The 69,623-nt window shown below is 46.3% G+C and overlaps 6 protein-coding genes and 1 non-coding gene across 8 annotated transcripts; 2 read left to right on the top strand and 5 right to left on the bottom strand.

Moving 5' to 3' along the window:
* The first annotated feature begins 10,353 nt into the window (after positions 1-10,353).
* LOC101786848 (probable LRR receptor-like serine/threonine-protein kinase At1g14390) lies at positions 10,354-14,837 on the top strand. The gene is made up of 7 exons (XM_004965948.2): positions 10,354-11,827; positions 12,359-12,492; positions 13,220-13,463; positions 13,549-13,757; positions 13,832-13,881; positions 14,082-14,202; positions 14,286-14,837. Exons 1-7 carry the CDS (start codon positions 10,540-10,542, stop codon positions 14,529-14,531), a joined length of 2,292 nt encoding a protein of 763 aa, XP_004966005.1. The 5' UTR covers positions 10,354-10,539; the 3' UTR covers positions 14,532-14,837.
* A 1,207-nt stretch (positions 14,838-16,044) lies between these two features.
* Positions 16,045-18,789, bottom strand: LOC101768678 (polyadenylate-binding protein 5-like). Its single transcript, XM_022826145.1, is given in 8 exon segments — positions 16,045-16,051; positions 16,206-16,429; positions 16,431-16,448; positions 16,821-16,911; positions 17,015-17,091; positions 17,209-17,556; positions 17,558-17,973; positions 18,543-18,789. Coding segments are annotated over 8 exon segments (1,428 nt in total).
* A 7,332-nt stretch (positions 18,790-26,121) lies between these two features.
* Positions 26,122-30,553, bottom strand: LOC101786455 (probable LRR receptor-like serine/threonine-protein kinase At1g34110). The gene is made up of 2 exons (XM_004965947.4): positions 27,232-30,553; positions 26,122-26,835 (listed from the first exon to the last, which is right to left on the bottom strand). Exons 1-2 carry the CDS (start codon positions 30,071-30,073, stop codon positions 26,447-26,449), a joined length of 3,231 nt encoding a protein of 1,076 aa, XP_004966004.1. The 5' UTR covers positions 30,074-30,553; the 3' UTR covers positions 26,122-26,446.
* A 7,653-nt stretch (positions 30,554-38,206) lies between these two features.
* LOC101785785 (dehydrogenase/reductase SDR family member 12) lies at positions 38,207-41,691 on the top strand. 2 transcript variants are annotated; one of them, XM_004965945.3, is made up of 10 exons: positions 38,207-38,438; positions 38,559-38,620; positions 39,282-39,401; positions 39,511-39,610; positions 39,717-39,797; positions 39,943-39,992; positions 40,132-40,282; positions 40,812-40,868; positions 40,954-41,075; positions 41,178-41,691. In XM_004965945.3, the coding sequence occupies exons 1-10, from the start codon at positions 38,424-38,426 to the stop codon at positions 41,392-41,394; spliced, it is 975 nt and encodes a 324-aa protein (XP_004966002.1). In that variant the 5' UTR covers positions 38,207-38,423; the 3' UTR covers positions 41,395-41,691. The 2 variants fall into 2 exon arrangements, with proteins under 2 accessions (XP_004966002.1, XP_004966003.1); XM_004965946.3 differs by lacking the exon at positions 38,559-38,620 and having other exon boundaries at positions 38,262-38,438.
* TRNAG-GCC lies at positions 41,480-41,550 on the bottom strand. The gene has a single exon. It is a non-coding gene; the product is annotated as a tRNA-Gly (tRNA).
* Positions 41,692-42,181: 490 nt separating the features above from the next.
* LOC101768275 (syntaxin-124) lies at positions 42,182-43,251 on the bottom strand. The gene is made up of 2 exons (XM_004967152.2): positions 42,760-43,251; positions 42,182-42,676 (listed from the first exon to the last, which is right to left on the bottom strand). The coding sequence occupies exons 1-2, from the start codon at positions 43,192-43,194 to the stop codon at positions 42,182-42,184; spliced, it is 930 nt and encodes a 309-aa protein (XP_004967209.1). The 5' UTR covers positions 43,195-43,251.
* A 4,801-nt stretch (positions 43,252-48,052) lies between these two features.
* Positions 48,053-49,604, bottom strand: LOC101785378 (glucan endo-1,3-beta-glucosidase 8). Its single transcript, XM_004965944.1, has 2 exons — positions 49,264-49,604; positions 48,053-49,151 (listed from the first exon to the last, which is right to left on the bottom strand). The coding sequence occupies exons 1-2, from the start codon at positions 49,602-49,604 to the stop codon at positions 48,053-48,055; spliced, it is 1,440 nt and encodes a 479-aa protein (XP_004966001.1).
* Between the last annotated feature and the right edge of the window lie 20,019 nt (positions 49,605-69,623).

The raw sequence follows: 69,623 nt of genomic DNA, 5'->3' as shown, positions 1-69,623 counted from the left end.
CAATAAACATCTCCCTTTACAATGGGTAAGAATACCTTTATAGTGAAAGCAAGTATACTTTACATTCCAAAAATACCCTAACTCAACCACTACATTCATGAAATTCTGTACATATGAGTTATTAGGGTGCACGTTTTCAAGTTGAACTCCCTGTGATCACATTTCTCACGTCGCTGACCTCGTACCCTCGGATCTTCCTCCACGGGCTCTTGCCTTGGAACACCTCCGAATGCCCATGTCGCCGGTTTCCTCAATGTTCGAAGCCTCGCTTCCGTCTTACCTTGATGCACTGATCCTCATAATTAACTTCTTGGTCCCTGGGAAACAAACAACCGAACTAAACGTTATTCTCGTTGAAAATGAACAACTGAGGGTAAGTATACGTAAATCCGGCCTGATTAGATCATGCAGATAAAGCTCGAGCACATGGCCAAGTGTTAGCAACATAGCTACGGCAGGCCAAGACCAGACGGTGGACCATCCAGAAGCCGGCCCAAGGTCCAAACGTGTACTTAAACCCAATGTGCGAGTGAGTGGTCCAGATGGAGCGAATAGATCTTGTACAAGTAACCAGAGGGAGTAGAGAGGGTGCACAAATGTAACAAGAAATATGTCGTCTCCTTCCTCTATCTTCCTCTTCCTGATCCCGATTCTCAGAATCCCTAGCCGCCGCCACCATCGTCGCTAACACCAAGGGCCAGAACTTCCGAGGTTAACGAACCTTGTGGAATCTTAGCCACTTCCGAGGCTAGTGAACCTTAGACCATTCGGGCTTCTCTTAGGGACGTGAGGTTACAACACGGGTAGATGTGTCCGTGGTCTGAGGGTGATGTTTATTATTGGCAATCCCCAACAAAATGAATTGGGAAACTTTGCTTGATGTACTATGTGGATCTAACTTAGACTCTGAGCTTTTGAAACATGGTCTCTTTATTCCTTACTTCGTAGTAGACTTTGAGAAAGTAAGAGGCTTAAAAATCAATCAACCAATAAGGGCAAAGAAAAACAATGAACTATGCGTTACTGACAAGTAAATTAAACTCACCAATATTAATATTTGTGGACTTTTTTTTTAACATTCTAGTTTGGTCTCCATTTTGACATGGCATGCATCACAAACTGATAGGGTGATTGGGTGAATACTTTCGAAGTGCCAGCGTACCGTGCGTATACACTGGAGGAGCTCCAGGAAGCAACCGACAACTTCGGTTCCTCCAACCTGATCAAAACTAGTCCTCCTGCACAGGTATGCAGTAATGGATTCCTGCGCCATGGAAGGCAATGAATATGCAAATTAATGTTCCACTATTCATCGTAAAGGATTTACTCCACAGAATGTTTATTTCAGAAGTGCATTTGACAGGTCATGTGAATTTATATTTGTCTAATTTTCTTTTTCACCTAATGCATTTTTTTTAAAACAATGTTTAGTTCTGCTAGGGTGCTAGGCTAAAACTTGTCAAATGGTTCAATGTAGTATCTCCACTCATGGCAGAGTACAACTGTGTACTGCCAATTATTGTCCTGTTATGTTTGTTGCATGTTGGCCGCTTTAGGCATTTGATAAACAGAGGCTTTGGGGTGATTATTACACAGTACCTTTCTTCTATACATGTAACAGGGCTGATTTTGTTGCAAGTTACATGTGTTTGCTCTTTTGGAGTGGGGTTCAAAGGCCTTTGAAAGAATGAACTGGTTTCAGAAATTGGTAGGCTCATTGTTTCAGAGTGTCAATACAAGACAAGCCAGTGAAGCCGTTGTTGATATCTCAACCTTCTCATCACCAACTTTGTTGCTATTTGCAATTGTCATGTTAGTATCCCCTCCAACCCCTATTTTAGCATGAATCTTATTAAGCTAACCTGCATATTTAGATCGGTCCTTATCTGTATCATGTTGCCAGGATCACTTTCAGAAACTTTGCACAGGTAGAATACTTTCAGCACTAAAAACTTGACTGAATTGAGACCGTATGTTCCCAGTTCAGACCAATACAAGAGAATAGATCATTAAAATGCACTCCAAAAATGAAAGGAGGCACTATAGAGGCTAAGCGCTAATACTTGTGAAAGAATGAGAAACTGGTGATCCTAACTTGCAGGATACCATCCTTATGTTTTCCTATGAATTTGAATGAAGTTCTAGATAGCATACTTTGTCACCTGCTACCTAGAAGATCATTGTTCAGTAACTCAAAACTGCTCCCATAAAAAAGAAGTATATATAGATCAAAATCAGAAGAAATATAGATAACCTTTGCACAAGTGCGCTTAATGCTTCTTTAATAACAGGCTGTTACTTATCTTCAGGTACCTTCCTTCCAATACATCATTTCTCCCAATCAACAGTGAGAAACAGCCCTTGGCAGATAAAAATCCGAGTCGCAGAGCAATGTGGAAGAATTTCAGCATTATTCACATTTTTTGCCTGTATAACTGAAAGGAAGTCAATGTTTGCAGATCCACTAAATTTCAATGTCTTCAGCATTTTATTTGAAGTGATCAGGCAAGTTCATATCATTGCACAATCAAAGGCATGCATTCCAGAAACAGTGTCTAGACATGAATTCAATCGACAAGAGAGAAAAATGCTGAGCTGAATTTCCAAGCATGTACCAGGCTGTTTATGTTTGTTGCTTCTAACTTCTAAGCAGTAACAAACATTTCTTCTTTCACAGCGCGTTCGGCAATGTGGGGTACTCGCTAGGCTACAGTTGCTAGAAGTTGATGAAACCTGATGCCAGTTGCAAAGCTGCTTCATATGGGTTTGTCGGCTGGTGGACTAATGAAGGTAAGCTGATAATTATCTTGGTGATGTTCATCGGGAGGCTCAAGAAGTTCATCATCAAAGAGGAAAAAGTCGACTGTGCACACACAACACCACATCAGAGGGTGGAAGTTGCACTATTACAAGAATCATGAAGTACTGAATCAGCTAAAGCCAGAGCCTTACCATCTTGTGCATGACACGGGAAAAGATTGCCTGAAGGATGATTTCAGCTGTACAAAATGCAAGAGATTCATGATTCATCAGATGAATGAATGAATGAAGAAATCACGACTGTCAGTGTGGGCGTCTGGTAACTTTCCGAATTCCGACTAGTAGATATATATAGCGGGGAAAGATCAGGAGCGTTCCTAGGCTGAGAGGTCCTTTTAGGCCTGTCGGTTTCTCATTTGCCAGGACAGACAAAAAAACACTGACGAACTAGGGAGGACTAGAAACTCTGGGCGCGCGTCAATATGGAGTTAGTCCGGTGATTGATCACGTTATGAACAAAAATAATATTGCTTCATATACACAGTTCACAGACGACATCTTACTGTCATCATACATTCATACATGCATCTTGACTACGTAGCTTGCTGTGTTTAACAGAGAACTAGGGTAGTGTATCTGGAAACATTGTGGTGTTTTGCCGCGTCCTACTGGTTGGGGCAGTTGTAGTTTGGTGTTGCTCTAGTGATCTTGAGCTTGGATTTTTGAGAAAACAGCAGTACTTGCAGCTTCCTGTAAAAAAACACTTGCTATAGCAATGGATAATAAAATTTTGAAACTCTATATCAGTATGTAATATTTGAGCACTATATCTGTTGCTAAATTTCCAAATCACTCACTAAATAAACAATGTGAAGATTTCATACAGCAGGCATAAGAATTTTAAAAAGGAAACTAATGATAGGCAAATCAACCTGGTTCAGACTCATGATAGAAAGAAGAAATGGAAAATGCCAAGAGAGACTACTTCAACATCGGTTTGCATACCTTGCCTTCATCTGAGTCTGAGTGCCTTTGAGGAAATATAACATTACTACTTGACTACTGTATTACTGCTGTATGGCGCTGATGATGGATCAGATTTGCACTGTAGCATTGATTTCGTTATTGGAAGATGAGGAGCATGGTTTCTTTCCACCTAAGCCAACCTTATCCGATTGACAGCAGCAATCATCAGAATCAGAATTGTTTTTCTTATTCCCAGGTGAGCTAGATTCATTTGATTCTTTAGTATCACTCTCTGAAGAACGACATCTTGCGGGGTATGTTATTAGGAGAAGTATAGAAAAGACATACAAATCAACACCCATTTAAATTTGGCACTTGAAAATATAAATGACAGTAAAGAAAATTATCTTAACAAAGATAGGTATTTGCTTCAGTACATCTCTTTTATAAATATTTATTTACGTCCTGCACACCCACTATGCTTTTATAAAAAGAAATCAGATAATATTATCCACCACCTAATATTCAAATCTAACCATAAATTTAACTTACTTTATGTGAGTGTTGTTTGGTGCAATGACAGCACGTACAAGATTATTTTGGGTTTTCTGAATGTCTTGTAAATGAAATTTTGATTAGTTCTAAGAGTTAGTTGAGTAGCTAGAGCATTCTGAAACTATTTGGTTAAATAGATGAGATCTTGACATTCAGACCCATACTCAAATTGCTGTATATTATTATGAACTTTTATTCAGATAATATCTGTAGAGCATAACCCAAACTTGTTGATTCATATATTAAACAGGTTTTAGAGAGGAGTATGCAGTGTTTAGAAATAATAAATAGAGTTGTAAATTCGGGTCACTGATCTAGCAGTATATAGGATTAGAGGTTCACCTAAGAAGTATAGCTACCAATCTAACCGTGGCCTTTTCGCATGCTTTAGCCATCTGCACTTCTTCACAGGAAATTCGTGGAGCACATGGTGTGCATCTTCTGTTACACAATGGCAGGTGATATTAGCAGAGGAGGGATGTTTTTCTCTTCTGTTACACAAGAGGATGCAGAAGGACTAACCATGGGGGCAAAGACCAGCAACATGGAGGTGGCTTGGTCTGCTGTTGTAGTGGTGGTGAGGAGCAGATTAGCGCCATGGATCCTGCTCGGTCTCGCCTCGCTGGAGATATGGAGCTTGGCGGAGACGGGCAGACGGCGGTGCTCGGGCAGGTGGGCAGGCTTTGGGCTGTGAATTGACGGCCTAGCTGACACAATCTGGGCCTTTGGCCCGCATACAACTCCTGGGCCACACGCTCCCCAGATGAGAAAACTAGCCCATTCGAGGCATGGCCCGCTACATACAAACTGTTGGCCCACGAAGCGAACACCCTCAAACTTAGGACGACGACGACGAAGAGTTGATGATAAGCGTGCACGTTAATTAGGGCGTATGGCTAAGCTTCAGCGTATTTGATTCCTCAATCCATGCTTGAATTCTACTATGCACGTGTGCCACGTTCCATGCTGTATGGGGGCAGTACGAGCTTGTACTGTGTGATCATGTGGGTTTCCTTGGATCTTCCACAGAATCCCCAGACCAGGGCACACAAGATGTTGGTTCTGGTTACGTCAATGAGACCCATTTTGCCATGTGCACTAAGGGCTCATTGCCCCCATTTGAATCCTCATTCCTTAGGATTCGTCTTCCTTTAGATAATACAAGATATATTTCCGACTTCATACACCCTTTCCTTCGGATATATTAGACCACAATTATTATAAGATATAGCTACCGCTATAAGTTAGGCACATATTCTAAGAAATATGTAGTCAAGACATCAGAAAATTGTGAACAACAATCAAAATGAGAAGAAGAAATTCAAAACCTCCAGCTTGCACCTTAACTAATCTTTTTTTTTATGCATTGGCTGGAAGACGATGACGTGAATCCTGCTGATTGAGGTGTGTCAACCGCGCATGCAAGATGGTAGTGGCCGTCACCTCACCTGATGCGAGGCCAAACGTGCACACCGTGATCAGGTGAAACGTCACGACCCAGCTGCCGTGATCAGAGAATGGACTGGTGAAACTGAAAGGGGTATCCATGAGGGAACGCACAGGGAACTACAAAAATCCAAGGCGGTACAGGAGGTGCCAACGAGAACGGGTGCCCTGCCGCCGCGCAAGATGACGTCTTGGGTAAACAGTGGGGGGCGCATGGAGACAGACGCGGCACCACGCGATGCCGCGGAAGCCAACAAGGGAAGTTAGGTGGAGAGCAGAGCAGGCTGAACTCCGAAGAATATCAGCCCAAGCAGAACAGGCCATGAGATAATGCTTGGAGCTTGCCTAGGTTGTCTCTATTGCACCTCCCTAACTTCCGTTAAAATAGAAAAGGTTGTTTTCCATTGCTCATGTATTCTTAAGCAGGTACATTGCTACATCTCAGTCTTAGGACAAGTAAATTGCTATATCTTAATGAATTTTTAATGATACGGAGGAGAGAGAAAGAAATCTTTGTTTCGCGAAACAACCGCCTCATGAGTTAAATTTTAGGACTAGGGACAAATCAATACTCATTGTACGAGTTGTTGTTGCATTGAACTAATAATATTTCTTTTTTCATATGCACAAGTTAAGAAATTATATAGCTCTACAAGACATTTTATAAGACAACCTATTGTATGAGTTTTCTGTTGAGTCGTCTCAAGATTACATATCAATGCACGAGGTCGCCTATTAGACGAGCTCAAGGTACTTGCTCTTCATGCAGTGTCACATAGAATTTTTGCTGTTATAGCATTCTACTATTTACTTACTTGAATTTGAAATTCGAGATTAATAGAGCTTATAATCAGGTCAGATATTCCATGTGCTCCTAGAAATAAGGTAAGGCAAGAAAAAGAGTTCATTGTTTCACGAAACAACCGTCTCATATGCTAAATTATTTTTGGACTGCGAGACGACTACTCCACGAGTTATCGTTGACGTACAATTCATAATATTTATTTTTTCTATGCACAAATTAAGGAAATCAATTAAAATCACTACGAGACAACTTAAAATGACAATCCATTGTATATATTTTTTAAGTCATTTCAAGATTATATATCAACCCATAAAACCGTTTATTATATTAATGTACTTGCCCTTAGACCGGAAACTAAGCACTTACTTTATTGGTTGAGGAAATTTTGATTTTCTTTTTTGCGAAACGTCAGCAAAAGCATCGCTAGAGTATATTGTTAGAAGAAGAGAAGTACCCCAGGTTGTAAGAGAAAATCGGGTCAAAAAAACCGAACAACTATGCATATTAACACCACATTCTCATCCACGCACGGATGAACGACAGCAGCCGGCAATGATTGATTGCAGAGAGGCATCGGTCTCATTAAGTAAATGCAGGCCAATCTATCGATCGATCTGATGAATGATTTGGCACAAGGGGGGGCGAGATTTGGAGCCGCTCGTTTGCTGGAGCGACGAGTGAGGTGGTGGGGAACCGAATTATGAGCTCGGACGCGGACGAGAGGAACGGGCCATGCAGATAAGCCCAGGCGCCGTGCCAACTAAAGCAAAGCCAGCCATGGGGTGCATCATGCGACGCGCAGCAGCGAGATCTCCTCTCCCTGTGCACGCGAGGTCTGGAGCCTGATATCTTCACCGTGCAAGTGGAAGAGTAAGAACAAGAGATCCACTATTGGACGGCTTTGTTTTTCCTGCCAAGACATCGGTTTTTCTTCTGAAAACAAAAGAATTTCATTAGTGGCCCTTTGAAGCCCGGAAAATGATAGTTTCAAGTGGGCACAAGAAGTGCTAGTTTCCTGCTTGTTATCCAATCCCAAGAAGGCAAGAATCATCGAGCTATGGCCCTGCTGCCATGCCCAAATAAATTACTGCTCGGCCGCAGTAGCGCAAACGTCCTTCAATGCGACCACATACTCTGAAAAACCTCAGAGCAGCTGCATGGCGTTGTCTATAATCTTGTAATCGTCCCTGGAGCAGATTCAGAATCTGTTTGCCATTGTTTAGAGCAGGCACGCTCGCAGAGATTCTCCAGGCAAGCAAATGGCTGACCGACCATGCGCGCAAGGCGCTAGTAGTAAATTACGAGCACACATAAGCTAGCGATGGGTTGACGTGTGATTGATTTCCCATTTGCGTTGCAGAGAAGATCACCATTGTGCAACGGCGAATTTTTAAGTAAGCATGTAATCTAACACTTACTCCCACCGTCCCAAAATAAACGCACATCTCGTTTCTCGAGGAGTCAAACGTTTTTTAAATTTAACTAAGAATATAAAAAATAATATCAACATTTGTATCTCCAAATAAATGTATTAGGAAAGTATATTCAATGCTCAATTTAATGATACTTATCATACATTATAAATTAGTACATTTCTTTTATAAATTTTAGTCAAATTTAGAAAGTTTGACTTTTCGAGAAGTGAGATGTACGTTTATTTTAAGGAGGGAGGGAGTAGTAGTGGCGGTTTACAGGCATCTCTCTCGTGGCTGTTTCTTCCCGGCCCATCAACCGCCGGTTACAACTGCCTACGTGCTGGCCGTCGCCGAGCCGAGCCGAGCCGGGCGGTTGCTGCCAAATCATATCGCTCGATCGAGCGCGTTTACTGGACCAAGGAATCAAAAGGTGAAGCAACGTGCCAGGCCGGCCAGAGTTTGACCCCAGCGCAGCATAGCACTCCGGTGCATGCGCTGCACTGCTGCTGCAGCAGCCTTGACCTTTGGGCAAAGGTGCCAGGAAAAAGAGGAGCAATGGCCATCCATCCATCCAAAGCAGCAGGAGCAGAGCGGCAGTGCCCAGCACTCGATCGATTTTGACCCGTCGCGTGGAAGCTACACGCTGTGCCACGCTGCACGGCACCGGTTCCACGTCCGAAGGTCAAGTCGAGGAGAGTGCAGGAGTGGAGTGGACTGATCGATCGGATCGTGGACGAGTCGTGGTCGTGGGACGGGCCGTGCCGATGCCAGTGCGATGTGGCAACCTGGCAGAGGCACGGTGGCCGAGGTCGACAGCGCGCGCGGCCACGCCGTCGGTCTATGACTTTCGGTCGAAGTATTAAATATAGGTTACAGGTTAATATTAATGATAAAAATAGTTGCATAAACGAGGTTAATTCACGAAATGAATTTAGTTCATGATCACCACGTGTGATAATACAGTAAATATGTGCTAATTATGAATTAATTAGTTTTATTAGATTCATCATAGAATTAATCCTCGTTATGTAATTATTTTTTCATTAACCTATATTTAATATTTCTAATTATGTAATTATTTTTTCATTAACCTATATTTAATATTTCTAATTAGCATCCACATGGCTCGAGTTAAACTTTAACCAAGGATCAAACACCCTTAGAGCCTGTTTGGATACCTTGTGTTAAAATTTAACAAGTGTTAAAATTTTAACACTAGTGCTAAAGTTTAACACATTGGGGTGTTTGGATGATGTGTTAAACTTTAACACCTTTGGTGAAAAATGACTCCATTGCCCCCTCATTTATGACCGGCGGAGAGAGAGGAGGAAAGAGAGAAGGGGTAATCTGGAAAAAAGTGGAGAGGGGACTACTTTAACACCTTTAGCAAGTTTTAACATCCCCTCCATGTATTTATGAAAAATGGAATGTTAAACTTTAACACCTTGACCTTAGCATCGGACGGCATGTACCAGGGCGTACACGTGACATTGTAGCCTGAAATTAGCATGGACAGGCCGACCCCGATACGCGGCTTCGGGCTTCCTCCTCCGGCGGTCCGGCCTTGTGCTCCGCACCGTCCTTGGCGACCACGCATCGGCACCAGCTGCAGGCCTACAGCTACCCAGCGTCGCTACGAACGAACGCTCTCCCCCGTTTTCCAGCCAAATTTTTATCTTGGGCCAACTATGCATTCAGTGGCGGGTCCGGGTCATATGCTAATCGACAAAAATCGGGGGAGTCAGGCCTTGTTTAGTTGCCTAACTTTGGGGTGTCAAAATTACTATAGCAATACTGTAGCGTTTCGTTTGTATTTGTGAATTATTGTCCAAATATTGACTAATTAGGCTCAAAAGATTCGTCTCGCAAAGTACAACAAAACTGTGCAATTAGTTTTTGATTTCGTCTACATTCAGTACTCCATGCATGTACCGCAAGTTTGATGTGATGGAGAATCTTCTTTTTGCATAGTGCCAAAGTTAGGTTTTTGGAGTGAACTAAACATGACCTCAGTAGTTTTAAAGTAGTGCGCTGTAGCATTTGCATCAGGCATTCAGATTCAGGCCAGTTTTAACTCCGTGTCCATTAAACACAACTGCCACCTGGCCCCAACCTGTGGGCCAGGATTACGAACTGGGTCCCGCAGCCCAGTGAAACAGCCCCATCCCCCAGACCGACACCTCCAACACCACTTCCATTGTCAGGCCAGCCACACGGGATCTGCGCCGCCGTACCATACCACGCAGCCACCCCCGCCGCCACGTGTTCCCTGGGCCCGGCCCACCGGCAGCCTCACTGCCACCCACGCAGGGACCCACTCGTCAGCGAGACGTGGCCCCACGCGAGGGGACACAGACAAACCACAGTGTGCAAGGCTGCTGCCCGCGGTAGTGCGAGTGTCCCCACCGCGAGTTCGGCTGGAAAGCACTCCCATTCCCTCCCGCTGGTCGTCCATGGCCACCTCCACCACCTGCTTCCCACCACGCCTTCCTCCTCCCCCCACTGACACCCCTCTCTCTCCGTCTCCCTCTCTCTAGCTTCGCCATTGCCGGCCGCCCCCGTCCACAGCCGTGACAACTGTCACACGACACTATGGCGCCCTCCCCTTCCTCGCCGAAGCCCACCGTCCTGCTGCTGCTCCTCCTCCACCTCTGCGCGAGCATTGCCACCCTCGCGTCCGCGCAGGCTCAGCCTCTGGCGTCGTCGCAGGCGAAGGCGCTCCTCCGCGTCCGCAAGCTGCTGGGGTACCCGCCGGCGCTCGAGCCGCTGCGGGGTGCGCCGGACCCCTGCGCGCTGCCGCCGACGCCGTCGCTCGCCGTCGCCTGCGATGGCGGCCAGGTCACGGCGCTCTCGGTCCGGGGCGACCGGGACCCGGACGCAGCCTGGCGCGCCGCGCTCCCGGCCTCCTTCTCCTCCGAGGCGCTCTTCACCACGCTCGCCCGCCTCCCCGCGCTCGCGCGCCTCTCGCTCGTCGGGCTCGGCGCCTGGGGCCCGCTCCCCGGCGACAAGCTCCGCCGCCTCCAGGCGCTGCAGCAGCTCAACCTCAGCTCCAACTACTTCTACGGCGGCGTCCCCGGCGACCTCGCGCGGCTCTACTCGCTGCAGAGCCTCGTGCTGTCGCGGAACTGGCTCAACGGCTCCGTGCCGTCCCTCGCCGGCCTCCAGTTCCTCGAGGAGCTGGACGTGTCGCACAACCGGCTCGGCCCGGCGTTCCCGGAGGTGGGGAAGGCGGTGGTGCGGCTGGTCCTGGCCGGCAACAACTTCACTGGGAAGATTCCGGCGGGGGTGAGCGCGCTGGGCCAGCTCCAGTACCTCGACGTGTCCGGGAACCGACTGCAGGGGTGGATCCCCTCCTCCATCTTCGCGCTCCCGGCGCTGCGCTACATCAACCTCTCCCGAAACCGGTTCGCCGGCCAGCTCCCGGCAACAACGGCGTGCGCGGAGGCGCTGGCGTTCGTGGACGTCTCGGCGAACCTGCTCACCGGGGCGCGCCCGGCGTGCATGCGGGGCAACTCCTCGGCGCGCACGGTGCTCGTCGCCGGCAACTGCTTCGCCGACGCTAAGCAGCAGCGGGCCAGCACGTACTGCAGCCCCGGCGCGCTGGCCGCCGTGCTGCCGCCGCCGCAAGGGAGCGGAGGCGGAGGGCAGGGGAGGGGGAAGGGCGGCGAGATCGGGATGATCCTCGCGATTGCCGGCGCCGTCGTCGGTGGCGCATTACTGATTGCGCTGGTCATGGTCGTGGTGCTGAGGAGGGCGAGGACGCGGCACCCGGAGGTGAGCGTACTGCCTAAGTCGCCGGCGGCGGCACCGGCCAAGAAGGCGGATGGATGGAAGGCTCCGGCTAAGGCGACCCAGAAGATTATTACTCCTGCTGATAAGAGTAAGTGTAGAAATTCATGTGCATAATTGAACTGATCGCATCGTTTCGTTTTCTGTCGTGCTCTTCAGTAATTAGCTAATAGTACATATAAATTTAAAATAAAAAGGGAGCACAAGATTATGTGCAAGTAACACCAAAATGCTGAGTGATCTATGATTAGTGGTACAAAGGAACAATATAGAATTGAACCACTAGTAACTTTGAACATCTAGTTGCTTTCTATCATTTTTCCCCGCATTTGTTTCTTTAGCTGTGAATAAAGTCTACTCGCTTTAGTCAATGAATTGGGAAACTTTGCTTGATGTAGTATGTGGATCTAACTTAGACTCTGAGCTTTTGAAACATGGTGTGGGTCTTTATTCCTTACTTCATAGTAGACTTTGAGAAAGTAATTGGCTTCAAAGTCAATCAACCCATAAAGGCAAAGAAAAACAATGAACTATGCCTTGCTGACAAAGTAAATTAAACTCACCAATACTAATAATTTTAGAGTTTTTATTTCACATTCTAATTTGGTATCCATTTTTACAGGACATGCATCACAAGCTGCTAGGGTGAATACATTGGAAGTGCCAGCGTACCGTGTGTATACATTGGAGGAGCTCCAGGAAGCAACCAACAACTTCAGTTCCTCCAACATGATCAAGACTAGTCCTCTCGCACAGGTATGCAGTAATGGATTCTTGCGGCATGGAAGGCAATGAATACACAAATAAATGTTCCACTGTTCACTACTTACTCCACAGAATGTTTATTTCAGAAGTGCGGTCGACAGGTCATGTGAATTTATATTTATCTAATTCATTTTCACCTAATGCGTTTTTTTTAAAACAATGTTTAGTTCTCCTAGGGTACTAGGCTACAAACTGTTCAAATCGTCCACTGTAGTATCTCCACTCATGGCAGAGTACAACAGTGTACTGCCAATTATTGTCCTGTTATGTTTGTTGCATTTTGGCCGTATTTGGCATTTGATAAACATAGGCTTTGGGGTGGTTATTAAACAGTACCTTTCTTCAATACATTTTGCAAGCTTGCATTTGGAGATTTTTTTTCAACTTTTAATTAACAGTACGAACCAAATATTCAAATGAGAGCAAACTGGATGTTTTCCTATATTTACTATTATTTATTAGTGTCTTAACTGAACGGAGGCTCAAATTCAACTTCAAGATGGTTTAACATAGCCTGTTCTAGTATATCCAGGCTCCAGCCCTAGGGATTTATTGCTGTTTTTCCATTTTTTCTGGGTATTATGCATATTTGATATTTTCCATCAGCAATTAATGTTGGCTTCACTTCACACCCCTACCATCAGTAGTACAGCTTTATGCTACAAATACAGTATTGTAAAGACTAACTTTTGTTCTTTTATGTGTCTTGCTTTCATAGCATTATAATGGTCAGCTTCAAGATGGTTCAAGAGTCTTGGTTAGATGTCTGAGGCTGAAGCCAAAGTACTCTCCCCAGAGCCTTGCCCCGTACATGGAGATTATTTCTAAACTTCGGCACCGTCATTTGGTCAGCATCATTGGTCACTGCATTGTCGGTGATCAGGAAAATCCTAATATTGCTAGCTCAGTATACCTCATTTCTGAATGTGTGACGAATGGATCTCTAAGAAGTCATCTTACCGGTAATTACAGTGAATGATGCCATGCATGCAGTTATGAACTGAATATCTGCATGACTCCCAACTTACAGTTTGACTGCTTTTACAGAGTGGAGAAGACGCGAAATGCTGAAATGGCCACAACGGGTTTCTGCTGTCACTGGTGTTGCGAGAGGGATCCAGTTTTTGCACAATATGACTGCTCCAGGCATCGTAAAGAATGATCTCAACATAGAAAATATTCTGCTGGACAAGACCCTCACATCGAAAATCAATGACTTCAACCTTCCAATTATATCAACTAGCAAGAATGGCAAGGTGAGTTCAAATGATTGGTGAAGTTCCTCATTTGCCTGCCTGATGGCTAAGTTGTAACTGTTCTTATCTTGCAGATCTTCTCAGAGATCCCATTTGCTGTCCATGAAGATAATGATATTGGCAGGTACGTTGTCCTTGTTACCTTGTGGAGAGAAAGGGACATCTCCAAACTATATGCATTGGTTATCGGTAATCTGAATAAATAGGACCCCAGTGATTGCAGTTGTTAGGTTGCCAATCAGTTTTTCTGAACGAATGAAGATTTGATTAGTAGTACAATTTTCTTGAATTGAATCAACCAACATGATTCTCTCTGCTCCCCAGTGCTCATAATATGGAACAAGGGGACAAGCAAGACATCTACCAGTTCGGCCTAATTCTCCTCGAAGTGATCACAGGCAAACCGACAGATTCTCAAAGCGAACTGGAGTCCCTGAAAGCTCAGGTTAGGCGCAAGCTCCATTTTCTCATCACAACGATGAGTCTGTACTTCTCAACAAAATGTTGTTTTTTTGTGATTATCCTCAGCTAAGCGAGGCCCTGACTGAAGACCCAGATAGACTGAAAGACATGGCAGACCCGGCCATCCAAGGTACTTTCGCAGTGGACTCCCTGTGCACGGTCGCTGAGATAGCCCTCAACTGCACGGCCGGTGAACCGAGCGACCGGCCTTCCATCGATGACGTCATCTGGAATCTGCAGTACTCCATGCAAGTGCAGGATGGGTGGGCGAGCAGCGAGAGCTTAGGCTTGAGCGTCAAATCGCAGGGCTGAAGAGCAGAGAAATAGAAAAGGGTGGTATGCTTTTGTTTCGATCCAATCATAGCAATGAAGTTATATGCGCCATCAATCTGCCTCTGGTTTTTGTTGTGCAAGAGAGATCCTTGGTGTTCTTTATGTACAGAAGTGGAATTTTTTTCTTAGATATGTTCTTCAGTTAGACGTAAAATTTGCTCTATTGGCAATCGATGCTATGAGAGTATGTGTTCATAGTAGATTAGGAATTGGTAAACGAAAATCTTAAAACATGGACCGAGCGTTCGGTTGGTAAAGGGTGCCGATGAGCATTATGTCCGTTCACCTCTATCTTAAGTGAATGCTAGAACTGTAACAGTATTTCATTTCCTCAAACTGAATACCTTGAAACAGACGCCTTAATTCCAACTTTCACGGTTAAGCATCCTGAGGAACACCCAACAATTGAAAAAATAAAAGCAGCACACCAAACTTCAGCCATTTTGATTGGCCGGGGCGCTGCGTAAATCGGAGGTATGGAGTATCAGCAGTCAATTTATACATTAAAAATAGAACATTTGGAGAAAATGAATTGCAAGTTAATTTGACGTTGAAATAAGAAGCCAAACCGGAGTAACCTAAAATAAATAAACACCAAGACACAGAATGCTGAGGTTCAGTAAAAACATTAACGCATCCCAACCATCAAACAAATAAGCAAACGGTAGATAACAATGCACAGTTGCGCACTGCATGGACAAGTACTGAATAATTTCCTGAAATCCTAGGCAAATGCTTCTTTATTGTTAAGCGAGTTCATCAATTGCTCATGCATCCATAGTTGGCGCCGCAACTGCACCCGCAGGATCGGCAGAGCCTCTGGCTTCAGATCGCTGCAGAACCACAACGGCTTCACGGACTTTGGCCCTGAGAGCCTCCGGAGACTCCAGGAGGTGTAGGATCTCCAACTTGTCCATCTCGAGCAGCATCCCTGTCACCTTGCCGGTTTGGACAGCCTCGATCTGTTCCACCACCGGGTACAGCTTGTTGCCCAACATCTACACACAAAAAAAAAACCAGAGAGGAAAGATCAAATCTAAGATCTTGAGTCGCTGCGAGATAAACGCAACTCAAATATGCTCGCCGTCGATAACTCAATTCAGAAACTTTAATCATCACGTTCATTACCACAATACCACTTGAAGGTTTGTGAATGAGTTGAAGAAAGAACAGTGAAGGGATTCATCAATAATGGATTCATGGTTACCTGCTGTTGCACTTCCGGACTAGCAGAAGCTAGACCACTAGTAAGCGGCCTGTTCGCTTCAGCTTATTCAACCGGCTTATCAGCCACCAAACAGTGTTTTCCTCTCACAATAAATCAGCCGTTTCAGCTTTTCAGCCGGCTTATAAGCTGAAGCGAACAGGCCCCTGCCATCCGCCTGTTGCGGAGATGGCATGGCGCTTGGGAAGCCCTGAGGCAGCATTGCAGGGTAAGCCGCGTTCCTGGCATTGGGCATGTACCTGATGCCCTGACTAGCATTTGGGTGGATCATCCTCTGCGCACAAGATGCCAGCACCATTAGCACAAGGAACGTATGAAATGCCAAACGTGATTTTGATGCAGGGTGCAATGGCAAGTTATGAGGATTGGAACACATAAAAGGCTGATGAATGGATGACTCAAAGGATACTACCTGCTGTTGTAGATACATGTGTGGTGACGTTGCTCCATGACGAGCACCCATCCTTTGGCCATGACGCATTGAACTCTGCGTATTCTGTGGCATTATGACTTGAGTGATAGGCCCCATTCTAGGGACCAAGTGTTGTGGAAATCCAAAGACAGTAGCTTGCAGTGGTATTTGACCAGGAGCTGGGTGGCCAAAATAAACCGGCTGGAGTGTAGCGTACGAAACAGCTGCCATTGCTAGGCTTACGTTGAGCAAAATGTGCCTAGCAAAAATAAGTTCAACATCATTGCATTCCAATGGTAACATTAAATTAATAGCATTAAAGAAAAATGAGCAATGACATAGAAATATATCCATAGATTCAATAGTGTGATAAAAAAAACAAGTAAGAATAATCAATATTATCATTTGAATACATAATTAGTTTTTTGGTATTAGGATTCTCTAGCATTTATAACAGAAAGATACAGGCAATAGAGAGAATCCTAATATTGTTAACAAAGGAGCAAGTTAAGAAATAAAGACACGTAAAACCATGCTAGAGAAGTGAATATAGGAGGAAGATAAATCACCGATCTTACACATGTAAAACAGTCACTTGCAAAAAAGAAAAGACCAGCCCATAGTCACTTACAGTTAGCATCGCTTTTCTTTGGTCTTTAGGTTGATGTAAACCAATATAGAGTGGTTTCTTTCCAACTATCTTACTGTTCATTCCATTAATCTAGCATGTTATTTCATTAGTTAGAATTTGATATTAGAAACATCAAACATTGGAAACTATTATGACAAATATTTAAAGAAGAATAATCAATTTCTAAACTTATAGCATTATGGCCAGCTTCAGCAGTGGTAAACGACACAAAACCTGAACCCTTGCTCCTTCCTCTAGAATCAACCATAACCTAAAGAATTGTCAAAACACAAATATGATAAATAGTAGTAGCATTAGCTATTGAACGTGTGGTATTTTATCCCTTCGATAAAAAAAAGAAAACCAACAAAACCAAATATAAAATTACCTTGCATGATGTTATCTCACCAAATTCTTCGAACAACTTCTTGAGCTTCTCATCATTGATACTATCATCAAGATTCTTCAAGTACAAATTAGTCCCTTGAGGTTTCTCAACCTCACTGTCTCTTTCTTGCTGAAATTTTGCTCTCAACTCAGCTTGTCTTTCTGCTTTTTTCTGAGCCCTTCCAACATACAAGACCTTATCATCTATAGACTTGTCATTCAACTTTTGGAGTGCTTCGGTAACATATTCTGATTTCTAAAAATTTACAAAACCAAAACATTTGGAGGCACCATCAGAATGTCTCATGATCACAACACTAGTAATTTCACCAACTGGTGCAAACTCTTGCCCGCAGATCATCATCGGTGAATTCAGCAGGCAAGTTCTTTATATATAGATTTGTGAACTTGACTTCTCTGTTCTGACGGCGCATGTGTAGGCCCACAAAGATTTTTCTCCCATCTACTAGCATGCCATTAAGCTTATTAATTGCATCTTGAGTGGACTCCTCACTCTCATACTGCACAAAACCGTATCCTTTCGACTGGCCAGTGGATGGATCAGTGGCAACTTTGCATGATAGTATAGTGCCAAAAGATGAAAACATGTCATGCAAACTCTTGCTGTCAATGCTAGGTTCAAGATTCTTAACAAACACATTAGCACGTCCACTCTTCCGCATACTTGGATCCCTATTGGAGAACATAAGCCTAATGTTTTTTCCATTCAAAGGAGCAAAATTCAAAGCTTCAAGTGCACGAACAACTGAAAAGGCATCAAATACCAAGTTATGAAAATACACTATATAACTGAGGCTCAAACTCCGACAGATATATTGATCAATCTTGTTATGTACTTAACATTGAAATTAAATAAATAGTCCAACATATTAATCAATACAGATATTCCCAATGACTGAATTGATACTAGATGGTCACATACAATTAGCCTACCCGTGAACATGTTGCATGCTTGAACATATGCAGAAAACTTATAATAATCATATGTGTAAACAGCAAGAAGTTTCAACTAGCACTACACAATTTGCATGTAAGCGTAAGCAATACGCATAAGTCAGAGATTGGAATTTGTCTAATCAAAACCTCAACCTGTAAAACCCGAGTAATCAATTTAATTGGTGAGAATACGTTAAGTCGAAACCAAACACGTACTGCAACCTACGGGTGATTAACATCACAAAGAAAACCCCAAACTATGATTAAGAACATACAGTGTTAAAAGTCCCCATATATAATAATTAATACATTACATAGAACACTAGCTAAGAACTAGACAATCAAAGGCTACCGCGGGCGATAGATGGATACACTTACCGTCATGACGCGAGTGGAAATTGACGTAGCCGTAGCCGAGCGAGGCGCCGCTAACGCTGTCCCGGCAGACACGCACGGTCGCCACGGGCGCATCCTGGCTGAAGACCTCGATGAGCACCGGCTCCTCGACACTATCAGCTAGATCGCCGACGTACAAAGACGCGATTGATGCAGGTGTTGCCGCCGGTGCCCCCTCGGCCGCGGGGACCGCTTCTGCCGCGATCGTAGCCGGAGGCGGCGTCGCCATTGTCTCCTCGATCGTTCTCCCTTCGCAGCCTCTACGGATTATTCTTATTTTTCTTTTTGGTTTTGGCTTTTCCTTAGGGTGTGTGTTTAGATGGAGGGACGGAGGGGATGGCAATCATCTTTTTTTTTTATGAGATGATTCCACTTTATGTTTGGTTGAAGGGATGGGGACGTCTCTCATTTAGTGTTTGGTTGGAGGAACGGCTGAGGGACGAGATGAATGGCGTTTTCGTGCCGTTAACTGTGAGTCACAATTGTCATTCACTCAAAAATTACAGGACTCACTGTCAACTGCTCAAAAACTGTTGCCTCGACCTGATCCTCCGCCGTCCTCCGCGCCCCGCCGTCCTCCGTCGTCGACCTGGTCCCTCCTCCGCCCTCCTCCACGGTGCGCCGACGCTCGCCCCCGACTTGCTCCGCCACCTGCTACCTCGACCTTGTCCTCCACCATCGGGGCCCGCCGCCACCCGCCGCGCCGCTCTCGTCCCCGCTCGCTACTCCCACTACTCCCACACCCCCCGCCACCCTCCGCAACCCGCCGCTGCCGTCCCACGAGCCCGCCGTCGTGGCCCACTGCCGCCATCCATGAGGAGGAGGAGATGGGGTGGCGCGAGGAAGAGGAGACGGGATGGCGCGAGAAGTAGGCAGGAGGGAGACGTCATCCGCGAGGGACGGATCGATCCGACCGATTTGGAGGGACCATCCCATCCCTCTTTTTAAGGAATATTCCATTTTGATGCCATTCTCATCCCACCTGATCTTCAACTAAACACATGTAAAACACATGTAAAAGTGGGATGATCCCGTCCCGTCCTCGATACCAATACTCTATTGTTATACCCAGGCGGCGGCGCGGTGGGTGATCGGATCAGGGAAGTCGGCGCAAGTTCGACTTGGACTCTATTGCAGTAGTGCTGGGCTGTGCAATAGGGAGCAATTGGCCTGGTTGACGATAAAATGATGGCCCATAAAACGACTCGGACTCTATCACAGTATATGGCCCAACAAAGATATCCGCAACCCATAAAACGATCTTAGGCCCAGATACATCCTGCACGGGCAGCACGGCGAGTCTCTTTCGGGCATCCCTATATAACTTCCATAAGCTAGATAAGCTATTTAACTATAAAGCCCACTAACAGCCCACCTTGTATGCCTCACGCGCGTAAATTTTTGTTTCGTTCCGAGCGCAACAGCATCCATCCATCCGCTGCCTTTGACTTTTTTTCCTTGCAGGTAGCTAGCATCAATTCGCTTGCATTGACTTTTTTCGGGGCACGTGGTTAGAAGGGGGCTAACAATGGGTGGGAACTTGCAAACTAAGATTTGAAGTTCATAAACTGAATACAAAGTTTAGAAACCGAATTGTAAGTGGAAAAATATCCATATATACTAATAATTACATTAAAGGTATCATCCATATGTTCATTACAACCGAATACAAAATTCTAAATTTCTCAAAGTAGATCTAAAGCATCACTTGAATATCTTCTCATGAAGCCTTACCAAAAACTGTTGAGCATAAACATAAAATTGTAGTCAAAAGTATGAAAGGATACAAAAGGTATATATAAATTAGAAGGAAATTGATAAAATTGTAATTTCATAGTTTAGAATGTTGATTGTGGTACTTTAATTTATTATTACAAGGATGTTACTCAACAGTGTTGAGGTACATTTACAAAAATGTTGAAATACAGCAATCAGAAAAGTTGAACTTGTTATGCAGTAGTGTTGAGGTAGACTTATAGAAATGTTGAACTGCAACAATCATCAAAGTTGAACTTATTATTCAATAGTATTTATTATTTAATGTCGAAGTAGCTTTACAGAAATGTTGAAATACAACAATCAGGAAAGTTGAACATGTTATGCGGTAGTGTTGAGGTAGATTTACAGAAATGTTGAAATACAACAATCAGAAAACTTAAACTTAACTTGTAATTCAGTAGCGTCGAAGTAGCTTTACTGAAATACAACAATCAGGAAAGTTGAAATATTTAGTAATAGTAAGTAAATAAGGAGAAATAACTTTATTGTATTGTAGAAAAATCATAGAAAATATTAAACAAGATGAACTTAATTGTTGAGCTAGATGATTAGAAATGTATAAATAGTTATTTAAAATGCATTTTCAAAAATGTTGAATATGTTATTCACAAATGTTGAAACAGGTTTAGCAAAATGTTGAATATAGTACTTAGGATTGTTGAAATATGGATCATATGAGAATATGACATCTTTATATTCATTATTGTAGTCTAAAAAAATGTTGAATTAGGTAAACTTAAATGTTGAAATATACATTTACCAATGTTGAATATAGTACTTTAAAAATGTTGACAGGCTGGACTTCACCATATTTATGAATATCTGAACTTCACCTATGTCAATTATCGCAATAATCGTGTCTTCTACATAATTGCTCCACTACAGAAGTTCACTAGGCTGTTGGTAATTCAGTCCTAGGAAATCCCAGGTATGGACTAGGAATAGCAACGGTTGACTTGTTTGCAGCATGAAGCAGCACTGATTTATTTAGAATTAGTAGGATAAGCAACGGAATTTGACTAAGTCACCTGTGAAGCAGCAATCCAAGCTCAGGTAGTGTTCCAAAGGCAATGAATGCGTGAGGCGCAAGTTGCAGTGCGTTTCTGCATAGAGGGTGATGTTATATATAGTATCAAAGAAGGGTGAAGGAGGGTGATGTTATATATAGTATCAAAGAAGGGTGAAGGGACCGTGACACCCTAAGAGAGGCGTGAATTGGGTATTCTAAAAACTAAGCCTCCAAGCACATATAAAAACCTATATCAATTTCTATCTAGATGTGTACTAGATTTTTCTATGTGTTGCTATCTCTACCGCAAATAGTTTTGCACCCTAGGTTCCAATTCTATAAACTACACATGGCAATTCTAGGAAAGGTAAATGCGGAATGTAAGTGCAATAAGAAATGCGGAAGGTAAATGAGGTAGAGAAGGCAAACTCCCGACGTGACGACACAACGATTTTTTCCTAGGTATTGAAAAGCAAAGCTTTCCACTAGTCCTCGTTGTTGGAGCCCTATCAAAGGGAATGCCCACGCAAGGGTATAAACTCCCCGGTCAAGTAACTCCGTAGGATAGCCGACGGACCTTCCCCATGCGCAAGTGGGTCTCCACCTAGCCTCTCCCGGATGCTCATTGCCGCTCTTCACTTGGTAGAGCTTCGGCAAAACACCTAGGGCCTCTCCTCCCTATCACAAGCATCGACGGCCACTCCACAAACGCGGTTGGAGGGTCTCGCAAGACTTACAAGCCCCGGATTTACAACTCTTGGTGCGCGCAAGCACCGATACAAACGAGGTGTGCAAACCTCGCCTAACTCTAGGCTAAACCCTAAAGCAATGCACTAATAGGTCTAAATTAGCACTAATCAAGACTTAAGCCTTATGCTAATTGCCTTAATCTTCTCTTTAGCACTTTGGTGGCTAGAGCACTTGTGTGTATGTGGAATACAAGCAACAGTTTCTCCAAGCTCTAACACCCTTCAAATGGCCGGGCCTTGGGGTATAAATAGAGCCAACCTCAAAAACTAGTCGTTGCTCCAACGGTCACAGAAACCGTGGTCATCGATTGATTCGGTGCCCCCTGCTGTGCACCACCGAATGAGTCGGTGGTGTCCCTCAAGGTAGCCGTTGAACCGCTGACGCTTGAGCCCTTTGTCACCGATTGATTCGGTGTCATTCCTTAGCCATCACCGTATGAATTGGTGAAGCCGCTGCTTCCCACTTCATCGACTGATTCGCCGCTCCGCTCCAGTACCCACCGTATGAATCGGTGTGAGCTAAAATAACCTCAAGAAGTTTCAGAGCCGAATCTGAGCCAATCACGAGCCGAGCCGACAGCACTGATTGATTCGGTGCGATCTTACTGTGCTCACCGAATGTGTCGGTGCACATAGTACACGTCCTTGGCCCTGCTGCAGTCCATTTTGTCACCGACTGATTCGGTGACCATACTTGATCACCACCGAATGAATCGGTGGATTATGTCGGTGCACAATCTTTAGCAGGATTCGCTTCAAGACTCCACATGTCTTTGTCCCAGCTTCATTACCATCATTTGAGAGCCTTAGAATTCTTCTAAGTCTTTCTTTTTCTTATCATTTGATGATTTTGTATTTCATTCTTGGAACCTATAAAACACCTACAAAGGTACAAAGGTACATCTTGCAAACACATTAGTCCCAATAACTATGTTATCATTAATCACTGAAATCATTATAGCCTAGGGCCATTTTCCTTATAAAGGGCAAATGAAGTACAGTTATTTTTATGTTTATTCTGTGACTTGCATTTTGCACGCCATAAAAAGATCATATTGGAGGTTAAGAAGTTGTTCAATGGAACAGAGGCTAGGACTTGTAGAGAGAAGACTGACCATATTGGTCATGTTCATGTTTGTCCAGCTTTAATGAATCTGCACAGATTTTGATTTTTTTCCCCACATTTTATACTATTTATCTATTATACCTCCAAAAAGTAACAGGGGTAGTTATGAAAAAAAAAATAAAGTGACCCTGCTACTTCCTTGCATCTGCTGAACTCTATTTCCACCATGAAGAACACTCGCTACATGGTGCCCAGTTGCATCATAAGCATGGTTCTTGCAGGCTATAATTTCTAAAAAGCAAATGCTTTGGCTACAAATATGTGTATGCACTAGTACATGCTACTATTTCTTTGCAAGAACTGCTTGTCATGGAGTAATCATAAGTCAACCACAATTGTTTGCTGATAGCTGTGAGAGTAATAATTGAATTAGTTGTAGAACCGAAAGCATGTTAGTCCAAACAGAATAGCATAAAGCTCTGTAAATATTAGCTGGTGCAGTTTGGTACCTGCGATCCCTTTTAAAATCAAGCAGTGCGCTAATACTAATTACTATAATTACTAGTAGTCAACATTATTCAGTAAGAACTGAGATAACACGAGATCAAGTGCAGTAAAAACTATCAATTGTGGAAAACGACAGGCATAAGAAAGAAGGACGCGCCGTAGAGCACAAGGCGGCGACAGCAGGGGGCTGCGGCCGTGGAGCACCAGGAGGCTGGCGACAGCAGCATGCGGTGGTCGACGGCAGCGTGCGAGCGGCAGCGACCGTCGCAGCCGACGATGGCGCGCTGCCTGCGGCGGCGCGGGGCCGCGGCGGCGAAGCACCAGGCAGGCCGTGGCAGCTCACGGGAGCACCAAGCGGCGGCGACCGCAGCTTTAGGAGGTCCTCAGTGGCGCGCCGACGGCAACGGCCGCCGCAGGGAACGACGGTGCGTCGGCGACGGCGAGGGCGCAGGGGGCGGCGGCGTCGATTCAAGCAGGAATGGATATGAAGAGGTTGAGGGTTCAGAGAGATGAAGAGGCATCCGACGGACCAGGCTGTGCGCACGAATCTCCAACATTGGAAGCATGACGGCGACCGTTGCTGGGAGTTTCTCACTAACAGAAGAAAAGCAAAGGAGAAATAGAACCCCAAGCTTCTTTGATTGGCCCCCAATGGACAGAAGGACACAATAGTTGAGGAGGAACTATTTCAAGGAAGCGCGGCAGGAAATAAAGACGATAAGCAATTTTAACAGATTGAGAAAACTCTATTCCCATATACTAGCTAAAGGGGATCGAGAAAATACGTTTTGAACATACATGAGATCAGTGTTGCAGTAGATTCCCTTTCTCTATTCCCCTTTCCCTTGCAACTTATACATGGACCTCACCGTCTATGGGCAATCCATTTTATCCTTTCCCACTCCTCTTTCGCATCTCACACGAAGGGCCGGGTAGGGCTGCATTTGGCGGGCTACAATGTGGTCGGATAGGACAGCGGACAACGAGATGGAGCGGCGGTGCGGCAGGCCGAACATACGGGGCCGCGCCACGCAGTCCAGTGCGATAGGGTAGTGTCGTGGATGGACGAGACAATGTCCATAGTGGTGGTGCAGCGAGCGATAGGCCAGGGTGATGACACGTCATGCTGGCGCGGTGGGGCGACGCTGTGGATGGATGGGATGACGGTCGGCATGGCAAGCCAGGGTGGCGGCTGCAGCCGGAGGGGGATGGCGGCCAGCGCAGTGTGGCAGTCAGCGCAGCAGGCCGGGACAATGGGGTAAGAGTGGTCGCTGGCAGGGGATCATGCAGAGAGAGGGAGAAAGAGGAAAAGGGGATTTATTTTCACAATATGTTAGAGGGGTATTATTACCTCTCATTCCCTTTAATCAGGAATAAACAGGAAGCAAGCAATTGAATATGTAGCTCCTCCCGTACAACACAAATGATCAAAATGGAAAACCTTGCGCCAATCAAAGACACAAAATCATCTTATTGCAATACAAATCAGTACACAAGTGATATTCTACAAACTGCTAAGGGGGCGTTTGGTTCCTTTGCTTATTTTTAGCACATGTCGCATCGAATGTTTAGATACTAATTAGGAGTATTAAACGTAGACTATTTACAAAACCCATTACATAAGTGGAGGCTAAACGGCAAGAATCTATTAAGCCTAATTAATCTATCATTAGAAAATATTTACTGTAGCAACACATTGTCAAATCATGGACTAATTAGGCTTAATAGATTCGTCTCGCTGTTTAGCCTCCACTTATATAATGGATTTTGTAAATAGTCTACGTTTAATACTTCTAATTAGTATCTAAACATTCGATATGACGGGTAGAAACCAAACCAGCCTAAATGTTGATCAGCCGTTCCAGTGCTATCCAGACGATAGGGACAGCGGACCGGCGGGCGAGGGAGCAACGAGGCGGGCAGACAGACGGTGGGCCGGGGAAGACATGTTGTTGGTTGCTACGACGCACATCATGTCGGAAGAACACCGTGAAGTTAGTGTCCTGCCTGGCCCACAGCCCATACTTCCGATGTGGCCCATGACGTCCCGTTCCATCACCTGAGGAATGCCATGTGAAGCAACGCGTTCACCTATACGCCTATAGGCTCAGCAGTACTTGTACTTCTGGCAAGTCTCATCTGCACGTTCAGAAACGACAAAGATTTTGATCGAGCCGGGCTTTCTCAATAATGATGATTCATGCACGAAATTGAAATCACATGTGTATGTTTTTGAATTGAGCTGATCAAAGTGCATTGTACATTTGTACATGAAGTCTCTGCATATCAATGCTGTTGGTAAGGCTTGAGTTTCAAATGGTGAGTTCACAGGTGGTACTGGTAGCAAAAATCTTCTCATGCTCTGCACTGCGGTGAAATCTGGGATTCAATAAGCCCCTGAACAGCTACTACTAACGGTGGCAGCATTGTGCACGTAGCCAAAAAAAAAAAAAAACGAACACACGGATGATGTATTGCAAGAGCATCAGACAACCCAGAAAATTTCCCATTCCAAGTCACCGCAAACCGGGCTGCGACACCATTTCGAACGAGCTGTACAAGAATCGCCTAACCAAAGCTAAGCTAGCCCTGAATTATCAAAAACCTACTCCATTCCCCTTCTGTCTCCTCTCCACTTCTTCTACGGTTCTACCTGCAATCTGCATGTATACCACTGAACCTCAGCTACAACGAATGCTAGCTCTTCATCGTCTCCATCGATGTTTCGAAACCATCCAAAAGAGAACCCACCCTCCGATCTGCACCGGCGGATCTGTCACCCCTGCTGGCTGCCGGGCTTGATGAGCGGCTGCTGCGACGTCTTGGCCCACTCCTCGGGCGGGCTCTTCACCTCCTTGAGCAGTGCCACCACCTCCTTCATCGTCGGCCGCTCCGCGGGCGCCGCGTTCACGCAGAAGATGGCCACGCCCAGTGTCTGCAGCATCTCCTGCACCAGCTGGTCGGGCATGCCCCGCAGCTTCGGGTCCAGGATGTTCACCGCCGGCTCGTAGCTGCCCATTTTCTTCTTCGCCCACTCCACGATGTGCAGGCTGGCCTCGCCCACCACCGGCTCGATCGCGCTCCGACCGCTCAGGATCTCCAGCAGCACCACGCCGTAGCTGTACACGTCGCTCTTCTCGGTGATGTTGCTCGTGTACGCATACTCTGAAATATATGCAAGACAAATGTTAATAATCAAGAACTTGTTTAGCATTATCAAGTCAACATATCCCGATTGGCAACGATGCTTGTGATGCGAGGAACTGGTAGTATGTACAACCTCGGCATGGACAACTTCATTTAGTGTTTAGTCAGAGTGATCACTGCTACCAGCTTAAGCCACAAGCAATTGAGTCATGGTCATGGATGCAGAACAAGGCTAAGATTGCTAGAAGCAACTAAAGGTCAAAGATTCTTGCTTAACCGCAGCATTTCCCAAAGAAGCACTGAGCTGTGGCATTAATTGGTGTTGCTGCTATTCTACACTATAGTCTCAACACTAACGAAGCGAGAACAGAGAAATGTAGATTAGTACATAGTAGCTGTGAAAGAATTACTTGCCTGGAGCAATGTAGCCGTAGGAACCTGCAATGCGTGACATGGCATGATGATAATTGGGGGAGTTCATCAGCTTGGCCAGTCCAAAATCAGCCAAGTAGGCCTCATACTTTGAATCGAGCAGTATGTTATTGCACTTGACGTCCCGGTGGAGAATGGCCGGGACGCAGTCATGGTGCAGGTAGGCCAGCCCCTGCGCTGTCCCAACGGCGATCTTGTACCGGGTGTCCCAGTCCAGACTCCTGTTCTCCTTCAGGAGCTGCTGCAAGTTGCCGTTGGGTATGTAGTTGTAGAGCAGGAGCTTTACAGACCTGTTGGAGCAGTACCCCAGCAGCTTCACGATGTTCCGGTGCCTGATGTGGCCCAGAATCTGAATCTCAGCGGCAAAGGCATCGATCGGCTCATCCTTACCGGCTTTCCAGAGCTTCTTCACAGCGATAATCTCTCCATTGGGCATCTCGGCTCTGTACACCACTCCAGAGCAACCTTTGCCGATCACATTCTCGTCCCTAAGGCAGGCCAAGATGTTGTCGATGCTGAAGTTGAGCTTCTGGAACGGTGTAAACGTCCAGGGGTTGGAGAAATCATCACCGCCCGCACCCGACAAGCTCATCGCCTTCTCGCCGGCAAGCTTCCTGTTTCTGTTGATCAGAATCCAAACCACGACAAGTAGAAGCGTGACTGACCCCAGAACGGCGCAGACGAGGATCACAGTCTTGACCGTCTTCAGGGCCGACCTACGAACCATATCCGACGCACAGGTGTGGCCGTCGTAGGACTCGCAGAGGTTGGCATTGCCAATGTAGGAGTTTGACGACAATGTCTTGAAGAATGGTGTCACCGGGATCGCGCCGGAGAAGTTGTTGTACGAGATGTTGAGGGATGTCAGGCTGGTGAGCGCGCCCAGGACCGAGATGCTGCCGTAGAGCCCGTTGCTCGCGAGGTTGAGTGACTGGAGCTGCGTCAAGCCGGACATCTCTTCAGGCAGCTCGCCGACAAACCTGTTGGAGCTCAGGTCCAGGCTGATTCCTAGGCTTGACAGCTCACCAATCTCTGGCGGTATCGGGCCGGAGAAGCTGTTGTTGCTGAGGTCCAGCATGGTCAGCTTCTGCAGGTTCCGAATCGACTTGGGCAACGGCCCCGACAGATTGTTGCCGCTCAGGATGAGCTTGTTGAGGTAGCTGAAGTTGCCGAAGCTGGCCGGTATCTCGCCGGTGAGGTTGTTCATGCTCAGGTCGAGCTGTTCCAGGTTCATGAGCTCCCCGAACTGCGGCGGTATGCTGCCGGTGAAGCTGTTGTTGTGCACGTCGAGGAGCTCCAACACCGTGACGTTGGCGAGCTCGGCAGGCAGCGTTCCCGTAAACCTGTTGGAGTACAGGTCCAGGAACACCAGGTTCTGTAGCTTGCCGATCTCTCTGGGTATGTCGCCGGCGAGCTTGTTCTCGCCGAGCCGGAGGCGCACCAACGACACGCAGTTGGCAACGGTCGGCGGGAGCGGGCCGGAGAGCGCGTTGCCGAGCAGCAGCAGCTTGCTGAGCTTCTGCAGCGCGAACACCTCGTCGGGGATCCCGCCGGAGAGCCGGTTCTTGGACAGGTCCAGCGCGTACAGCTCGGTGCAGTTGCCCAGCGACGGCGGGATCGTGCCGGAGAGCGCGTTGCCCCAGAGGAACAGCACCTGCAGCGACTTGAGCTCCCCGAGCTGTGGCGGGATCGCGCCGGAGAAGCCGTTCTTGTCGAGCTGCAGCGCGGTGAGGCTGCTCAGGTTGCTGAGCTCCGGCGGGATGCGCCCGGTGAGTTGGTTGTCGGAGAGGTGCAGCTGCTCGAGCGCGCCGAGCCGCCCGAGCGCCGCGGGAACCTCGCCGGCGAGCCGGTTGCCCGACAGGTCGAGCACCACCAGCGCGGAGCAGTTGGAGAGCTCCGGCGGAATCTTCCCGGAGAGGGCGTTGCCCCAGAGGAGCAGGCTGGTGAGCTTCTGCAGCCGCCCGAGCTCCGGCGGTATCGGGCCGGTGAGCTTGTTCATGTGGAGATAGAGGTTGCGCAGCTCGACGCAGCCGCCGAGCGCGGCGGGGATGGAGCCGGACACGGCGGTGTCGTACAGCGCCAGCGTCTGCAGATTGACGAGGTTGCCGAGCTCCTCCGGGATGGGGCCCGACAGCGCGGTGGCGGCGGCGCCGAAGACGGTGAGGTTGGAGAGCGCGCCGAGCGAGGGCGGGATGGGGCCCGACAGCGCCGGGTTGCCGCCGACGCGGAACTGCTGGAGCGCGGCGAGCGCGCCGAGCGACGCCGGTATGGTGCCGTTGAGGAGGTTGTCCTGGACGCAGAGCACCTGGAGCGCGGAGAGGTTGGCGAGCGACCGCGGGATGCCGCCGGTGAGGCGGTTGGAGTTGAGGAGCAGGAACTGGAGCTCCGACAGCGCGCCGAGCTCGTCGGGGATGTCGCCCGTGAGCGCGTTCGAGGAGAGGTCCAGCACGCGCAGCGCGGAGAGCGACGCGTACGACGGCGGGATTGTCCCGGAGATGTTGCAGGTAGAGAGGTTGAGCAGCTGCAGCGACGAGAGAGCGGCGAGCGGCGGCGGCAGCGACGAGAGGTTGAGGAAGGTGTTGGGCAGCGAGAGCGATACCACCCGGCTCTGCGGCGAGCACGTGACGCCCTGCCACGAGCACGGCGTCGCCGCCTTGGGGTCCCACGACGGCAGTACGGGCGACGGCGCCGCGCCCGGCAGCAGCGACAGCAGCGCCTTGCCGTCCGGCGACAGCGCCGCGGCCGGCCCCACCGACAGCGCCACGAGCGCGGCGGCGAGGACGGCCACCACGGGGAGCAGCCGGGCCCGCCGGTGGCACGCCATTATTGCCGTCTCTTATTATCAGCAGCCGCCTCGATCAAGAACCCGCCGCGGGAACCGGAAAAGGCGACGACTTTTTTGTTCCCTTCCAACCGAGAGAGCGAGCGGCCGGCGGGCACGGCGAGCTCACGGCATGCGCGCGCCCGGCCGATCGCTTGCGAGTGGGAAGAGAGGCGGCGACCGGCGAGTCAGGGAGAAGGACGAGGTGGTCGCCGAGGCATGTGGGGGTTGGGATCGCGGGGCGTGAGGAGGAGGCGAGTGGCGAGGTGGAGGTCGCTGGCTCGCTTTCAGGTGCCGTTGCTTGTGCCGCACCCAACTAGCATATGGAAGCCGTGACTGCCGTCTCTCTCCCCTCTTCTTCCTCGCTTCAGTTATGTGTGCTCGCTGCTCAGCAAGGAGATAAGAGTTTGGAGTAGAGGAGAACTAGTAGTAATTGTTGGGTTGCCTTGCTTAAACCCTTGATTTGGGGTGGGTTAAACCCCGGTCGTTTTGGTCTTATCTGGGGTTCTTGGGAGCCGGAGCAGTATTTAATGGGGGCTACCAAAGAAGTGTCACTGTTGATGAGTGAGTTTACTTGTCTAGTTTGAGGCTTTGGCCACTTGCTGCTTGGCTCCATTTGTGCCTCCTTTTCACCCTAATCTCCTGATGATTGATGCCTGCGTAGGCAATTTTTTTGTGTCCTTCTCGTGAGCACACAAAGCAGAGTGATTTTTGCATCTTCTTGTGGCGTTGTAAAGCCTCTTTTTTTGGGTAACCGAAAAAACGCTGGCAGCTGGATTGTTGCAGCGCCTTGTGCGTCCGTTTCACGACGAAACCGCATGGAAATGCAACTTGGTAAACCTCTACTGCTCTATATCTGCACCAGCAAAAGAAAATAAGGGTAGGGATAGTTTTCTCTCTACCAGAGATTACGGAGGGAGAGTGTGAAGATCACCGGGACAAGCACGTGGAAACCGCACCAGTGACAAGGCCAAACCGGAGGCCTGTGGGATCGTGTCCGGGATGATATCCAGCTCGAGCATACCAAGGCTGCTCCGGGTTCCACAGAGGCAGGGCCCACCTGCCAGCCTCTCCAGAGAATGGCCCTGTTCCGGTCTTTTTAGGCCGGAGAGCGAGAAGCTTTGGCCTTGAACAAGGGCACTTTTCCATGGGAGCTAATCACCAGCGCAGTTCACGAGTTGTTATTGGTGGCTAACGTTAGATCGCATCGAAACATGGAGTACTACTACCGCTACTGCTTTTAGTAGTGGAGAGTTTATAATTGATTCATAACATTTCTTGCGTTTATTTGAACTCTTTTGATGTGGTAGGATAGTAGCACAAAGTTGCGGCTCGTCCGGGAAATAGGGGTCGTATCTGTTAAGCAGCATACAAGAGGTATTTGATGCTTGTCAGTGCAAGTGTGCTAGTGCAAAAGGAGCCACTTATTAGAAGCCAGATATTTTGACCAAAGGACCATGGCATTTGATGCTTGGTTTTTGTATAATCTTTAGCAGGACCCATGATAACCAAAAGGGAGCTCTGATTAGCAGGAAACCAGTGGCTACAGAGAAAAAGGGCATTTGCTCATTCAGTCCACATGACAGTACGATGACGACGTGAAAATAAGGTCGGAAAAAAGGTTTTATGATTTCCCCGCGCTTGCATTAAAAAATTCCCAAAATTAGGCGTTTGGGCGGGATGGGCTTCCGGCTAAACGGGCCCAACAGCCGCGCCAAAGCCCATATAGGGATCGCGGCGACACGCAGCCCATGCCGTCCGACCAATAATAATAAAGCCGCTCGCTCTCGCTTATCCCCGTCGCTAATCCCCAACCGTGCAAATCCCAAAACGCCGCTGCCTCTCAGCACCCGTTTCTACCCTCAAAACCCTAGGCCACACCCCACAGACCCCCTCCCAGAACTCCAGGGGCATTTCAGCCAATTTGCCCCAGCCTCGGGTCAGAATCCTTGGGAAGCCCGAGCATTTGATGATATTGGGAGCTAGGCAAGCGAGCAGCCTGCAAGCTTGCTCCTCATCGCATGGGGCAGCGTGTTTAAAGTAAAAGCGCTTAATGAGAGAGGGAGGGAGGGGGGGCAGTGCAAATGCAAGCAGCTAAGCAAGCGCCCGTTTCCAAGTTTTGGGATTCTTAACGGGGATTAAAATTTTAACCCCCGTCTCTCTCATGGCCCCGTTGGGTTCCGGTCTAAAGGCAGAGAGGGTGGTGTGGCGTGGTGGATGCCTTTGGTTGTATTTACTGCACCTTTGGTTAATTTTTTTTTAACCTCTGCGAGACTGTGTGTGTTCTTTTCTTGCTGTGGAGTGTGGACTGTGGGCGCCTTTGGTTGGTTTTTTTTTTTACCGTGCTGTGAACAGGGTGAAAAGATGGGAGGGTGATAATTGTGGGGGTGGGGTTTCCAAGGGGTTGGAGGTGGGTGGGTTTGGGGAATTGGGTTAAACAAAGGGGGAAATTGTAGCCGTTTGTACTAACATGCAGCGTGATCGCTTCAGCTTATTCAGCTGGCTTATCAGCCACCAAACAGTGTTTTCCTCTCACAACAAATCAGCCATTTCAGCTTTTCAGTCGGTTTATAAGCTGAAGCAAACAGGCTCATGTTGCTGCTCTCTGCTGAAATGTTTCGGCTTTGTGTGAGAACGAGTCATAAGCTCTAATCACCGTGAAAACTTCTTCTGCAAGGTTATTCTCGGTGTAAGATTTCATATTTATGTTTCCAAAAATACTACATAAGCAAAAGAGCATTTAGTTTATAGATAAAATAGGTCACACAATGCATTGTTTCATTTTTTTATTATTTCTAAGACTACATGCAAGACATAAATAATGTGCCATGTCATCAAAATTAACTACATGATAGCTTATTTATTGCTCATGAAACCTCCACTAAGAATGAGCGTAAGGAGTGCTTGACCTGAATCTTTTTTACCGCTAAAACTTCATCGGCAAAGAGTGCTTAACGTAACGTAAAATGTCTCCTAAAACAATGGCTAAGCGAATCTACTCCCTAGTATAGTTTTTTGTTAAAGAAAAAAGTTGGCTCATTCATTCATTCATTCATTGGAACAACGGTTCAGAGTTTACAATGACATGAACACAAAGATGGATACATTGTCGATAGATAGAACAATCAGCAAGCTCCCTATTATAGTTGATTATATTGGACGTTTTAAGTTTTTATGTACATATTTGAAGTGCTCTTGTAGAAAGATGTCATCAACAGTGTGGCTACGGCGAACTCCCGAGATCATTGCACACACTGTAGCATCAGCATGAGTTAACAAAGTCCACCTCTGTTTTGAAAAAAAAATTAAAGTGCAGGCTAGGGGGCCGGGTAGCAGCTCTACAACGACTTCACTTGAATTATTCTGCATTTTTTAATTAAATAGTCGTTTTTTTCTGCATTCGAAATTGGTCATCAAGATCAAACTACTCGAATAGCATACGAAGTAGGTCCTTTATTAATATCGAATAAGACACTGCAATCATACGGGACTACCAGGAATGGTAGTATAATTATGTTTCAACAATCATATTAGCGTGCTGAAGGTGTGGGCAAGTACGTTCAGAAAAGGGCATGATGAAAAATCCTGGGCCAAATAACACTGAAAAAACAAGTAATGTGACAGGGGCAGGCTCGTAGGCCGGTCTGTGAAGCATCTGACAGAAAATATTTTAGTTTGAAATGACTTTATTTAAGGTTGTTCTTATCCTTTTTTGACTGTGCCCGCACGAGACATTTTATCTTGGGACATGGGACCAACACTGGGACTGTCAGATAGTGGGCCGGGTTGTGCTCACATATTGTCTCCATGAGATCCGACTCGTTTACTAGCTATACAAAAGTTTATCAGTGGCGACTCCAAAACATGGTTTGCAAGTGTAAAAATGAAACGCTGAAATCGGATGATTTTCTAGCCTTTATGTTTGTTTAAGAAAATTTTGAGCTTGCAATTTGCTCGATGTGTCGATGGTTTATTTTCTTCTGGTTGATGCAGTGGCGGTCGTAACCAAACCTAGGGTTGTTTACTGGCCGGCAAGGGACAACAAGAACAACAAATACGATAATAGAAGACAACAATTGATGATTGCAATAACTACCATAGCCGACAAGGGTAACAATGGTGTGATAGGGCCAAGCCGTTAGTAGAGATGAGAGACAAGATGGTGCTCAATGTGGCGGGGTGATGGGTAAGGCAGAATGCAACATGAGCCGTCCGATGAAATAGGATGACAATGGATGTAGAACCGATTATGTATACCATAACATGGATGAATGGATATAGGACCGGCGAAATAAGTGTGATATATATATTATCTCTATCTATAAATATATGACATCTAGAATAAAATTCGTTCAAAAATTGAACATAAATTATGTATGAAGTATTTGATGATGTAAGAGTATTAAATTGTCGCATCAAGATGACAACGAAGTGTTACCCCAATTAGCATGTGCATGAGTACAGCAAGCTCATGAGCGCCCACCACAAACGATTGGAGAGGCTTATGAGACACTCCAAAACAGCTCGATGGCCCCTGTCCAACTTGAAGACCCGAACCCGACCGGATGCGGATGTGGATGTGGGCGTGTGGGTGATACTTGGACCAGGCCGGCTGTCGGTGATCATCGTCGCCTCGCCCCCAACCGTCCCGGCCCTACCGTCCGTGAGGTGAGAGCTTGGCATAAACATCTGCGCGCGGTCGTACGGCGAAATCCTTGGGAAATCCGGAGGCGCACGTGAGGCCCGCGTGTCATGTGCCGGTCGTCGGCATACGCACTCGGCCGTAGCAGTCGGCACGCCGCGGGTCTTGGATGGGTCGCAGACTCGCAGTAAAAGTCAGTGACCGCGCCATCCTCTCCCTCTCTCACCTTCAGGTCTTCACTGCCACCTCTCGTGGCTCCTGCCCAGGGAAAGAGCGAGGAGCAGCGGCGCCTCGCCCCCACCATCCCGCGCCGGCACGGGTGGAGCAGTGGTGGCTCGAGCTCGATCGGCGTCGCCGGCACGAGGTTTCATGCTGGGTTTTTACCACGGCGGCGTGGCCACTGTCCCCCCGACTATCTCGCGCGTTCGGCGTGGGTCGAGCTGTTCACTTGTTGGTGCACGGCCGGTCAGCAAAGCCAAGTCGTTAGTAGCCACCCGTGGTGCAGCTGCAGTAGGCCTGTAGGCAAGCGTTAACGGTCGATGGTAACGGTGGTTTGTTTGATGGACTGACAATTTGCATGGTACTCCGAGCAAATTAACGTCCCGTTGTGTAACAACAGTGTACTAGTAGTAGTAATCGGTCGTCTTTCGTGTGTACGCAGTTCTTCGTAGTACGCCTGCACTTTCTTAACTTCATATATACTACACTGATTCCAAATATAGATCCTAACAAAATTTCTGGATTTCACCATCAAGATCGAAATACTCGTAGACCGGGTAATCCTTCCAACCACGAATACAAATTTGACTTATTCTTTTACTAGTACCTTTTTGGTATATTACAGCAAAAGTATGCCTTCATGAAACTATATTTCAAGAAAAATCTGCTCCTATGGTTTTTCAAATATTCAAACTCAAAACATAAAACGTACGTAATACACAACTAAAGTTTGAGATGACTGACTTAAGCTGACTTCAAAATTTCACTAATTCATGACAAGAGGGAGTAACATAAAATTTGATGTTAATAGAATCATCATAAAATATATTTTGATTATCTGTAACTCTTTCTTTTGAAATATCATGTCTAAAAAAAACCAGACGTAGCAGGAGTTTATGAAGGACTAGAGGAACCAGCTTCGAGAGCTGGGCCTAGATTGGTAGCCCTAGCCCAACCCAAGATAAATGTTGTTCCTATTTACCCTCTCTATTTGTTAATAAAAATGTATTTTCGTAGGAAAAACCTTTCAAAGTGCTAGAATTTGACTATTAATCACTTGTCCTATATTTTTTACATGTCACATTTACTTTGTTGTAAGTCAAATTTATCCAACTTTGATCAAGTTTATAGAAAAATATAACATATACAATACCAATTTTGCTTAATTGGATCCACTATGGAATATATTTTGATAGTGCATATGTTTGATAGGATAGTTATTGTTATATTTTTCTACAAATTTGACTTAGGACAAAACAAATATGGCATGTAAAAAAAATAGGAGGAGTACTCTTATAATATCTTATCATCAATTGCTATAGAACCAACTTCATTTTATTAGAGGCACATTGAATATGAAGACATTAGCGTAAATTTTGTACCAAAAGAATTTGTAACTTCATATAATTTGCCAACTATTGGCAACCAAACCTTGCAAAGTTTAACCTTTCTCTAAAAATGATATGGAAACACACGAGGATTGTGTGCGTGCGTACCGAAAGAATTCATAGGTTTCTAATTTTTTGAGTTTCTAGGTACGCAACTCAATCTAACATGTCCTTTTCAAATATATCTAGCATGAACCCGGATGCTCCACAAAGACCACAATCGATCGAGTAAGAGCTCATGATTCAAGAACACACACGGGGCAGCTAGTCGGCATCCCGACACACAACCAAATTAGCAGTCGTTGGTACCTCATCCTTTGCATACCCAACAGCACAAGCAGTGTGCCTGGCTACATGACGCTGGTAAAGCCTCTCGATCACTGTTTTCCTACGTCTGGTTGGTATGGTACACTACTATACCTTACGGCACAAGAGTGTGGCGGTAGTAGCTACCTTACGGCACAAGAGATTCCCCCACCAAGTCAGCACCGAGCCGTACGTCCCCGCGCCCGGTGACAGGGCTAGATAGCCGCTAGCGCAACGCCGCACAGGCATGGAGCGCAGGGCCGGCCGGGGCAGCCGCGCGGCTCGAACGGCGCTAACAATAATTAACCGGGGCCCTAATCGCAGACCCCCTTCCCGATGCCAGCCAGCCAGCAGTACCGCATCGCCGTGGCGGCTAATTTTCTTTTAAGGAACCGATGATGACCGCCAATTATCTGCCCACCCACCCAAACAGCAGGATAGAGAAAGTGTCGGCGAGGGTGCACTTGAGGCATCATTTGGAGCAGACCGAGGACGAGAGCGCCTACAGCTGCTGCAGGAGCAGGACGACGATGGGAGCAGCAGTGTGTGACTTGTGAGTGAGCTCGTAGCCATAGGTATTCTCCCTAACTGAGGCGAGGGGTTAAGCGGTTAAGCTTTGCATGGGGCTCTGTGATCAGCTGGGCATCGAGCAAGCATCTGTATCTACTTGGCTTTTTGTGCACCCAGGCTGTGAGAAATGGCCAAACGGGCTCGTTCATTTGCTGGCTACTAGTACTGCTAGCAGTTATGGGTGGGCATCTTCGTCCGGCCGGCCGGGCATGGAGCCCCAAACCCTACTGTTGCCGCTCTGCCTCTGATCGTACCGTCAGCTTGGGATACCAATGCCAGCATTGCGTGAGATGCGTTTTTGTTTTGATGAAGTGTAGGCGCATCCAAGTCACAGAACACATCGCTGGATTGGATTGGGAGAAGTGATCCGCCCGGGCATCCGGCATCCACGATGCAACAGCAAGACAACCAGCGGGGGAGCCAACAACTAGTCAAAGGTGTGTGAATGTGAATGCTTCCTGTAGTTCGTGCTGCCGGAGCACTAGCTAAGCATCGGTAGCCCCTACTCTTGGATCTTGATTGACGGTCGAGTACTTGATTATGGGCTGCTAATTGTCCTGAAAGGGACAAAATCGACGTGGCAACAAACAGCCCAATCGGACCAATCTGCCGTGCACACAGACAGAGGCCCAAAATGTTGCTGCGGAGAATTCCAAGCGCCAACACGCCTCAAACGGGCCCACACTCAAGTTTCCATAAGCTCGTCGGCCCGCACTACTCCGCCAGTTTCGTTGGCCCAATGATAGGCAACCCAGCCTGGCCCAACCAAACGTCAGCCTCATCGACTGTCTGCAGTCAGCTCATCTACACGGTCCGCAGCGATCCAACCGCGCGAGCAGCTCCCACGCGCTGGGCCCTCAGCCCAATAAAAAGTACGTCCGCGAACTTGCACGAACCCAGGCAGCGAAGGAGTGTATAGATGCGGCCCATAAAGTTTCTGGGAGCAACGGCAGCCCAAAGGACGTGGCGCGTGCTTCCGTTACCTGACATCGCACCCGGAAGCGACGGCCTGGTTCTGCAATCTCTCGCGGCGCAGGATCGGCCACCGAGGCGGGTTCTTGACCCCACTGCGTCCTCGCTTCGAGAAGGCTCCCAGATTCCAGAACGAAGGAAGCTGTGGAGTGCTACAAAGAACAGGCGCTTGGCCTGGCCCCGTGGACAAGGCAACGTTTCTTGTGCGGAAGAAGAGAGGGCTGACGGGAGCAAGAGCGAGAGGGGGAAGACGAAGATGTTCATCCAGAAGGTGATTATTGTGCCTCCAATCTTTGTTAATCGTACACATAATGCGGGAGCAGGCATAGATTTTGCTCTGGTTGCTCGTATGCGTGGGTGATTTGCGTGGATTATGTTTTCGGGGGTGTAGGCATGGAGGACGGCGGCGTTTGGGCTCTACGGCTTCACCCAGTTCACCAAATCCGGTTTCCTGTAAGCCTGATTCCGCCCCTCAATCGCCTCCAAGCATCCTCCTCTCTTTCCTGCAGCATGCCCAATTTTTGTGCGACTGCGTTTGTTGATGTGGAATGCTAGTTCCTCGCAAATTCCGCCTTTTGTCGGAATCGATTGATCCTCAAATTTAATTTAGCACAGGGGGGCTAAGCTGAGCTTCCCTTGGGGCCAAGCTTCTCTATAGCTTTGGCCGTTTAGTTTCATTTTATCAGCAGTGAAACCCCATTTTTTTTTCCAAATTGTAATTGAAAGGGTTGAGGAGGGTCAGAAAATTTTGCTCCTAAAAAATGTGGCCAAATGCTCCTCAATTCCGGCCTTGTCAGAGTCGGTATTCCTTAAATTGTATTTAGCACAGTAGGGCTAAACTGACCAAATCAGCCCTTGGGGTTCCAAATTTCTGCATATCACTGCCTGTTTAGTTTAATTTTGTCAGCAGAGAAACACCAATTTTCAAACTGTTATTTAAGGGGTTGTGAGGAGCAGATAGGGTCAGAAAATTTGCTCCTAAAAAATGAGGGTAATTGCTGTCTGCACCTGTAAACAATTTTGCACTTGTAAACAATTAAATTTCCTAACGTCTGACAGCACTACACATTTCTTTCTTTGTCGCGATCAGACTGACATGCCTTTTATGTCACAGGGAACATGCCAAGAAATTCAGAGAGGAAGATATGCTAATCCAGTTGGATGGGAAAAACTGCCTGGTGACGGGAGCAAATTCTGGCATAGGTTTTGCTACAGCTGAGGGTTTGGCTTCACAGTATGGATCTATTCCTTGTTCTAATGTGATGGTTTGTGCTGAATGCAAGGGGTAAAATTTGCTGATTTCAATATGTGGTGTCTTCTAAAACATTGATTTGTTCTTCTAGTGGTGCTACTGTCTATATGCTCTGTCGAAACAAGGAGAGAGGAGAGGCTGCTCTCAATCAAATAAGATCCAAAACTGGCAATGAAAATGTTCATCTGGAGGTATGATACTCTTACTGACTCTCCTACATGTTTGGAAGATTCAATTCTTCATGATGTTGTGCACTAGTTATGAGAAATAACTCTTGAAACTATTATCATGTGACAGATATGTGACCTTTCATCTATCAATGAAGTCAAATCATTTGCAACAAAGTTCACTTCAATGGATAAACCACTCCATGTCCTTGTGAGTAGTGCTGTTTCAACCAAACTATAGCTTTTGCTTCTTTCCCTACCACTTTAAGTTTTCATGTTAATTCTGTAAAAAGTTTATCTAAATTGGATTAACCAAATGATGGAATAAAACTATAACTAGATAATTTTTCATCTAGGTAAACAATGCTGGCTTACTAGAGCACAAGCGTGAGACTACAGCAGAAGGGTAGGTGATATCATGCTCCATTGTTGTTTCCCTTGGCTATGTGCAACCAGCCTATACATTTATATATCCTATGAATTACTTAGACTGATAATTTGTCATTGAAAATCTACGCTGTTCTTCTTTTTCCTTTTTGGAACAGGTTGGAGCTCAATTTTGCTGTCAATGTGGCAGCAACATATACTTTAACAGAGCTAGTGATGCCATTATTGGAAAAAGCAGCACCAGATGCTCGTGTGATCACAGTTGCATCAGGAGGCATGTACACTGAGCCACTGAACAAGGACTTACAGGCAAGTCATTTATCTCTAAATGCCTTCTTTGCATAGAAGCGGATTATGGAAAAGCTACTTCAAAGAGGAAATTTAAACCTGTACCCTGGAGAGATGAAACTATAGATTGTTAACGTGAGGAAGAAAGTCCTTTTTCTTTTTTTTAAAAAGAAATTATTTGGTCTAGGAGAAATCTAGCTGTGCGATGAAACTTGTCAAGAGGGTTCATTTGAGGTGAAGCTGGTCAACTCAGGAAATAGTGGTGAATAGCAAGGCATCATTTAATTTGAAGTTGTACAATCTACTATTTGGAAGAGCTGCCAGATTCTGGACTGTCATATACTTTTATCACTGAAAGTGAGCTAGCTCTATAAGTTCTGAACAGCTTAGTACAAAAGCCACTTTTTTCCACCTGCAAGGGCAGAAATTGTGGAATATGTAGGTTTTTGTTTGTAGAAAATGAACTAGCATTTAAAAGAACTCTTTTTAATTCCTGTAATGTGATAATATAATGTCAGTCATCATCCTTCTTATTTGTTAAAATCTTCAGTTCAGCGAAGAAAACTTTGACGGGACACGACAATATGCTCGAAACAAAAGAGTTCAGGTTTGTCCAAATTGAATCATGCATTCTATCATGCCATATCTTTTGTGAAATCAAGTAACTAATATGCTCATGTAACTTCTCTCAGGTCGCACTCACTGAGTGGTGGGCTGAGAAATACAACAGCAAGGGAGTTGGTTTCTACTCCATGCACCCTGGATGGGCTGACACACCAGGAGTCTCCAAGAGCTTGCCGGGATTATCAGAGAAGTAGGATTTCCTCTCCTGGTTGACGTTGAACGGTTCATGCTTTGTGAGATCAATCTGCCGATATTGCAATAATATAATTCTTGGTGCAAAATATCATTTCAGGTTATCTGGAAACCTGAGATCAAATGACGAAGGAGCTGATACAGTGCTTTGGTTGGCATTGCAACCTAAGGAGAAGTTATCCTCAGGAGCTTTCTACTTCGACCGAGCTGAAGCGCCAAAACATTTGAAGTTTGCTGGGACTGCACCATCACACTCGCAGATAAAGTCCGTTGTTGATAGCATTAGGTCCATCTGTGGCCTACCTGCATTGGGATGAGCTGTTTGGTGTAGCAACAAGGGTAGCTGATAGTGATAGGTGTTGAACGTGATTCATGTCATTGTGACAGAAATTAAAAAAAATTTGCACCAGCCGGGAATCGAACCCGGGTCTGTACCGTGGCAGGGTACTATTCTACCACTAGACCACTGGTGCCTTTGATGGGTACCTTTTGATGGTTGTTCTAATGATTATAATGTAATCGTAGATCAGTAAACATACAGTTTTGTATAGGATCAGTCAAACGTGGATATTTCTCATATTTCAATAAAACATTCTATTTGCCCTGAAAGCTTATACATTGCGGTTAAAAAATACCAGATTTGTGGGTGCTTAGGTTAGGTATAAGGTCCATTTGAATCCAATAAGATAGTATATAAATTTCTTAGTTATTTACAAATAACAGTAGAACATAGCACTTCCTCCTAAATTGGTATGAAAATTCACATTCCAAATATCTCTATATAACACGAAAGCTGATAATCCACACCTATTGGCTTCGATTTCAAATTACCGAAACTGTTACAATCACCGTAATTCACAGCTTCACAGGCCCCATGCATGCATGCCATCTCAAATTCTCAATCAAGTAGTGCATGCTTCTGAAAATCAACTGCTACTTCTACTACCAAGAGAAAAAAACAAACCGAATGGTACAGACCTGACGAAACCAAACAAAAAACGGACATCCTTGGTGAAACGAAGTATACGCATAATAAAGAGACAAGACCGAGAAGAAGAGAATCTCATCCGACGACGCACTGCGGATCGATCGTCAGATGAATAATCATCGTCTGGTGGGGAGCGTCAGGATGCGAAGGTTGACGAGCACGGGCAGGATGAGGACGGCGATGAGGAGGATGCCGGCGAGGACGGCGAAGCACATCCACTTGCGGCTGCTTTTCTGGTACTCGCGCGCGGTCTCCAGCTCGACGGTGCCCCTGCGCACGAAGGAGCTGGCGTGCGCGACGTGGCTCTCGATGTCGTTGAGCTGGTGGCCCTGCGCCTCGACGAGCGCGGCCATGTCGAGGAACACCTGGTGCAGGTCCATGAGGCTCCGCTCGATGTCCTTGACGGCGTCGTGCCGCTCCTGGATCTCCGAGATGGTGTCCATCACCTGCCCGCGCCCTTGCTCCTGAATCGCCTTCTGCATGAACGACTCGCTCTCCCCCGACGAGATGAGCGCCTCGATCGTGCTGTCCTCCGCTTTCTCCCCCGTCACCGTGAAGTACCGCCGCGCCACCGTCTCCTTGTACTCCGCCGCCATCCTCGCCCTCAACCCCTGCACCATTTTCTATGTCAGCATCCTGTACTCCCCTGGTCGGACGATGACGGAGGATGCGTGCATGAACAGATAAATTTTACCTGGAAGTCGTCCATGAGGTCCTTGAGCTTCTTGCCGAGGCCGGCGACGACGGAGGAGCGGGTGCGGTCGGTGGAGGAGCCGGGCCCGCAGCCCGGGACCTTGCGGGAGGTGGCGTTGGAGCGGTCGAGCTCCTCGAGCTTGCTCTTGACGGCCTTGGCGCGGCGGAGCACCTGCTCGACGTCCTTGTCCATGCGGGCGCGGAGGGACTTGACGGTGCGGGCGTCGTGGGCCGTCTTGGTCTCCTCGTTGGTGGACTGGAGGCCCTTGTACATGCCCTCCAGGCCGCGCATGTCCTCCTTCACCGCCTCCACGTCCTCGAAGAACTTGTCCAGGTTCACCACGCTCTCACCGCCGGCCTCCATGTCGCCGCCCGACGGCGCCGGGCTCGCGTCCGCATACTTCTTGAACGAGCTCGACGAGAACAGGTCGTTCATCGTGGGGACGACGCAACGAGCAGCAAATCAGCGGGGCAGGACCTGATCGCCGGGCAACAGGGTTGATTGGTGCCTAGCTGGTTGAACGAGATGAACAATCTACTACGGCGCGCGAGTTTGAAAGAATGGCAATGGCTTGCCGCCCTAGATGGATATATGCATGGCGTCGAGGAAATTAGCAGTCGGCAGGAAGTGGAAGAAAGGAAGGCCTCCCTCCCCTCTAGGAGACTCTCTCCCTAATTGTGGCAATACGGCATGCATGCCTTCTCATGGCCATGGTCTCGCTAGTGTCTTGCTCCGGTCCTTTCAACGGCGAGGTGGTGAGAGAGCAATAATTATTTTTCTCACGTGTAAGTAGCAGCTTCCGTTGCACTATCATGAGTCGCACGGGAAAAGCTATATCACACTCTTGTATTTAGCTCTACTAGCTAGCCACATCTGTTTTTTTTTTGCATATTCTTGTTTTAATGCTCCCGATATTTGATAGAAAGTATTCAAAATATTTTTCTAAAAGAGTTAAATGCATCACAAACTTGGTGGAAGAGTGCACTTAGGTACATCATCTGTCTAATTGATCATTTGAAAATAACAACTTGAGAGATGGATGCATATGGATCACTAAGGTGACACAAGAAAAAAAAATGCTATGTTGGCGGCTGATGTGCTAGCCAGATGATTTTTTAAGAAAGTCCATGCTCATCTTATAATTTAATTGATTTAAAGAAGACTTGTTTTTTAGGTTTTGTTTCCATGTTTCTTTTACAAGAAAATGTTGTAAAATGTTTAAAAACATATACTTTATGGAAAAAATATTATTTGGAGAGATTTGGACTATAATAAGAATAGAACAAAGTACATATTTCTCGTTGACCTTGAGCATTGTATATATAGCACAACAAAATAGACACTTTGATCCATAGCTCAAATGGACAACGGAAGATCGTGGCTATGTACTCATTTGTAGTTTAGACTGCTCATTTGTAGTGTGGGGCCTCAGACCGTGGAGTTACTCTCATATACATAGTTTGAATGGTAGAGATATTTCAAAAAGAAAAAAAAGCACCTTTATCCTCTCCTTGTGCCTCTCCCCTTTCACATAGCAAGGGGATGGATTCCATCACCTCTCCCTATTCTTGTCTATTTATCTGTATAGCACACATCCTTCTCGTGATCCGCTTCGTATGCCGGCCCTAAACCAGTCTAACCTTTTTTTTATCATCAATGCTAAGAGAAATCCATAAAAAAGCACAAAACAAATAGCAGAGAAATACGAGAATTGATAAAACTCACCGTAGCCTGGAGCTAGGTTGCCAGGTTTCCTCCACCTTGGTACTACCATCACACGGTGAGAGATCACTTAGTGGCTTTGCGTGGTTGCCACAGCCACCCATTCTTATCTGTTATGAAGGTCCAAAACCCTTTGTATCAAAGTGAGTCCGTTATAATCTGATATCACTCGTCATGCATAGCAGCCCCCCGATCTTGAAAGACTATTGCGAGTGTGACAGGAGCTTACACTGTATAAAGAACAATGTACATGGATCTCATAGAAAACTCTAGATGACGGCGTTGAAGCAACCATGATATAATAGAACAAGATTTTGACAAGCCCGATCCTAAATTCTTGAAGCACAACTCTAAAAGAGTACAAGTGATTGTGGCTTGCTCGTAACTTTACTTGACCCTTTAGGACCCTATGATCCTTGCTCTATACAAGAATCTAGTGTTATAAAACTATCAAGACTATCCCTCTTGAGTGCTCCTAATTACCCCCTCACAAGTCTTGGTCTTGGATAAGATCTTTGGGTTTACCCTTGGCTTAACTGATTCCTAGAGCCTCACCCCTTGTTTATATAGTCTTCTTCAATATCCTCTACACTCCTAGGATTCAACACTGCGGTGTGGAGATTGCGTTGTCCTATGTGTCTCAAATTGTCAGAGTTAATTGGTTGTTAATACTACTTAGTTTTCAATCATAAAAAATTTCTACTAGAATTTTTATACCCTTGCTTCATCATTTATCTAGAAAGAGAGCATATTGTTATGTACAAATAGATTCTAGAAAGGGAATAAAGTATATAAAATCTTTTTTAAGTTCATTTTCCTTTTTTGGTATTCATCAAATATATAACTCTCATCTTGGAATCAAATATGTAAAAGTATATGTGTAACAGGGTACAGACTAGAGTACTAGACATGTATTATTCTCTCATGTAATCGTCTCCCATTAGGAGGTCTCTCTGTAGCTTGTTACAGCTGGAAGCTCCCAGTCTATATATAAAAACACCACCGGCTCGCTATGAGGTAAGCCGTTCCTTTATATCTTACATGATATTAGAGTCACTTCCTCCAAAATAACATATAGTTGAGTTCTACAATTATTTCTTCGATGACATCCCTGTCTTGGAGAAACTTACTTCAGACAATTTCCTTGTGTGAAGAGCGCAAGTCCTCCCTGCAGTTCATGGATTGCGCCTGGTTGGCATCCTAGATGGATCGATATGATGGTCCAGCAAGCTGTGGCAATTCGGGTTGAAAAATTTGACAAGTTCGTTGAAGAAGTTGAAAATTCATCCTACGTGACCTGGATTACTCAAGATCAGCAAGTTCTTTCTTATTTGTTGTCTACCATGACCAGGAAATCCTGGTACAAGTGTCTTTCCATGAACATGCTGCTCAAGTGTAGATGGTGATCACTAATATATTTTCATTGCAATATGTGCCCAAAATTCTGCAGCTCTGTTCTCAGCTTTATTCCCCGGGAAAAGAAAGCGGCTAACCTGTATTTGCATATATTATAGCAAGATGAAAGGGCCTGCCGATGAAATTGCGGCAGTTGGCAAGAAGATCGAAGATGATGATCTCATCAGTTACATCTTAAATGGACTGGACTCTGACAATAATCCATTTGTCTCAGTATTGATCAAGGATTCCTTATCGTTGAGGGATCTGTACTCCACCTTCTCTCTTATATGAGGCACGGTTGGCCCAGCAGCGCAATGATGAAGGCCAGTTTGGCATCTAATGGTCGTGTTCATGACTTTCCTTGAGGACGGGGTCGAGGTTCTTCCTTGGGTGGTTGTGGTACTGGTTCTGGTGGCCCCGGTGCATCTACTGGTCACAGCTCACCTGATTCTGATAGACTTGTTTACCAGCTCTGTGAGGGTATAGGGCACATCATGCATGACTCTCGGTGTAGGTTCAACAATAAGTACACTGTTCCTCGCGTTGGTGGAACTAAACCGATGACACCTAGAGTATAGAAATATACTTCCTCTGCAGTACCTTCTTATGTCATTGATATAAACTGGTATATTGTTTCTAGATCTACTGATCATATTACCAATATAATGCATTACATAACTTTATCACAAGAGAGAGAGATATCATGGCTAGGATCCATGCTGCTAATGCAAAAGTATGAGCTTCAGTCATGCTGGTAATACTATTTTTCATACCTCTGATCGTGATTTTTTCCTTTAAGAAAATTCTACATGTCCCTACTACAAACAAGAACTTAACCACTATGCATCAATTTACATATGATAATTATGTCTTCCTTGAGTTCCATCCTTCTTTCTTTTGTGTTAACGGTTTGGGCACGAATAAGCCTCTACTTGAAGGTAATGTCAATATGGCTCTATCCTATGCCCCATACTTCTCAAGTTCATCATGTCAAGAGAGCGTCCACTTTTAGGCGTGGCATCATCGTTTAGTGCATTCTTTGTCTATTATCATCAATCATGTTCTTAGTGATAATAATTTGTCCTTTAGTAGTGATTTTACTGATTCTATTTGTGATGCTTGCCAAAAGGCTAAAGGTCATCCAATTCCTTATCCTAGATCTGGTAGTGTTCCTTCTTTTCCTTCACAATTGATGTTTTCAGACGTCTTACCAATATTATGTAAGCTTTATTCACGAACATATCTTGGGCCCTTGGAAGAATGGCCAAAATGAGCTGGTGGTGTCATCGCTCTTGATCCTGGTGCTCGACAACATTTGCCACGAGCACCATTTGCTGGTTTCCGTTGAAGATGCGGTTGATCTCGACGACGTCCGTGCCCTGCACCATCGAGGCATTGATGTGTCTGCTTGACTCATCATCTCTATGTTCATGTCTCTTTCCTCAATCGCCTTTGCTTTTGCCTCTACGCTCTCGATCGATCCCTCTTGCCTCTGTTGGTGATCTCGATCAAATGCAAGATGGGGCATACATATACATAGATACTTGGTGTTTCAACTTTTTTGTTGCACACAGTTTAATTAGCAAGTGCGCTTGGGATTCTTGATTCCACGTCTTGACCATGATGACGCGCACTTGTGCTTCACCTTCTTGTGTGTGAAACACTAACCCGTGATGGTGCAATCTAAAGCCGGTATAACACTTATACTTGTGACCATTCATTAAGTGCTGCCACAAAAACTATGCATGTTGGTGTTGACTGCATCGACTATCAGGTTGGGGTTGGCGCAGATGGAACATTAGTACCGGGTCTACCGGCACGAATAAGCTGGCACGAAGGAGCTGCTTCGCAATAGTGATTTAATTTTGTATCCGAATTATCCACCTCCATCATTATTTTAAATAACATAAATGGACTATATTCTATATCTAAATTACCTACATCATTTATTAAAAAATTATCTCAAACTACCTGCACATTGTTTAAATGCATTATGTGTGCAAGTCAATGTCGCCAATCTTAAACCGATGCTGAGTTTAAAAACGCTGCCAGAAAATCGGAGTAGCGCTAACATGGCTCGCATTCCATCATAAGTATCACATCAACAGGTGTGTATACGTAGAGTCTTTCAGCGTACACAAACGGAATTCTACACGAAGTCACCAACACCTCTCTACACGAACAACATCACAGCCACGGCCAGGAGCGCCGCCGCCCATCCGAGCCCCGGCGCCGCCCGGCCTCCGGCGCTGAGGACCTGGATCGGGAACAGGCAGCCGCGCGTGGAGGCGTTCTTGTCGGAGATCTTGGCGAGCCCGTCGAAGTCGCAGGCGCGCACGTCCTGGTCCTGCATCTGGAAGTACATGTTGAAGGCGTAGGAGATGTTGCTCTTCTCGTCCAGCCCGTTGCAGGAGCAGCCGTAGCCGAGCGCCGTGCAGTCTCCGCTGGCGCACGCGTACTGGATGTTCCCCGGCAGCTTCGACTTGTCCTTGGCCCCGTCGTCGAACACGCACCACTGGTGCGGGAGGTACTCCACGTCGGGCACCGGCGACAGGAGCTTGTCGTGGCGCTGCCCCGTCAAGTCGATCGGGAACTTGGGCTTTCCGTCGTAGGTGAAGATGCCCCAGTGGCGCTCGAAGTTCCCCGGCGCGATGCTCTTCATGTCCTCGTCGAAGAGGCCGAACAGGTAGACCTCCATCTTCCCCGGCCGCACCGGGGTGCCCTCGTTCTTGGACAGCTTCTCCAGCAGGCCGTCGTAGAACCGCCGCGCCAGCTTGAGGTTGGCGTTCTTGTTGCCGTCGGTGGGCCAGCCGGCCTCGCCGACGATGACCTTCAGGTTGGGAACGCCGGCCTTCTCCAGCGCGTTCACGAGCGTGTCGTAGTTGGCGTCGAACACGTTGGAGTAGCTGATGCCGCCCTTGTCCTGGATGTTCCGGCCGCCGTCGAAGAAGGCGAACTCGAAGGGGAAGTCGTCGCTCTGGTACAGGCTGAGGAAGGGGTAGATGTTGACGACGAAGGGCGCGCCGTGGTCGTGCAGGAACTTGACCATGTCGGTCATGAGGTCGTTGATGTCTGGCCGGAACGAGCCGGAGGAAGGCTTGTCGTCGGGGGAGACGTAGACGTCGGCGTTGAGCGGGACCACCGCCTTCACTTTGTCGCCGACGCCGGCCTCGTTAAGTGCCTTCTGGATGTTCTTGAGAGCCGGGAATGTAGTCCTCATGAATGATCCGTTGTAGGCCTTGAGGAACGGCTCATTTCCCACTGCCACATACCTGTTCGATCAAACAATGCTCGATTCGTCATTGGAAACTAATTCGAGGCGGCCATGCACGAATGGCTTTGCAAGAGGTTTTGATGACCATGCGATCCGAGAGGCAAATTTACTTGAGCTTGAGCTTGTCGCCGTAGGCGGTGACGTTCTCGCTGACCCAATCTTTTGCGTTGCCGTAGCTGTTCATCATCTCGAGCATGTCGTTGGGGATGCCGAGCATGACCTCGATGCCGGAGTCCAGGAGCGCGCCGACGGGCCACGGGTCGGCGTCGAACAGCTTGACCCTGGAGATGCCGTTCGCCTTGAGCATCTTCACGACCGACGTCGGCAGCAGCGGGTGTGAGAGCTGCGAGCCCCAGTTGACGCCGACTTCCACGTGGTCGCCGGCCATGGCCGGGGACGCCGCGAGCAGCAGCGCGGCCGCGCCGGCCAGCAGCCGCAGGAGCGGAGCCATGCGGCGTCGTCACCTGATTTTCCTTGGCTTGGGTTGATCGCAGCTTTGGGAGGTCAGGATTCGGTGGCGTTCGTGAGCTGCATCTCTCCTCTCCGGTGGATGAAGGGAGAGGAGAGGAAAATGGCGGGAAAAACGGTTGGAATGCGAGCAACAGAGCAGACATGTGGAAGCCTCGGCCTCAGAAAAAGGAGGAAGACTCGAGAGAATTTGGTTGACAGTTGAAGGCGTCTAAATTTGGGAAAATGTCAAGTCACGTGTTCTTCAATTGGTATTCTTCAGTCACCTAAATATCAAAAAACTTTCGGTTTATGCAGTCACCGTGGATGATTCTTCTGTGCTCCATGGCTCCTCAGCTCTAGTGACCGTGAGATTGCATCCTAGCTCGTTTTGATAGCATGCATGTGTTATCCGTTTTGAGTGAAGGAAGCCTCCTTGATTTATGTCGGCCATACCAAAGACACCTAATGTTTTCTTAATTAAAAATTAACGTGATTAATGAGGGGCACTACCACACTGGTGTCATTTCTATTTTTTTGCGAAATAAGTAACGCATACTCAACCCTACGAATACGACACACACGCAACCTAACAGATCTCAAGATTGGCAAAGTCACCACTGACGCCTCGCTGCGTCGATGGGAAAATAACGGTGGTTAAATCCTTTAATAAATCCATGAAAATGCGAGCACTCGTGCCGAGTCAAGAGGATTCCAATCCAAATGGGTAGATTCCATCACAAGGAATCTTACCAGCTGAGCTACGTTATCAGTACTATGATTTAGTGGTCTCTATTCATGTGATTTTCTGTTAGATGTTCTTTTATATTGTCCAACGATGAGTACCAAGATAGTTGTAGTTATTGTTATGAGCACTTTAACAGACCCTCCCGGCCACCCGTACCCGCTCCCTCCCGCGTTGCTAAGGGCATGTACAGTCCACAGACAGGGGTTGTCTGCAAGCACCTCGAATTTAGCAAACAGACAGCTATACAGACAAATTATACAATGGAGAGTCTGTTTCACTGTCTGCAAGTTGTTTAATGCTTTGCATATAGCCAAGATCAATCATGAGCACAACTTTGTGTACCATTGTGTTGCTATTTGATTAAAACCACATCAAATATAAATTGACGGGGAGCTGGTGTGCTCCGGTACCGGTCTCCGAGATTTCATTTTTACGAATGACATTCTATTGGCTATGTGTGTCAGGGTCAGCAAAAATAAGGCCTTGTTTAGTTGGCCAATTTGGGAGGTGCCAAATTACTGTTACAGCACTGTAGCACACTGTAGCGTTTCGTTTGTATTTGTGAATTATTGTCCAAATATTGACTAATTAGGCTCAAAAGATTCGTCTCGTAAAGTACAACAAAACTGTGCAATTACTTTTTAATTTCATCTACATTTAGTACTCCATGCATGTACCGCAAGTTTGATGTGATGGGGAATCTTCTTTTTGCATAGTGTCAAAGTTGGAAGTTGGGAGTAACTAAACATGGCCTAATTAGGGTCCAGCTCCTCAAGTTCCAAGGCTCTTCCCGAGAAGGGGCATCGGCTGTGGGTCCCACTGAGTAAATAGAAAAACAAAATTAATATAGCTTCATCTTCCACCAAGCGCATGGCAGAGGGCAGACGGAACCTCCCCCCCCCCCCCCCCCCCAACACTCAGATCATCGCGAGCGGGAGTGGATCGCGCGTCGACCACACAAAATCGAAGCCACTCGCCACCCCCATGCTATTATTCCAAGTTTTTCCTTTCGATTAAGGATCTTCGTTCTCATCTACGGGCGGCATGGTGGGCGGCGCCCAGACCTCCCGGAGCTGCTGCTCGGCGCTCGTGTTCCTCGTCTCTTCCTACGGCCACCTCCCGCCTATCCTCGTGCTCGACCTTCCTGATGCTGCTGGTCACCCTTGGTCCCTGCTCCAGCGCGGCATGACATTCTGCACCCACGAAGTGAGCAGTCGGTGGAAACAGCAGCAAGCGCGGCGGCGATGCCCAGCCGGCGGCGGACGTGAAGTCCCCGTCCATCCCTTCACTCGCGGAATCGCGATGGTTCAGAGGTGCCAGTGCTGAATAAACACGCCCCCAGCTTCGCGTAGTACTAGTCCCTCGGCTGAATAAACAAGCTTAAAACAACCAATGCCCACAGCCAATCAGCATGCATGCATGACCAACGAATTGTTTATTATATTATTTTGGTATAAATCGTGTACATCCTGCTACCACGTGTATTTATAACTTAGGCTTTCAAGCAATTTTAAATAACGTAAAATAATGAGTTGCAACTAGTTTGAGCATTTGTAATATTTTTTATAGGTCTAACATAGTTTTTTTTATAGTTCGGCTCATTGTTGTTCTCGTTGCAACTAGGTTACTGTTCTATTGATTGTTCCAGTTGTAACTAGATTAGCGCCCCGTCGCATTGTGGTGTCGTGTGCATGGCTTTCTAATGTAGTTGTAACTGAGTTATTATTTTCCTAGTTGTAATCGGAGGACCCGAACAGTTGCAATTGCTCTAGTTGTAACTAGATTAGCGCCCTAGTTGCAATTTGTGGTGTTTTGTGCATGGCTTCCTAGTGTAGTTGTAACTGGATTATTATCCTAATTGTAACTGGAGGACCCGACCAGTTGCAATTGCTCCAGTTGTAATTAGATTAGCGCCCCAGTTGCAATTGTTCCGGTTGTTACTAGATTAGCGCCTCAGTTACAATTCTAGTGTCACGGGGCATGCCCTTCCTAGTGTAATTGTAACTATGTTATTGTCCTAGTTGCAATTTGCTCCAAGTAACTGATTAGTGCCCCAGTTGCAATTTGTGATGTTGTGTGCATGGCTTCCTAGTGTAGCTATAACTCAGTTATAGTTCTAGTTGCAATTGGAGGATCCAACCAGTTGCAACTGCTTTATTTGTAACTAGATTAGTGCCCTAGTTGCAATTGTGGGGGCATGTACATGGTTCACTAGTATAGTTGTAATAGGTTATTGTAATTAGAGGACCAACGAGTTGTAATTGCTTTGGTTGTAACTAGATTATTGCTCCGATTATAATTGTAGTGGGTCTACGTGGTTTTCTAGTTTAGTTATCTTAATAGCAACTGAATTATTATCCTAAGGTGCATTTGAACTATCTAAACAGTTGCTCCAGTTGTAACTCTCAGCATAACCCAATACATGGTGAGTAAGAACTAGTTTCAAGCATAACTTTTTTTAGACAGTCGTCTGTAATCTCGTAGTTTTTAACATGATTATTTTTAATTGCAACTGTATGGAAGAACTAATTGTGCTGTATGTAACTATGATGGGATGAATTTGTTTTTTATTTTTCAATTTGCATCATAATTAGTTTCAACCAAGAGTTATAATTGGGGTCGTTGGCTCGTTGCTATGGTTGATATTAGCGGAATAATCTTATATTCACACTCGAACTGCTTCTGTCGTGGCAGCTGTAACACCTGCTATTTTAGTCATCAAAAGTAACTCTGAAGAAATAGAAGCAATTCATGAAGAAAGGGAGAAGAAATCGGCTAAAAATCAAATTCGGGTCAAATTTGATTGAAATTTGAATTTTGAATTTGAAATTCAAATTAATTTGGCAAAAATATGGAATGGAAGTATAAGAGTGATTAGGACTTGAAGATCAAGATTTGGGACAAGATCTGGTCCTAAATACCTCAAGAAAATCAAAGAAAGAAATTAAAAACCCAAGTTACTATTCACCATCCGACAATAAGAAGTTCAGAAAAACAGCAGCAGAGTCCATTTTGGAAATTAATTTCCGACCAATTTTCCAAATAAGTGGACCAAGACAACTACACAGTGATGAATTATGGACTTTGGACAAATAGATTTGGGTGTTGTTGATCAGGAACAGTAAGGGGGACAAATTCAAATTTAAGCTCAAAGTCAGCACATTGTCACGGTAGACTGCATTGCTGAATTTGCCTAAGTCTGAAACAGCAATAAGTAGCTGAGTTTGGAGCCAATTTCAGAAGAATGTAGAGCAAAAGATGTAAGTGTTTATGGGCAAAATGGAATCCTTGAAGGTTGTAGAACACAAATGGGAAGTAGTTGGACTAAAAGGAAGGGATTTGGATCACTGAAATCAATTACAAAGTGGGGTAAATGACTCTGCCGAGAGACTGACGAACTGAACTTCGAGTTCAAAGTAATTCAGTTAAGAGGAGAAAGGAAATTCAAAATTCAACTGTGCTAGGATGTTTATCTCGGGTTAGGGCAAAAATAAAACTTGAAGAGTTCAAGTTTATCTATAACTTTGCTTAAAGGACCGGGGAGCCGTCGGATTCGAAATCGACCGTGATTTGGATCTGAATTTCGGGCGTCAGAAAACAAAGAGGGGGAGGGTGACAGAGCCGAGCTCGACGTGTTGCCACCGGCGTTCTCGGTCGACCGCCAGCGCAGCAGCTACGCCACCTCCTCGCCACGCAAGCCTACGAGTAGACCACGGTGTCAACCATGCGCACGGTGAAAGCTTCGAATAACTACCGCTCCCGCCGCCGTACTTACTGCCTGCTCTTTTTACTGCCGCCGCCCTTTCTGTCAAAGCCACCGTCGTCGACCAAATTCCACTGCCACGCCTCACCTCCCGTCGATTCCTCTCGCCCACTCCTCCACAGGTACCCCAGCTACACCCCAGTCGACTTGTTGCCCAGCCCCTCCGCCGGCATACCCTACATCGCCGTCGTTTCCATCCGCCGTCGCCGCACCTCCTGCTCACGGTGAGCACCCTCTTGCCGCTACTCTCTGTCCGTATGGGTAGTCGTAGATGAGTCTTTAGGGTACTAGGGAGCTATAGGGGTAGTCGTTGAGGTAGGTTGCACCATCGCTGTGCCTAGCCACAACCGGCCGTAGGCGCCGCCGCCCGCCGCCGTGGAGGGAGTGGCTCCGGCCATCTCCCGGGAAGCTGTCGCCACGCACGGGTGCGTTAGGGCATGGGGATGCTTCCCCGACCTAGCCCCGTCGCCGGTAGGGCGCCGGCCGGCGAGCCGCACCGCCCCCTGTCGCGCCAGTTTTTAGCGGGAGGAGGAAGAAGGCACCGGTGCCATGGGCCCGCGTGTCAGAGAAGAGAAGAAGAGGAGGGAGGTCAGTCAGGCGCGCGCGTCGGTTGGGCCGTAGTCCTAGAGGCCCAGGTGCCGGTGCGGGCGGTTGAAGGAGCAAGGAAAGGCCGGAGGCCCAGGGGTCCAGCAGGCCGGCCTCGCGAGAGAAGAGGAGAAGGAGAGATGGGCCGTCGGGCCGTCACCGGTGTGGAGAAAAGGAGAAGGAAAAAGAATATGGCCTAGTAGGCCCAGTAGAGGTTTAAAGGGCCGGCGGGTAAGGTGAATAGGAGAAAGAGGTGGGTCCGAGCCGCGGGCCTAGTGTAAGAGAGAGAGGGTAGAGTGGGGGTGCGTGAGAAAAGTAGGCCGGGGTGTTTTTCGGGAAAAAGTTAGATTTCTTTTGTAGAATAAATAGATTAAATCCAATCTCACCATTTAAATCACAGAAATTTCTAGGGGTGTCCAAAATTAGTGAAACCAATTTTGTTAGGCTTATTTATTTTCCTTTATGCATTAAAATTTTTATACCCTAGAAAAATAATAAAAATTTGGGTATTTATTTAATGCCTTTCTTTTAAGGTATTTAAATAAATACTTAATCTTTATTAGATGCATGAAAAAATGGAATAACATTTTCATAATCACAAATTATTATTAACTCATAGGAAATTAGATTTTAAGGCTAGAAAATAATTATAACATTTTCTAAAAATAAAAGAAAAAGCCCTAGGTAAGGTTAGTTAAGGAAATAAAATTGTTGGGTTAATCTTTTCGGGTTTTTGTGTGTGTTGGCTTGCAACTTTATCATGTTAAATTGTATAGTCCTTGTTGGCTTGCAACTTTATCATGAAGGAAAGTTGTATAGTCTTATATTCAAAATGTTGCATTCCTAACCCCTGCATATGCTTTGTCTTAGACACCGAAGCGCCAGAAGGGGATTTCTCGGAATATTCAGAAGGATCTCCGGAATTTGAAGAAGTCTTTGAATTGGTTCCCTACGAGGCCAACCCTTCAGACAGTGCTAACTTTTTTAGCGAACAAGGCAAGCCCCGATGCATTATACCTATTATTTTGGAGTCGATATTTCATGTGTCCAATTATCGGTTATTTGCTTTATGTATGCACTAAGTCTAGGAGTTGTTTGAAACCCATTCTTGTGCATTATCATACCTTGTTTTAAGGACATCTTTGCCACTTGTTCAAACATTTAGACAACCCAAGTCTAGAATTTCTTAGTTGCTCAAACACTTGCTTTACCAAACCTCAAGGTAAATATGGAGTCATGCATGTTAATTATGGAATGATAACTTGGAAATCAAGAAGCGGACAGAAGCTAGGGATGTAGTTCTGTCTGCTAGATTAATCTGGGTAAGGCCCGATTCGTTGTCTTAACCTTTGATCAAGTGAAAGACATCTAATCACTTACTGGGTATGGGACCAGTAAAGCCCAGTAGGTTAGTAAACCCTCTTATCGGGAATACTTCGTACCCTCGCTTGACGTGCTGGAGATTGGCAGGGGCATAGCCTGAAACTCACATGGTGATCGGGCCAGACGTGGGGTCCCATGTGGGGGTGCGGCCCTGGGTCCGGGTAGTCTTATTCCCAATCAATTGATTTGCTAATCGAAAAGTCGTTACGTATGACCTGGACAGTCGTATATAGCTGGTGATCAGGGTACTCTCCTGCAGGATGTATTTTGATCTGGATCGCCGCAATTCTCGGTTATGAATGCACTTGATCACTGTTGAGCATCGTAGCATAAATTCATGATTGCTATATCTTTCCACTAATGTTTTGGTGTATGACTTAATACCTCGTTGATTGCATTCAATCTTTTATCATCATTTAGAATGGTTAGGTAATAACTTAATCAAAATAAAAGATAAAGCTAAGGTCTCACTCCTAGTAAGCTCTTTTGCCAAAAATATGTCAGCCAAGTACACTAAAAAGCTATCATATCGTCCCACGAAAAACTATTATATTGGTTAGTCGGGTAAGCCTTGCTGAGTACCTCGTACTCAGGGTTATCCCTTGTGGCTATTTTTAGAGGCACTGCAGGAATCCACCGAGGAGGAAGCCCCGAAAAATTAGGGTATTGTTATGAGTCTCACAATACCCTTAGAAGCAAATCTTAAATGCTCATCTCCACCTGAACCGTTTATGTTTAAAATCCTAGAACTTCTGTCTAACCTGCACTGTTAAGTTTGTTTCAAACTATGTCTTGTAATAACTCGTACCTCGTGTATGTATGTAAAAATGTAATATTTGTTGATGCTATTCCATCGCGGATACAATCCTGATGTATGGTTATGAGACACGACGTGGATCTTTCGAGGAGTCCTAGGGACACTCGACGGATGACCGGATTTATACTGTTTTAAGTGCGTTTCGGATAATTGTTGCATCGGCAGCGATTAGACGCATTTAAACCAGTTTAAGTTGGACGGTTCCGCCACAGCAACCCATCCCCCATGCTCACGTGGCCGCACCACCATCCCAATGTCTGCATCAGAAGCGATTCCCTTGGCCCGTTGGCTGCGCGCCTGTGCCTTCCATGGTGAATCTCCAGCAGTGGTACGCGCGGCGAGTCACGCTTCTCCGTCAGCTCCCTATTCTCCACGCACCTCCAGTTAGGCAAGCCGGCGGTGGCACGGGGGAGCGGCGCCGCCCAGGCGCCAGCGCGCGGCTTCTTGCAGTGCGGCAGCATGCCGCCCAGGGCCGCCGCCTCCGCGGTGGCCGCGCCGCGCTGCGAGGCTATGGAGGCCGAGTAGATGCTCCTCGTCTGGCGAGCCTGCCCGCCGCACTCCTCGAGGTTCTTCTGATCGACGCGCGCGTAAATGCGCATGCAGGGGCGTGCATGGCTCATCCCTGGAGCTGCAACGGAGTATGGATTGCTAGCTGATCTGTCAGCGCAAAAAAAGCCGCGCGTGCTACTGGGCGTCGCTGCGACGGAGACGAGTCGCAGGCCCGAAGCCCGGAAAGGGTAAACCAAAGCAGCCGTGCGTCCTCATGATTGGCTGGCATTGCCTGGGCAGCGACAGGGACAGCTTCAGAACGTGTGCGCAGTGGTGAGCTAAGGCCTGTTTGGTTTGATCCGCTAAATTTTAAGGACTAAAAATTGCTTATTTGAAGGAACCTCTCCTTTTTCTCCCTCCTCCTTGATGCTTCCCTACCGCCAGAAACTGCAGGCGCCAAAGCTTGCTGGCTGTTCCCTCCCACCAAAAATTGCAGGCGCCAAAGCTTCCTAGCGCCAACTATTCTTGGCGCCAATTCCTCCTGCAGGGGCTAGGTCGGTAAGACAATGGCGCTTATTCATTTTGGCCTGCCACGGTGTTGGCAGGTCTTTGTTTTTTTTTCATTCAAACAATGTTCAAGAATTCACAAAACGATAGAGCTACGACCTATTGAACAATCCATCGGCTATCCAATTCCGAAACTAGTTCATGTTGTGATCTTTGTCCTCGTGTTGAGTAGTACCTGCATTTGTTTGAGACGACAATGCTTCCGAAGGTGCGACATAGTTTTCATCATGATCCGCCCTCTCAAAGTCCACATCACCAATAGCACTCTCTCTAATGAAATTATGAATTGCCATGCAAGCGATAATAATTTGGCTTTGCTTTGCCATTGGATAAGCCAGTAAATCATGCAAAATACGCCATTTGTTCTTCAAAACTCCAAAAGACCTCTCGATGACATTTCTTAGTGATGAATGTGCGTAATTGAAGAGCTCCTTTTTACCCCTTGGAAGTGGTCCTTGTCAAAACTCCGGGAGATGATATTTTGTACCCTTGTATGGTGAAAGATAACCCGGTCAGTTTGGGTATCCAGAGTCCACAAGATAAAACTTTCCTGCACATCCATATTACTCGTGTTACATTCATGCAAAGGATTGGTAGTTTGTGAAGGAGTGGATCATAGAATAGGGAAGTACCTTGAGGCAGATGTGGAAACTTGTCGCCATACTTGGTCAATGCATCTTTGAAGACTCTCATGTCATGGACCAACCCAGGCCACCTCGCAGCAACAAAAGTAAATCTCATGTTGAAGTCACATATGGCTAACACATTCTGGCTAGTGTACCCATGTCGTCCCGTATGTTGGACAACCTTGTCAGTTGGCACAACAACAGGCACATGTATTCCATCTATTGCTCCAATGCAATTATCAAAGTATGGAGAGAACCATGGAGATTGCAACCTCTGATGCACAGTACTAAATGTAGGGTCTACTGGTCTAATGATATCCCCTGCAAGCTTGCAAACACTGCGCAGTACTTTGTCAAACTTCCTACTACATGTCTCAATTGACCTAACAAAACGATCTTCAGCTTGCCTCATGTTTTGAGGGGCACCACAAATCCACACAAACATTGCTAAAGATTCTATTGATGTCATTCTCCTCGTTAACTTTAATCCATCATATTGGACAAGGAGATTGTGAAGCCTATCAAACACATCCCTACTCATCCTGAACATGTTGTAGCAAGATGTCCTATTTCCTAGTGTTTTAATAACCCATTCATAACCAGTTTCTGAAGCAACCCTATATTCTACTTTGTTTAGGTATGTCTCATAATAGTACATACCAAGCACGGCACCAACGGCAGCAAGCTGTCTCCTCCTCCTTTTCCTTCTGATCAGCCACTTATCATCAAAATCTGATGATGATGAAGAATGAGCCATCAGAATCTATACAAACATAAAAAAATTGATCAGACTTCATGTAAATAGTGAAATGGTTCACACATGACATCAAATATTTCAAACATGAAATGGTTCACACATGACACCAAATATTTCAAACATAAAATGGTTCATATAGGACATCAAATAGTTGAAACATGAAATGGTTCATACAGGACATCAAATAGTTAAAAAATTAAATGGTTCATACAAAACATCAAGCATTAAATTGGGCTGAGGCAACCACTTGTAACTTCATTTGTTTATGATCAGGTACAGTAGCTTCATTTGTTCCTGACACACTTAATTTGTAGCCATTTGAACCTAGCTTCATTTGTCTTTATGTTGGCAAAAATGGTTCGGTTATATCTTGTGGCAAACAACTCGATAGCCATGAAAAATTCTTCAAAGGCATCTGTTGCTCCACATTCCCGTGCCAACATAAGGCTCTGCTGTATCTCATAATCCACTCTTTCCTGAATCTTCCATCTTTCTTCCATCTCCATTTCCTTTTCCTTCCATCTTTCTTCCATCTCCATTTCCTTTTGCTTCCTCCTATATTCCATCTCCATTTCCTTTTGCTTCCTCTTTTCTTTCATCTCCATTTCCCTTTGCTTCCTATTTTGTTCTATCTCCATTTCCTTTTGCTTCATCTTTAACTCCATCTTAACCCACATGGTGTTGGTATCTTCGGAGCAGCCAGCTTGCATGGTGTCTATGAGGCCCTTGAACATGTTTAAAAATGGACTTCTACTCTTATTTGATGGGCTTGCATGCTGTATCATTTGTGCTGCAACTCCTCTTCAACTGCTATTACTCATCGGGCTTGCATCTATATCATTTCCCTCTTCCTCAGCATACTCCTCATCCTCAACATACTCCTCATCCTCATTAACACCACCAGCTATGGTGGACAATGTTCCATCAACAATCACATTGTGGAACAACTCATGCAAGAGATCAATATAGTGTGGTATGAATTTAGAAAATTTCTTGCACTCTGGACTTTGCAATGCATAGAAAACAGGGAAATCAGACACTATGCACTTCACAAAAAATGGGAAAACAGCAATGCACTTAGAAAAAACAGTACCTTACTGTTCTGTTTCCACCAATCCTCATTAGCTGAAATTGCACCATTAGGTTTTCTACCTAATCTTGATTGTGACATGGCCAATTTGTAGAAAGCATATAGTTTCTTGCATTGTGTCCATCTGTTTTTGAATTGTTTGTGTTTGAGTTCATAGTTCAGGTTAGTCTTTTCTTTGAATTTTTGTGCTATTTCCTTGTAACATCTGGTACTCATCGTCCCACTTCAGCAATTCCCTAGCCGCAATTGCTCGACAGCTAGTTCGCAAAAAATATCAGTGTTTTTTTTTGCTCCAACTTGTTGTCAAGCTTGTTCTAACACACAAAATGGGAAGATAAATAGTCCACCATCAAACATCTTGCACATCTAGTCTGACATCAAGCCTAACAAACAATTCTAACATCTTTTGAACATTAGCATGGAAAGATAAGTATCACAGGATGCTTACAGAAGGATTGGAGTCCTCAGCTTCATCGTCCAGCTCTTCATCATCCCCCGTGTTCGTGAACGATGGAAAGGCAGCAGCACCGGCAGAGGATGCGCCATGTCCCATGCCATTGCCGGGAGAGTATAGTAGCACTAGCAGAGAAAGTATTAACAACATTATAATGCAGGTTTTAACAACATTATAAGGCATTCTTGCGAAAACCAATCATGGTAGCCGTCCATGGACACGGGGTGCTGCTGGCGGGTTTGGGGCTGAATTCGGGGATGGCGGATGGAGCAGGGGGTGGCGGGTCAGGGGAGGCGGTGATGGGGAATGAACAGGGGGTGGCGGATCAGGGGTGGCAGCGATGGGGATTGAACAGGGGATGGCGGATCCGGGAGGGGGGCGTGCAGCAGCGCGGATCCGTGGGGGGAGGAGGGTCATCCGACGGCGGGGATGCGCAGGGGGCGGCGGCGGGGATGGGGTACGAGTGGCGTGCGGATGGGGGAAGGAGTGGCCTACGGCGGTGGGGATGGCGCAAGCGACGAGTGGGTTGGGCGGATGGGTGTTGGAGCTGCGTGCAGCGGCGGGGATGGCACAGGGGCGCCGGCGGCGGGGAAGGCGCACGGGCCGTGCGAGGAAGGAGGATGCAGGGCGTGCGGATGGGTGGGTGCAACTGGGGGGAAGAGAGAGAGGGGCAATCAGACAGGCATTGAATGAGGGAAGGGGGTGTAAAGTGCACATTTTAGCCCCCATAAGCAACCCTTGGTGGCTTATGGGCTAAACTTTAGGTGCTAAAGTTTAGCTCAAATGAGTAAGGGTGTTTGGCATTTTAGGGGCTAAGGGTCCCTAAACTTTAGCAAGGGGTATCCAAATACCCTCTAACGCGTGCGCAGTACGTGTTCGCCCGGCAATTAAGGGCCCGTTTGTTTACTAAGAGCTAAACTTTAGCCCTGTCACATCGGATGTTTGGATAATAATTAGAAGTATTAAATATAGGCTAATTACAAAACTAATTGCTCAGATGGGGCTAATTCACGAGACGAATCTATTAATCCTAATTAATCCATGATTTGACAATGTGGTGCTACAGTAACTATTTGCTAATGATGGATTAATTAGACTTAATAGATTTATCTCACGAATTAGCCTAGAACTTCTACAATTAGTTTTATAATAGCTCATGTTTAGTCCTTCTAATTAGCATCCGAACATTCAACGTGACCAGAGCTAAACTTTAGCCAAACGATCCAAACACGCCCTAATAATCAGCGCGGGGGGTGGGCGCGAGGTGCGTGGAAGTTGCCAGCGTGGGCGCGCGGGAGTCGTCCGCGGGGCACGTGTGAGGGAAAGCGCCCGCGCGGCGGGAAGGTCTGTGCACTTGGTAATATAAAATGCATGTCCTAGTTGTAAATGGTTTTGCAACGGTATAGTAAGCTTATTGATGTTGCCTCATTTTTAATGGGCATACAATTATTTAAATGGTTTTTGTCGTGGAGGACCTGACTAGTTCAAACTATCTTATTACCTTAGTTGTAATTGTGCTATTGTCCTAGTTGTAAATGGTTTTTCAACGGCATAGTAACTCCTTAGTTGTAATTGGACTACCCGTTGCAATTACTCCAGTTGTAACTAGATCAGTGCTCCAGTTGCAACTACCCGTTGCAATTTGTGATGGTGTGTGCATGGGTTCCTAGTGTAGTTGTTACTAGGTTATTATCCTAATGTAATTCGAGGTTCCAACTAAATGCAACCTGAGAAAATTTGGTCCGGCCCAGCCCGAGCTCGTCGAGCTAAGCCCAGCTTGTGACCTTTATTTTTTTAATTGTTTTTGAACTAAAAAAGAGCAGCGGCCCAGCCTGGCTGCAAAAAAGCCCGAAACGACAGGCTCAAAAGCTGTTCGTGGGCGGGCTTGGTCACATTTTTTTGCCCGAATCATTCCGGGCTTTTTGCCGGCCTAGCCTACAATTTGCTCGGGTCTAGTTAGAACTTGATTAGTGCTCTAGTTGGAATTGTGGTTGCGTGTGCACGGCTTCCTAGCGTAGTAATAATTAGGCCATCATCCTAGTTGTAACTGGGCTACTGTCCTTGTTGCAATTGGAGGACCCGATTAATTACAATTGCTCTGATTGTAACTAGATTAGTGCCCCAGTTGTAATTTGTGATGACATGTGTAACTAGCTTATTATCTTAGTTGTAACTGAGATATTGATCTAGTTGCAATTGTGGAGATCTCGACCAGTTGCAATTGCTCTAGTTGTTAGTTGTAACTAAATTAGCGCTCCGGTTGCAACTGCGATGTGTATGCGTCGCTTCCTAGTTTAGTGTAACTAGATTATTATGCTAGATGCAATTAGGTTATTGTCCTAGTTACAGTTGAAGGAACTGACCAGTTGTAATTGCTCTTTGTTGTATCTATCACCTTGGTTGCAACGACCTTTGTATATTTTCAGTTGCAATTATCTACGTTTCAATAGTTGTAATTGGACATTGATTATAACAACAAATTATTTACACAATACTTAAAAACTTTAGGGAAATATAGCTTTCATAGATCTCACCTTGTTAAGCGTATTTATTCCAATAAAATGCTCAGACGGATCGAATATGGGGCTTATGGTTTAGAAGATATTGCATTTTAAAGATTGAAATCAGTGAAAAGATTTTGTGCATGCAAATTGTCCAGTGGCTAGTGGGATTAGCTTGCTTTTTAATTCCTTCCTGGAGTAGAATAGTGAAACGAACCGGATTTTTCGTGAGGAGAATCCGACTCCTTGTATCCTTGTGATAGTCCCTGGATCAGTAGCTATCACATACAGAACTCATTTCAACATAATATCACATCCATACCACGATAACAGTACAATTTTATTTATTACATCCCAGAATGTAAGAGTACAATCTGGTACATGCTCATTGGGCTAAACGACATGAATAAAACCAACGCAGCGGTAGCTAGCTTCTAGAAGCATCTCCATCATCACGATCATCTCTACAGGCATTCTTGAGCGTAGCACCTCAACCCTCAGTCGTACTAACCGTCGTGGTTGTTGTCGAAGCGGACTCATAACCTGCAAACTCACGAGCTGTCCCCAAGAATTGGGACAGGTTCACGTCACCACCCGTATGCAAGCTTTAAGTGGCCTATTACTAGTGGTCATAAATATATAGTCAAGGAATAGGCTCGGATTTCCTATGGAGCAACAAGCATAAAGAATAAAACTCCATATCCACCATCCCAATCTCTCAGCACGTCGGGTACACCTGCCTCGACAGGGTCCCTATCACCAATATCCTAAATCCATACTAGGGGCGAGGCGAAGACTCCCTCTCTTCACCTCTCAACAACTACAGCCGGATCCTAAAGGGAAAGGGAGCAGCTTCCCCTCTTCCCGACTACAATTGCGGCTCGCAACACTCAAGTAGCTACAAGGGGGAGGTAGAGATTTCCCAAAAACAATGGAGAGTCGTTGCGACACAGGGTTGTCCATGACCGAGGACGCGGTTATACATATAGTTTTAACTCTGCAGAGTGTGTATACCTGGACCCATCTCAGAGTGCGACAACCGGGATCAGCCGATTGAACATCACCCTACCGAGCGAAGAACCTGAGAGTTACGATACCATCCTGCATCCGCGCTTGGATGCGATCCCCCATAGAGGACCACCCCGGAACTATGAAGCACTCCCACCGGGGCCAATTGGGGGAAAAAGCAAATCTGGGGGGCAGCACCACTCCCTCCTACACTGATACTCTATCCTACGGTAGGTATGGTACTGCACTTGCCAGTCTCGACCCGGGCCTAGATCCATAATTTAGCGAGTGGCGTGCACGTTTAACATATTCCCGTGAAGCATGGCGACCCACTCGATTTCAGACCGGGATGAGCTCCTAACTCCCAAAAGCGTCTCCACAACATGGTCCGCAACTGCACCCATAACAGGTATCACCACCAACTCCTATGCTCCTCAACTGTGTACTCGCAACAAGTACCAAACAGGGAATGCCCGAGAGCGGATCCCAAGCCCCCAATCCAAAGATTGCGTTGTGTAAAGCTGACCCCGTCAAGTATCCCAAAAATACTTTCTCCTACCGGTTTTAACCCACTCACGCCAAGAATCCTAATCACAATATCCCATACACATGCAAGCATCGTACATCACATATATAAGTAGTATAGTAGTAGGTCAAACAAGGATATAACACATAATGAAGGCTATGCAAGGTTCATCATCATCATGCGAGGAATAAAGCGCTAGCATACTAATTTAGCAATGCCTAATGGGTATTCAAATCGAATGGGCATGGACCTGAGTAGTCTTCCTCCTCGTAGTAGTCCTCAAACGGCTCCGGCTCTGGATTCATCTCCGAGTCTCCAGCAGCTCCTAATTACGCATTTACCATAATTACTGGGAGTCTAGTTGCGAAGTAAACCCAAAAGAGATCCAAAGAACAACCAAACAAGAACAAAGCCTAGTCTAACGTGTGCTGCATGATTTTAGAAAATTTATGAAACTGGTTTCATAATTTTTGGAATTAGAATGAATTAGTTATGAATTTTTAAAGTTGAAAATATTTTCTAAAATTTTAATATGATAGGCGAAAATAGGAATTAAAGGAGTTAGCTGTTAACTGGCCGTAGGTCAGCTGCAGTCTGGATACAAACTGCCACAAGGCTTTACAGGTAGCTTTGGAGGTTTATAGGTCGGTGGCTAAGCTGTCCTGGGAGGTTTCTGGTTTCTGGAGATGAAAACCGGAAGCTCCGACTTTAAAGAACCGGAAGTTCCAGTTCCGATTTAGGATAACTGGATGTTCCAGTTTGAAATTGGAAGTTCTGGTTTGGTCTAACTGGATGTAACTGGATGTTCTGGTTCTAGCTCTCTTGGGGAGGTTTCCCGGGAAAGACTCTGGACGGTTCAAGGTAACTTATCAAAACCGGTAGCTCCGATTTTCCACGAGTTTGACCGCGGTGAGGTTTGCGCACTTCCACGAGTTTGACCGCGGTGAGGTTTGCGCACGCGTGAGTGCGCAGCTCAGGCCACGGCTGTGACACTGCCATGTCGTGTGCGCGAGCACCTAGGCTTCCCAGGGTCGTGGCACGCACAACTGTGGGAATCGTGACAAGATGGCTCGAAGGCTGTGGAGCTCACCTGGGGGACTTGCTGGCGGGAGGATGGTGGTGCGGTGGCGAGGTGGTGTCATGCTGGGAGCGCAGTAACGTTGGCGTAGTCGTACGGGCACGGGCTTGGCGGCGTTCCGATGGGGCAGCAACGGTCTCCTCCTCCTTCGGCGTCCTCCCCCCCTCCTTCCTCCTGCGCCCCCTCCTCCCTCCTCCTCTTCTCCAATTGGCGGTGGGTGAAGGGGAAAACCCCAATTGCGGAGGAGACCGAGAGTGGTTGGTGTGGGGGCTCTAATAGGCTGCGGCTAGGGTTTCTGGGTGTTTATGGATGACTGGGGATATGGCTGGGTGGCGTGGCGAGCATCCACAGGCGCTAGCGCAAAAAGGGGGCGGGCATGGCTGGCGTCATGCGCGGCGCGCACGTCGCTATCGCGCTCGTGCCGCGCGCGTGAGTGCCACGTTGAAGAAAGGAAAACAGTGGCGCGGGCGGCTAACATGTGGGGCTAGGCGGTCAGCGACTGCGGCGTGGAGGCGGTTTGGCCAGAAAACCAAAAGTTCTGAGATGTGAAAATCGGAAGTTCTGAGATTAGAAAACCGAAAGTTCCAGTTTTTACATCTACCTTAGCTCGGGTAGTTAGTTAGGTGGACCAGTGAGATTAGCTGGGTTTGTTTGGGTCCAGGTTAGGTTTAGTTAGCTTTTCTATTTTGATTTGTATTTGAATTCCAATTCAAATACAATTTTTACTCCAACAAATCCAAATAAATTCCAAATGAACTCAAATATCCACACTAGCGCATAGTATACCTTAGCAATTCAATTTAGTTTATAAATTAATTCTAGGAATTTTAGGAAAGATCAATGTAGACATTCAAATATAAAATTTTGAAATTTATATTTTTGCAAATTCAAACATGTCCTAAAAATATAGGATGTTACAAGCAGAGCGTGAGCACGTTGCATGCGCACCTTAAGACCAGACGCGCTCTGCGCTCCCCTCGGGATGCTTCTTTTTTTATTTTTCTCTTTCCCTGAGAGCAGCACAGACGGTCTCGAACTTTTCTCAGCCTCTCGTCGTGTCGCCTCCTCGCAATACCGCCGCTGCCATCCACCTGCGGCACGCGAGGCGTGAGCCGCGAACGCTGCCTCCGTTTGCCCACACTGCGCGAGAGCTGCCTCCTCCTCCTGCGTGCGTGGCGCCGATTGCCGTCCGTGGCTTCATTAATCTTTGTTTTTTTACTGCCAGACTGGTGCACGCACCATGCATGGCAGCGGGCACGCGAGCAAAGCTGCGGCCTGCAGGGCGTGCGAGCGCGTGGGCTTCCGGGCGCGCTGGGCTGGCCTAGTGTGTGGGGGCTGCCGGGTGCGTGGAGGGGCGCGCGGGCTGCTAGGTGGTATGGAGTCGATCCGGCGCGTGGGCTCGGTGAACCGGCGGGTGTCCGTGCTTTTCTTACGGAAAATGTACAGGTCCATTTTAACCTCGTTATATATATATATATATAAATATATATAACAAATAGGTTATTCTGTACTCTGGGTATCAAATAGCGGAGGCATATATATATATATATATATATATATATATATATATATATATATATATATATATATATATATATATATATATATATATATATAGCGTGGGGGAAAATCCGGATGGGTTCGAGGGGAATTCGAGCGACTTCGAAAAATTTCGGATTTCAAATTTCGAGTTACTATTCACAGCACTATTCAAATTTGGCGAACACTATTCAAAATCGCGGCACTATTTAAATTCAGCTCACTATTCAAATTCGGGAATATGTGAAGAATAATACTACATGCCATGATGCTCTGATTGAAGTCTGCGACGTCAATCATTCGGGCGTGGAAGACCATACCAAGCAGCATCCAGAATATCACGAGAAGACAGTATGCGATAGAGGACAAGGCAAAAGGAATAAACAGCGACTCTACTGTATCCAGGACAATTATTGAGGAGTGGAGAGCCGTCCAAGTGTCCAGGCAACAGAAGAGGAGAATAGTTGAAGACACCAGAAGCCTTAAGCATGAAGCAACTCCAGAAGCCTCTGCCGCGACTATAAAAGGAGCTACGGGTGAAGCATTCGGGATCACCAAGAATCACGGAGACAACGGAGAAAATCAGCAACACACCACATCGAGCACTGAAGAAAGCAAGACCACCGAAGACCTCCACCCACACTCCACTCATACTCCATGAAGACATCCACCACCTCGGAAGCTCTCTGAGGGAAAAGATTAAGCCACCATATTTAGAATCACCCACTACCGCTGTATTACTCCACCTCCTCTGTACCACTACTAGAATAAAGGGAGGTCGTCGGAGCTCGTCCCTCGGTTTGTAAGGTAATCAAGGTTTGTGCTAAGTGCTTGGGGTTTCCCGAAAGGGAAAGCCATATTTAAGCTTGTCCTGTGGAAATGGATTAAGCTGTCCTGGTAGCATCCCTGCCTTCCTTTAAGCTCGTTCGTATGGGGCGATATCTCTACGCTAGGGACCCTAGAGGAGAAACCTCTGCGTGTGTCGTTCTCGAGTTAGTCCTGGTAGCGGCGTTTGAGGAGAACCCTGTGTGCGCAGAGAAGTGTTCCCTTCGGGTGGAACTGCCTGGGGAGACGGTAGAGCCTGAGTCCTGTGTGAGCGTGGCTGGGGACAGTGAGGGTGCAGACCGGGCTGGCCTGGTTCTGAAGCGAGCCAGCGAGGCATGCGGTGAGTACCGAGTAGGACTGTCACAAGCATAGCAGCACGACCGGCTGAATTTTCGGTCTCGCCAACCCGCAAAGATCCTGAGAATAGACTTAATCAAGGAATATACCTAATCACGCACCCGCGCATGCCATATCCTCTGAAAGCGACCCCGAATAGTAGCTTAATAGTGCGCAATAGTGAGTGAATAGCGCCGCCACATTTAGGTGCTCCACCCACTCCCTGGTGAGTGCTCGGGCACTATTCATATTCCCGAATTTGAATAGTGAGCTGAATTTAAATAGTGTCGCGATTTTGAATAGTGTTCGCCGAATTTGAATAGTGCTGTGAATAGTAACTCGAAATTTGAAATCCGAAATTTTTCGAAGTCGCTTGAATTTCCCTCGAAGCCATTTTATTTTCCCCCGCACTGGTATCAGAGCCAAGGTTGTTATAATTTGTGTATCTGAGGGTTTTTCTATATCTAGTCAAGATTGAAAAACTTCACTATTTAAATCTGGAAGTTAATACCGGAAAGACAGTTAATACTAAACAAAATATAAAATAAGGTGCAGAATAAATAGTTTTGAAGATCATACTTGGCATACTTCACACGGTCAGATAAACTTAATAGTTGACTTAATACATAAGTTTTATATATCTTGGGGTAAAAGGCAAGACGATTTAGAATTAAAATTTGAAAAACTACAAAAAGAACATAAGCATTTAGAAGAGAATATTTTAGCCTTGAATAATAAGCTAGAATTAATCTTGCAAGCACCAGAAGAAAGTAGAAATTCTCTAGGAAGAATCATCCAAAATAGTGATTATGTTAAAAAGGATATAACCCACCTATATAAGAAATTTGATAATACTAATTTTGAGCATAACAAAGAAATTGTTCTATCATCAATAGGATTAGTTGAGTTTAATAGATCATTAAACTCTGAA

The sequence above is a fragment of the Setaria italica genome, chromosome IV (genome assembly GCF_000263155.2).
Source record: "Setaria italica strain Yugu1 chromosome IV, Setaria_italica_v2.0, whole genome shotgun sequence".
NCBI lineage: Eukaryota > Viridiplantae > Streptophyta > Magnoliopsida > Poales > Poaceae > Setaria > Setaria italica.
This window is presented reverse-complemented; position numbering and strand designations above follow the sequence as displayed.

Bases quoted from the DNA above. Each gene is read 5' to 3' on its own strand.
- LOC101786848 (XM_004965948.2), top strand. From the start codon at position 10,540: ATGGCGCCCTCCCCTTCCTCGCCGAAGCCCACCGTCCTGCTGCTGCTC. The intron at 12,493-13,219 runs GTATGCAGTAAT...TTGCTTTCATAG, and splicing joins AGACTAGTCCTCTCGCACAG to CATTATAATGGTCAGCTTCA. The intron at 13,758-13,831 runs GTGAGTTCAAAT...CTTATCTTGCAG, and splicing joins CAACTAGCAAGAATGGCAAG to ATCTTCTCAGAGATCCCATT.
- LOC101786455 (XM_004965947.4), bottom strand. From the start codon at position 30,073: ATGGCGTGCCACCGGCGGGCCCGGCTGCTCCCCGTGGTGGCCGTCCTC. The intron at 26,836-27,231 runs GCAAGTAATTCT...CATATATTTCAG, and splicing joins CTACGGCTACATTGCTCCAG to AGTATGCGTACACGAGCAAC.
- LOC101785785 (XM_004965945.3), top strand. The intron at 39,402-39,510 runs GTATGGATCTAT...TTGTTCTTCTAG, and splicing joins GCTGAGGGTTTGGCTTCACA to TGGTGCTACTGTCTATATGC. The intron at 40,869-40,953 runs GTTTGTCCAAAT...AACTTCTCTCAG, and splicing joins CTCGAAACAAAAGAGTTCAG to GTCGCACTCACTGAGTGGTG.
- LOC101768275 (XM_004967152.2), bottom strand. From the start codon at position 43,194: ATGAACGACCTGTTCTCGTCGAGCTCGTTCAAGAAGTATGCGGACGCG. The intron at 42,677-42,759 runs GTAAAATTTATC...AAAATGGTGCAG, and splicing joins ACCTCATGGACGACTTCCAG to GGGTTGAGGGCGAGGATGGC.
- LOC101785378 (XM_004965944.1), bottom strand. From the start codon at position 49,604: ATGGCTCCGCTCCTGCGGCTGCTGGCCGGCGCGGCCGCGCTGCTGCTC. The intron at 49,152-49,263 runs GTAAATTTGCCT...TTGATCGAACAG, and splicing joins GGCGACAAGCTCAAGCTCAA to GTATGTGGCAGTGGGAAATG.